Here is a 72,089-nt window from a genome sequence, read left to right on the forward strand (position 1 = left end):
TCAATGCTCATAACTATCAACTAATACCCTAAAGTTTTAAATTTTCATAAAACACCGTAGTTGACAAATCATTCATTATGAGGTAATGCTATCACAAGTTCTATATTCCACCTGCCCTTTTACTCTTTGCTATCCATGACTATATAGTGTTTTGTATTTTTGCAATCCTCTAAATGATATTAGCAGGCTAATTTAATGAAGAAAATAAGAGTTTATTAAGTCCGTCCAATCATTGATACAACACATTAATAATACTATTACACTCTAAGAGAGCAAGCATTGGTACAGTCCTGGTTCAATAATCACCCACTACTTGCTTCAACTCTTAACTCAAGAAAATCAGTAACATTGTCTTAAAAAAATCAAAAGGGACAATCTGGGCAGTGAGATGACCTGAAAATTTACCCAAAGCAAAATGACAATTCTATACTTTGCATACAATTGCCAAGAATCAAGAGTCTAAAATTAATGAACAAATGACTAGTTTAAGCTTTTGTTGGAATCAGCCATTTTGAATCCCCTAAAAGAAAGTCATTAATGTAACTTGAGTGACTTCAATAAACACACAAGGCCAATCCACCTACAGTCATCATATGCCATGACATACCAACATAAATTTCATTCAAATATCTAAAACCCATTTTCTCAATCTATCATGATGCATATCTTAAAAACCAACTGATCAGAACAAATTTACAGAACTTATCAACCATGATAATATGAAATCATGAGCAATTAATGATAATAATCAACTACACACCTTAATCCATGGCATAATTTCAATTCAATTCATAGGAAAAGGAGTCTACCTGTGTATTTGATGAAAAGAAGGTCCAAAGATGCAAAATGATTTCTCACCACTATTTGCAACGATCAGATCCTGCTAGATGTGACCGGAGATGATGACCAGTAGAAAAGAAATTTCGTCGGAACAATCGGATTCCGGTGATGAGGTCGGAACAGACCACGGTCAAGGAGAAAATACGATTGGATCTAATACTTAGATCGGTGAAATTATCAGATTCTGGCAAAATTTCTAGAAATTAGTTAAGGAATACAAAAATGTTTGGATCTAGGATTTTAATGAAGTAGGGTTTGAAGGCTAACAAAAGAGATTTGAGATCTCAAATGAGGACAACGGAAAGCAAACAAAGTGACTAGGAAGAGGATCCGGCCAGAGTCAATGGTGCCGGCCGGAGAAAATGGGTTTTGGCCGAGGATCTCTCTAAAATGATGATACGAAATGAGAAAAGGGAAGGAAATGAAGATGATGACCGGCAATGGAAGATGTGCGGTCGGATTCTGAGACTATCGCCCTATTCAGGCAAGAAGCCCGCCGGAGAAGATGACCGGCCTGATCTCTCTCTCTCTCTCTCTCTCTCTCTCTCTCTCTCTCTCTCTCCTCTCTTCCAAATCAAAGATCTGAATTTCGGGGCTTGGAATCCCACCTGAGAAGAAAGAAAAGGGTTAGTGTTTTCACTTCTTTTTTCTTCTTCTCTCCTTCTCGTTTCTCACCAACGAAAAAAATGAGTCCCCTTCTTTAGTTCTAATCAAGAGTATTTATAGAGGAATGAAAGATTTTCACCCCCTCTTCATGCCCTGAACAACCACCTTTAAACACACCTCATCTGCTGTTTTTACTCTACAGGGGTGGCTCGAGTGATAAATGGGGTTTGGGAAGGTGGAAGATGGGGGTGGTCGGAGAAGGGAAAAGCTTGTCGGAGATCCGAGTAATCACCAGTTAAGTGGATTTTATCCCTCTCTCTGCTATCTCAAAGAAATAAAGATCCCCATTCCTCCCAAACCTAGTCGACCCCCCTTCTTTTAGATAAAGAATATGCTAATATTAGCACTCCCAAAAATTAGTAATTGCACAGTGTCCGGACGAGAAGAAGAGGGTTACCTCACTTTGCCGAAATGATACTAGTATAGCCATGTTTTGGTATTTGCGCCATCCACTTGATTTTTTTTTCTTCTACTATGTGATCCATGGATACTCTCATTTGTCTAATTCAGCCCCACCTAATTTGTACCTTCTTTTTTTTTTTCATGGACAGCCACCTCTTTGGTGTCGTAAATATTCATGACTATTCCCTTGTACAAGAGGGTGGCTTGGCTAGGATTTTTACCCTCTAATTTTTCCCCAACGTGAAAATGAGCTTCCCCCCAAATTCCTTGATCCAAGGCTATTTATAGATGAAAAGGAATGTGATGATTTCAACATACCTATGTTGTAGTAATTGCACCTCCGCACTTAATTTCTTCTTTCTAATCACCTTGCTCTCAAATTAGTCTTGGTACACCCAGGTTTTGCTAAACCACCACTCTTTTATATAGAAAATGATATATTTCAAACCCTCCTTTCCTCCACTAAACATTGCCTGTGTAGTTGATTCACCCACTTGCTGTTCGGATATAGGGAAATTACATTGGCACTCCAATGATTTGATATAGGCACAAAATCAACTCGTCTTTTCTTATTGGAAAGATCATTGATGTTAACGCTACAATGTTTTTATAATGGCACAAACTTGGCTTGTCTTTGTGCTCGCTTTTTGCCCAGCTTACCTAGGGGTGCTCTTGGGAGTGGTAACAACTTCCAGGTAACATTTTACGTTTGGACAGACAAGATGATCTAACGAAAATACCAACATAAGGTTGCGGTCACACATTGGAGAGCTTAGCGGTGCACATAAAGGAGTGCCAGTATCAAGAATTCAAGGGTATTTTGTAATTTTTGCAAATTTCAAGAAAATGAGGGAGGGAACTAAGGCAACTTGACGAGCATCTCAATAGGGGTTTAGGGATCATTCGAGCTCCACAAAGGTTTCAACGATAATCCATAAGTTGACATTTTTAAGTTTTTTTTTTTTTTTTTTTACGCTTAGAGCTCAATTCTTTAGGGATTTCGGATATTTCGGGATTCAAATTTCCAGAATTTTATTGAATTTCGAGATTTTAGGTCCCGGTCAAAATGGGGTGTCTACATCGTTGTAATTCAAACGGCTAGTTGTTTTCTTGTGCGATTTTGATATTTCCACCCCCAAACGGTCATATCTTTAAGTGGGCTTAAAATACACATTCAAGAGGTTCATTTAACCCCCTTGAGTGATTCACCAACCTTCCTAAGCATTCATTAACACTTGCAAAACCCATTTGGCTTACGCTTTTATTCTCTCCACCAAACTTGCCTTGTACTTGCAAATCTTTGAGTTTAGATTTAGGATTTCAACTTGTATTATCTTGGAGAGCATTCAAGGGGACTCTATTGTGCATCAAGCCTTGGAGGAAGGCATATCAATCTTCTCTTTCTTCTTTGTAAAGGTGGCTAGGGCATCTTATTCTTATTACCCTAGAGAGAAGCGCTTAGAACTCGGCGGAGTAGGAGAGTCGGTGTAAAGGTGGCAAGGGCATCCTCATTTAATTCCCTTGGGATTGTAATCGCCTAGGAGTCAGGCATCGTGGAGGTCTCAAATAGTGAAAATCCTTGAGGACGATCTCAAGAAGAGTGGAGTAGGGCTTTGCCCGAACCACTATACATCGGTGTGTTCTTTTCTTATTCTTGCACTCTCACTTTTGTATTTAGTTGGACATTTCTTTTTGTTTTGATATTATTTGAACTAACCAAAAAACTAAGCAAGTAAAGAGAATTTGAATTAGGTTCAAAATTTGATTTCAAAAAGGGATAAATTTTTTATAAAACCAATTCACCCCCCTCTTGGTTCCATAGACCTTTGTTTCACTAATATCGTTAGCTTTCGGAATGAGAAGTATTTTTGGGTAAAAACGTATGTTTTTTATTCAAAGCTAACTTCTTGGTTGAAATGCCGTGTGAAAACGGGCTCTTTTGCTGTGCCGTAAAAGGCGGGTGTTGTGTAAAGACGGATTTTTGTTGCAACTCTAGAATAAATTCATTTTCAAGAAATCTTTCTCGTTTCAATAACGTGGAGAGATAGAAAGAAAGAGAACATGGTCTCTGGGAATCGTCATGAGACTCTTCCTCGCGACAACCTATTATTAGTTCCACCTTGGCAAAATTGGGTCTGTACCCCAACCTGGGGGTGACATCAACATAAAAATCTTCAAGTGGCTATAGGGGTGAAACTTGGGTGGGCTCAACCCGAACTCGACGGGTTCAACCCAAGAAAAAGTCGGGTTGTGTTGAGTTTGGGTTGGGTTCGAGTTCGGGTTCGGGTTGAGTTCGGGTCAAGGGCTCGGGAAAACCTGACCCGAGTGAACCCTACATTTTTAATAAATTTTTTTATTTTTAAGCTTAAAATCTCGGGTTGAACTCGGGTCGGGTCGGGTTGAACCTCGTCGAGTTGGAACTCAGGTCGGGTTCGGGTTGAGCAAATGGTTGTTCGGGTGGGGTTCTGGTTGGCCTCAACCCGACCCAACCCAATCCGACCCGAGTTGCACCCCTAGGTGGCTGGGAAATAAGCCAAGGTGGAGATTGTTGGGAAAGTTGCCTTATTTTCCATTGCCGGTGGGAAGGCAAAAGGCAAGAGGCACAGTTAGAAGTTTCTTTTAGGTTTTCTATAAAACCTATACAAGAGAGGGTCTTCTCTTGTGCAGCAAGCAAAAGGGGTGTGACAGCTGCCTCTTGGGAATATATATATATATATATATATATATATATATATATATATATATATATATAGAGAGAGAGAGAGAGAGAGAGAGAAGGGAAGAAAAAAAAAGAGAGAGAGAGAAGAGAAAAGAGGACATGGGTTTCTTCTTGGGGTTCCTTCTCAGGGTTTTCTCTTGGGCTCTGTTCACTCGCCTTCTCGAGAAAGGAAAGGAGAAGAAATTAAGCAAAATTTTCTCGTGATTGGACATGATTGGACATTTTCCACCGTTCACTCGTTTTCTCGGGAAAGTGGATTTACACACGTGGGAAATATAAATAATTACGTGGAAAACCAACTTTCTTGCACTTTCCCTCTAAATTTTCTCACGAAAAGGATGAGAAAATCCATTTTCCTGAGAAAACCACTTTGCCTGCATACTTTCTTTTCCTTTCTCGGCCAAGTGAACAACGAGAAAAAAGAATTTTCTCACAGTTTCTTTTCCTGTAGCTAGAAAACAAGTGAACTGAGCCTTGGGGTTTTTTCTTAGGTTTTTTCTTGTGGGTTTCTCTTGGGTTACTCTTGTACTGTCTTGGTTTGAGAAGCAAGGAAAGGTTTTTGGGTTTGATCCATTTTAATCCTTGGATATTGTTTTTCTCGTAGTGGAAGATCGTGTTTCTCGCCCGTGGAGTAGGCTTGGCCGAACCACATAAAATCTTGGTGTTCATCTTGTGGCTTGTTTGTTACTTTTACTCTTCCGTTTAATTTGTGCATGATCAGATTGATTTGCCCGGCGGATTTTCTCAACAGGATCCACCTATGTTTGGTCATAATTCATTCAAATCCCTCAGTCTTCTCTTTTACACAACACACATGACACAAAACTTATCGGTCATCTCTCTCTACCAGTACTACGGGTGTCAATGGACCCAAGCGGTCTGATGGATAGTCCGAATCCAAAGCTTAATAGACATGATCTAGGCGCATTAGAAGGATCCATGGACATATTTTGGATCCTCTTTGTAGGATCCAAAAAATTTTGGATCGTGATCATGACATGGTGTAAGCCCAATGGTTCCCACCTTGGCATTCCCATCTTCTTTTGATGATTCCAATACACAAGTGATTTTATAGCACTAATATGTTTGAATGTCTAAGTTGTAGATCATAATTATGTAAATACAAGATTGCTTGGATTGAGGCCAAGAAGCTCTCATTGGACCACATTATGAAGGCCAAAGACATCGGAGATCCAAGATGCATGAAGACTTGAAGCATCGCAATTGAAGATCGAAGTCATTTTAGAATGTAACGATCCAATCCTAGTTTAGGTGTTTAGAGGCATAAATTAAGTTAATCTCACACACCCTAAATGTTTAAGAGATTGTCATTGTGGTGTTCCAACACTTTGGAACCTTCATAACAATCCCAACTTGGTGTAGAGTTGGAAGCCCAATGAACAGAATTGAGAATCTGCTGGAAATAGGCTTCTCGGAGCTCTGAGAGATTCCTCGGAGCTCCGAGAAATGGTCCAGTAACATTTTCTTAACTTCTGTTTGTATTCCCAGAACTCCGAGGAATTTCTCAGAACTCCGAGACCACTACTTCGGGAAGAAAAAAGAGTCGTTGGTGTTTTTGCCAGAATTACCACTATGCCACCAAACGGTCATATTTGAGTTTCACTATATATATGGGTATTCTAAACTTCCCAACTATCAATCCTAACACTCTAAAAACCTATTGGAATATCCTAAGAGTGAATCAAGCTTGTTTATGCCTCTAATCCTCTAGAATTAGGATTTGGATCATTAGGCTCAAATTTGTACATCTTCTACAAATCTTGTAAACCCTTGTGAGGGATTTTTTGTTCTTTCTTTCTTATTCAAAAGATTGTATTCGGGCGAGAGTTCAGAGAAGCAGAGCCCACTCTCCGTGGTGAGGATTGCCACCAAGGTTAAAGGCAATTGGAATTGTAATCGGCACCGATCTTCGCCGAAGTTAAGAAGATCAAATAGTGAAGCCATTAACGGGTTTGGTTGGTGGAGTGGAGTAGGCCTCGCGTTTTGAGGACCGAACCACTTTAAATCTCGGGCGCACTCTCTCTCTCTTAGCTCTTGCTCTACATTTGCATTGCACTTAGGATTTAACTTGTTGTGCTTAATTTTCGTCTTTGATCTCTTAATCTTCAAAATTGGGTTTGAGTTTTCAAAAGATTAAAACTTGTTAGCAACCTAAATTTTACCTCCTCATTTGTTGCCATTAGAGTAAGTACTCGGGCCTACCCTTGGAATTTCACATGGCAAAAAAATTCGATGGATAGTCACAATCCGAAGTCCATTAACCAAAATACCCTAAAAATATTTCTTATATTAAGTCTTAAAGGATGGGTGTTTTCATAAAAAATGAACTAATTATTGCTTAGCTTATGACTTTCCATTTCCTCCTTTTCTAGACATCTTTTTCTCTTCCTTTCCTCAATCGGTTTTTCTTCTTGTAAACTTGCCACTCACACTCAACAAGGATTAGTTACTTGAAAGTTTTATCGTCACCCACCCTCGAACATTGGAATTCTTTTCAACAATAAAATCATATTCTTTATCAAAATCATGGGTTGTTATTAGATATACTAACTAATTCTTTTCTGAATTGAGGAAGTTTTGGAGTTCATTTCAAATGAAGAAAGCTGGGATTTTTTGCTTTTTAGTAAGTAGAACCTACTAGGACACTCTGATGGACGGTCCGATTTGAAATGGATCGTGACCGGGATACAAGAAGTAGGATCTGAAGAACACTCTAAATCTGATGTGACCGATAAGGGATTTAAATGGATCGTGACTAAGACTTAGACATAGGTGGATCCGTTGACACCCCTATCTACCACACAAACTTATGGGTCATCTCTCTGGGACACAATCCCACAAAACTTTGATCTGCTTTTATTCAATGACACAAAGAACAAAGGCCAAATTGTTGTACTAGTAAAGAGATTTCAAATTTTACTAAAATTGTTTATTGCGGAAGAAGATACAAGCCTAAATTATAGCCTACATTTCAAATCGGAGATTAACATTTCATAATTATATTTAGGTTTCTTAAGCAATCACTAACCCACTATCAAATGCAAAACATAAATAAACTGACTTATACAATTGCAAAGCATGTAGAGGGAAATGATAAATTTTAGGGATATCATTATGAACTGTAAGTTTGTGTAAATAAAAATTGAGCTGCATCACCTTTTTTTCATGTGTAATCGAGCAATGGATAAAAAATGAAATTTTGGACAAGTTTTTCTTTTCCAAACAATTCATACGATACAAACATGGCCTAAAAGATACTCTTTCATTTCTTTTCCAAATCCAAAAAAATTAAAATAACCTACATTAAATTAAAATCTATTGGGACCAAATGTCATACTTGGATATAGGTTTCCAAATCCAAATATAAGGGGGCAAATTCAGAACATCCAAACTGGTCCTTACAGATTTTGTTTTGAAAACACATTCAGTTGGGAGCGCTCTTTTAACCCTTCTCTCGTCCTTTTCATGGCCATTCAACTGGTAATGGCCATTCAATTAGTTATGCCAGTGTTCTTTAACACTACTCCTGAGCGCACCTAAACTTTTTTCTCTGTGGAGTATGAAAAAGTTCAAAAAAAAAGGAGAATGGCATGTTCCACCCTTTTTTCAAGATCTACTTGAGATCACGCTTGAGGCACTGTCTTTTTGGGAACAACGTGGAGTTGCTCCACGTGATATTCCTCCCCTTTTGCCTGCTGGGGAGAAAGATGAATGAGAAGCGTCAAGAACACAGATTTAATCGATGGTATCATTAAATTAAATGAAAATACTCTTTTCCCATTCCTCCAACATAAACCACTTTTAAAATAAGCATGTATGTAGGTACAGAGTGTCAAATGTAAACTGAAATATTCATTAAATGGCTTGAGACTTAGCACACAAATCTTCAATGCTCCTTTACCATTCTACCTCTTCTTCTTCTTCTTCTTGATCATTGGCTGGCAAGTAGTGCAGCCACGGAAAATAATTGTCACAGTTACCAGGCTTAAAAGATGAGTTTTTTGAGTGTGACTCATCAGACGTTGGGAGACTCACTGAGTTATTACCCGATTTACCGGGCATAAGCATCTTGATGATCACTGTTAGTTCTGCATCACTTTGACCCTCTTTGAAGATATCCAAAGCTGTTGAACCGTTTTTGTTGACAGCATTCACATCTGCTCTATTTTTGCTCAGAAGAAGCTTTGTTATCTGAAATGTAATAAGCCTCACATGAAGTTAACAATCTTTAACTTTAACATGGCTTATCTGAAATGTAATAAGCCATTTCATTTTGGTCTCAATATTGTTGAAGTATAAATGATTAAATAACATCAACTTTAACAGCTTAAGCTTTTGGAGTAATTGGTTGTTTAACATGGGATCAGAGATATTGCCTCACGGCAGGACCTGGGTTCAAAACCGAACAACTCCTTGATATTTAAAATGTATGCCATGGCCAAGGGAGCCGGCGATAAAGATCGAGAGGTCATTGATATTGGAGGATAGAGATTGAGCGGTAGAGGAAGCCATTTGAGAGAGCGTGGAAGTTATGATGCGAAGCGGAGATAAGACAGAGAAAAGAAAAGAGGAGCCACATATGAGGAAGACATCAAGGGCCACGAAAACATAATGGATGCAGTTCTAATAATCACCTACCAAAAGAGAGCCTTTCTACAGAGTTTGAAATTGACTCTGAAGCTGAACCATGCGGGCAATAGAGTGGGTTGAAAAGGTTGTTTCAATAACATTCCATACTTCGCGTGTTGTCTCAAGGTTAACCATCTGGGAGAGAATTGATTTTGTCATGGTGGCATTGAACCAACTCAGGAGGGTTTGATCAACCTCTTCACATGAGAGACTGAATTCGAAAGAGGAGAGGAATCATTTGTGGAAGAAAGAATACATGGTGGTGGTGGGGTCGAGTTGTCAACCATTTTTAAGAGGTCATGAATCCGAAGAATATGCAAATGTTGGCTTTACTAGAGATGAGATGGACCGGAACTAGATGGGTGATATTCGAGAGAAAGGGTGGGAGAAGGCCATGGCCGAGGGAGCCGACGATAAAGATCAAGAGGTCATTGATATTGGATGATAGAGATTGAGCGGTAGAGGAGGCCATTTGAGAATGTGTGGAAGTTATGATGCGAAGCTGAGATAAGACAAAGGATGGGAACAGGGATGATGCAATCAAAGGAATCGATTGCCTTTAATACCATGTAAGAAACCAAGTGACCAATTTGCCTTTCATGCAAAGTGGCTTACCCCCGGGTTATGGGGTTTCCACTAAATAGAAAATTACAAGATTAGAATTGGCAACTACCTAAAGATAGATACCAATCAAAAGAGATTCAATTAAAGAGTTGGTTTCAATGTAGGCCAACACCAAAACCCATTCAATCCTCCACTAGTTTCTCTGTTCCTACACATGCAGATAAAAACTCACTTCCCGCATCAACACAAATTGCAACTCCATTTGCAGAATGCTTCTCTTTTGCACTAGATGGGCCCCTCGTCTCCATTCTAGCAAACCCAGCGGATGTTTTTGTGGTGCCCCCTTATGTTGCGGCACCGCCTACCACAGAAACAGGGAATGAGTTGAGGATGTACATTGCAAGAAGTCATGGATTATGCTTGTGGAGGTGCCTAACTGTCAGGAGATTAAGCCCCATGGTAGCTGTTGTTCAACAATGGGGAAGCTGCAAGTTTGTGGTAAATCCAACGTTTCAAAACATGGGTGTGGGTCAAAATGCGGCCAAAGCAAATCCTAGTCGATTTGGCACGACACAATCAAGTACTCGGTTGATGTGGCTAAGTACATAGTTGACGCGGCCATAACTTGATTGAGTCAAAGGAGTTTTGATTGACTTTGAGGGCAAAATGCACACTCGGATAAGAATGAGGCCAAGGTAAAAGCGATTCGACTCGGGGGAGTCCACGATAATGCAGGAGAGTTTTGAAACTATGAGTGAATCATCCTAAGAGGACTTCCCACAATGGATGTTGCCATATTATTTCTCCCCTTAAGAGTGTGCTATACTCTTCCAATTAACTAGAATGTATTGACTAAGTTGAGTGACTCATTCTAGGTTTGTTTGGCTTGAATCATCTTAAGCACTCGCATTATTTGGTATCAGAGCCAACGCTACTCTCTTGGGCTAGCTTCGATTTGATTTTCATGGCGGCACGAAGAGGTAGAGGAAGGCGTGGTAACCAAATGATGGAAGATTTGAGAGACGATAAAGATGATGAACTTCAAGCGCTTCGAAGACAAGTTGAGCAACTTACTATGCGTCTTGAACTCCAAGAGGCTCGTAGTGAGCGTGGTGGATCAAGTTGTGGAGGTTGTAGTGACGAGTTCGATGTGAATCCCTTCGCCAATACTCGTGGGGAGGCTAGGTTGGGAAGGATCTATCGTGATTTCGACGCCGTCAATATTGATTTGCCCGAGTTCCATGGTCGTCTACAACCTGAAGAGTTTCTTGAATGGCTTAGTGCCATTGAGAAGTTCTTTGATTATAAGGAGACACCCGAAAGCTAACGTGTGAAGCTTGTGGCTACAAGGCTTCGTGGCTACGCTTCAACATAGCGGGATAAAGTTCAAGAGATGAGAATCCGCAAAGGAAAGCATAAGATTTCTTCTTGGGAGAAAATGAAGTCAAGGCTTAAGGAGAAATTTCTTCCATTGGATTTTTCTCAACTTATCTTTTCTCAATTCAATAACCTACACCAAGAATCCAAGAGTATGTTGAACTACACCGAAGAATTCTACAAACTCATGGTTCGTAGTGATATTCAAGAGGGTGAAGATCAACTTGTGGCAAGGTATGTTGATGGTTTGAAGTTTTCTATTCGTGATGAAGTGGAAATGCACCGATCATTGAGCGTCAATGATGCTTATCAACTAGCCGTGAAGGTGGAGGCTAAGATTGCTCGTCATGGTGCTAAGAAGTATATGGATGTTCGTAGTCTCTATCATTCTTATAAAGGTGAATCTTCACATGGTGGAGGTATAAAGTCAAGGTCCGAATATTTCAACAAAAACTCTACAAAATCAGCCCCTACACATCAAGTTGAAAATCAGCCCAATCGTCCCAACAATCCAAATGCTTGTTTCAAGTGTGGTCAAGTTGGCCATCGTGTCAAAGATTGTCTAAAGAGGCAAGTAGTGGCATTTGGTGATGAAGAAAATGATGAGGATCTTGTTGACGATTCAAATCAGTCCATATATGATGAGGAAGATGACATACAATATGAAGAAATTGAACCCGAAGAAGAACGTTTGGTGATTCAAAGAGCACTTGCTACACCAACTGTTGAATTCGATGATGATTGGCTTCGTTCCAATATTTTCAAGACTCGATGCAAATCTCATGACAAGGTTTGCACCGTTGTGATCGATGGTGGAAGTTGTGAGAACATCGTATCTCATGAAATGGTGAACAAGCTCAAGTTCATAACCGAACCACATCCAAAGTCCTATCGGATTCCATGGTTCAAGAAGGGTAATGAGGTAAAAGTTACTAAACGATGTGTAGTTTCATTTTCTATGGGTAAGAATTACCATGATCAAGTTTGGTGTGATGTAGTTCCTATGTATGTATGTCACATACTCTTAGGAAGGTCATGGCAATATGATAGAAATGTTACCCATGACGATCGTAAAAATACATACACCTTTCGGATGGGAAGAGTAGAGATTGTTCTTTTGCCTAGTAATGAGGAAAAGGCACCCAAATCTTTATAAGAGGAGGGTAGCAATTTTCTCACTTCATCAAAGTTTGCAAAAGAAAGTGAGAGTAGTGGTATTGTGTACATGCTAATGGCGAAAGATTTGGAAAAGTCTTTCAATGTGCCTAGTGAGTTAGAACCTCTCTTGGAGGAATTCAAGGATGTCACACCCGATGAGTTACGCATTGGTCTCCCTCCTTTAAGAGATATTCAACATCAAATTGATTTGATTTCCGGTTCTAATCTTCCTAACAAAGCTCACTACCGTATGAGTCCTAAAGAGCATGAAGAGTTAAATAGGCAAGTATTGGAGTTGTTGAATAAAGGCTACATCAAAGAAAGCTTGAGCCCTTGTGCGGTGCCAGCCTTACTTACTCCAAAGAAAGATGGAACATGGCGTATGTGTATGGATAGTCGTGCCATAAATCGAATCACTATCAAATACCGATTTCCCATTCCAAGAATTATTGATATGTTTGACATGCTTGCCGGTGCAAAGATATTTTCCAAGATTGATCTTCGAAGTGGCTACCATCAAATTCGAATCAAGCCGGGTGATGAATGGAAGACCGCTTTCAAGACATGTGAAGGCTTATATGAGTGGCCTGTTATGCCATTTGCTCTCTCCACTGCTCCAAGCACCTTCATGTGGGTAATGAATCAAGTCATTCGCCCTTTTAGTGGAAAGTTTGTTGTTATTTATTTTTATTTTTTTTGAATGGCAGCAGAATATATTAAATGAAGACTGAGGAAGTCCCCCTTACAGAAACAGAAAAACATAACACTCCCACGGAACTGAAACTGCCCCGGGAGATACAATTAAGGAGGGAGAAAATCATAAAGTTCTAAATCCTGCTTCGATACTCCATCTTTTGCCAACTTATCAGCCACTTCGTTAGCAGATCTTCTCACATGCTGGAAAGATACCTGAAGCCCTTGTAAGATATCTTTAATCTCGTCAAAGAATTTAATAAATCGCCACGGGGAACTCCGAGGGCCCCTAAGCCAGCTGATAACATTCTGCGAGTCACCCTCCACAATACATCTTTCTGATCGGGCCCTAGCCAAGCTCAGAATACCTTGATGCGCTGCTCTTACCTCCGCTTCATTCGAATCTGCTATACCGATTGGACCAGAAAAAGCCTTAAGTACCCCACCATTACTATCTCTTAATACTCCACCTATCCCTGCAGGGCCAGGGTTGCCCAAACTTGATCCATCGAAATTTAATTTGACTATCCCTTCATGAGGAGGGCACCATTGCTGATTGGATACATTCATAATTTCCTGGCTATTGCAAACCACACCCCACCCTGCCCACAAATCAAAGGCCGAAACGAATCGGAATAATGGAAGTGCTCGAGCCCAAGAGATAGTAAGAGCAATGATCTTAATAAATAGAAAGTAAGGGGATTTGGCTTTCCCTTCAAAAACTCGAGAGTTCCTTTCAGTCCAAATAACCCATAAAAAGCCATCAAAGAGAGCCACCACAACCGCTTACCTTTTCTACCCCAAGGTGTGCATGTCCAGCCGGCGAACAAGTCTTGAAGAGAGGAGGGAAACACCCATTTGATGCCAAACCTTGCTAAAATCCTCTCCCAAACCTCCCTAGCTACTCGACAGTGGATGAAAATATGGTCTACCGACTCCCCTGATTCAATACACATAGTACAGTGATCAATAATCAGCATATTCCTCTTTCTCAGAAAGTCCACTGTTTGTATTCTATTTCTTAACGCTGACCATCCAAAGAAACATACTCTAGGGGGAGCCTTTGATTTCCACACCTTTGCTAGCAGGGGATTTACCTCAAAAAGCAACATACTATTATAGAAAGACTTGACCGAAAAACCGCCTGAAGAAGTTAATACCCACAACTTTCTGTCTTCCCCTGCAATACGCTTGTAGCAATCTTTCACAAAAACAGACTTATCAGCTGCAACTAGAAAAAGGGCCGGAAATAAAACTTTTAGCGGGACGCTCGAACACCACCTCATGGACCAGAAAGAGATCCGGACGCCGGAGTAGACTCTATATCTAATTCCTCGATCAAAGAGAGGAGTTAGGCATAGGATATCCCTCCAAATTGTTACCCCAGGTTTGTTAAAGTTATTCAGAGTAGCCCAGTCACCTGAATCAGCACCATATTTTCCTTATATTACTTTAGTCCATAATCGTGATTTTTCTTCACCAAACCTCCACAGCCATTTTTCCATCAGTGCTTGGTTTACCTGCTTGATCCTTCTAATGCCGAGACCTCCTCCTTGTATTGGCATGCAAACCATTTCCCAACTCACTAGGGCCATAACCCGCTTCTTCTCTGATCCCCCCCACAAAAATCTTCTCTGAATCTGTTCAATACGCTTTACAACAGACACAGGGCATTTGAATAATGATAACTGGTAGATGGGTATATTGGCCAAGGCAGCTTTAAGCAAGGTTAATCTGCCTCCTTTAGATACCAAGTTCCTCTTCCATGTATCAAGCCGTCGCTCGATTCGTTCCACAATGGGATCCCATGCACTTTTTCGAGGTCGCCCTATTCCAAGGGGCAATCCCAGATACGATGCCGGCAGACTCTCCAACAAGCATCCCATAATATTGGCTATAGTAGAAGCTCCTTCCTCGCTTACATTCACAGCGTAAAGTCTGGATTTTGAGAAATTAGATCGAAGCCCTGTTACTAATTCATAACACCTGAGAATTGCCTTAAGATTGAGGATCTTTGAGGCCTGAGGAGAGCTAAAGAGTAGGGTGTCATCCGCAAATTGCAAGTGCGAGACTTGAAACTCGGATTCGCTACATTTGACCCCGGAAATCAGACCCTCCGCTCGACCTTTCATCAATAGCACACTGAGGGCTTCTGCAACAATAACAAATAGAAAGGGAGATAGAGGATCCCCTTGACGCAAGCCTCGAGACGACTTGAAGAACCCTTGTGCCGAGCCATTAATCAGAATAGAAAAGTATGCTGAAGATAAGCAGCTACGGATCCACCCGCGCCACTTCCCTCCGAAACCCATTCTGTGTAGAAGGTAGTCCAGACATTGCCAATCCACTCTGTCATACGCTTTTTCCATGGGGATTAGAGTGGATGATGACATTCTTATTTATAGTCATGATAAAAGTGAGCATGTAGATCATTTGAGGGTTGTTCTAACCATTTTGAGAGGTGAAAAACTATATGTAAATCATGACAACTAGCTTTCGTAGGCTTTGTTTTGACTTCAACGGGGATTAGAGTGGATGATGAGAAGATCAAAGTTGTCCAAGAATGGTCCACTCGAAAGAGCTTGCAAGAAGTGAGGAGTTTCCATGGATTGGCCTCATTTTATCGCTGATTCATAAGAAATTTCAGCACTATCTCAGCCCCCTTGACGGATTGCATAAAGAAAGATGGGTTCAAGTGGACAATGGAGGCCGAAAAGAGTTTTCAACTTATAAAGGACAAGTTGTCTAGTGCTCCTGTGCTTGCTTTGCTGGACTTTGAAAAGATGTTTGAGGTTGATTGTGATGCCTCTCATGTGGGCATTGGCGGAGTACTTAGCTAAGAAGGTTATCCCATTTTCCATCTTTAGTAAAAGATTCAATGAAGCAAAGAAGAAGTACTCTACCTATGATGTGGCATTTTATGCCATTGTTCAAGCACTTCAGCATTGGCAATCTTATTTTGTTCAAAGGGAGTTTATTTTGAATTTCAATCATGAAGCTCTCAAGCATATCAACAATCAAGGAAGCTTAAATCGAAGACATGCAAGGTGGGTTTCTTTCTTACAGGAATATACTTTTGTGTTCTTAGTGGAAAGTGCAATCAAGTGGGGGATGCTCTTAGTAGAAAAGTGGCTCTTCTTAATTTTGTGAGTGTGCAACTTGAAGGGTTTGATACCATTAGAAACATGTATGCTAATGATAAAGACTTTGGTGAAATTTGGAAGCTTTGCAAAGAAGGGAAGCATGGACATTATCTTCTTGAAGATGATTTTCTCTTTAAGGGGAGTCGCCTATGCATCCCAAAATGCTCCCTTAGAGAGTATGTTATTAAAGAGCTACATTCGGGAGGTTTGGGAGGACATTTTGGAAGAGACAAAACTGTTTTGCTAGTGAAAGAGAAGTATTTTTGGCCGACCATTTACCGAGATGTGATGCGTTATGTGAAGAGGTGCCGAATATGCCAAACATGCAAGGGACACTCAAAACACTGGTACTTACAGTCCACTTCCACTTCCTAATGCTCCATGGGAAGGTGTTAGTATGGATTTTGTGGTTGGCTTGCCAAGAACTCAAAGAGGTAATGATTCAATCTTCGTAGTTGTTGATCGCTTCTCTAAAATGGCCCATTTCATTCCTTGCAAGAAGACTATGAATGCTTCCTATATTGCTAATCTTTATTTCAATGAGGTAGTTAAGCATCATGGTGTTCCCAAGTCCATTGTTTTGGATAGGGATACTAAATTTCTTAGTCATTTTTGGAGATGATTGTGGAAAAGAATTGGTACTATTTTGCTCTTTAGTAGTGCTTATCACCCTCAAACCGATGGACAAACCGAGGTGGTGAATCGAACTTTGGGAAATTTGCTTAGGAGTTTGGCGACAAAGAGGCCCGAGCAATGGGATATGGTGCTTCCTCAAGCTGAGTTTTCCTATAATTATGTTGTAAATCATTCTACCGGTAAGAGCCCATTTTAAGTGATCTTTGGAAAAACTCCAAAACACTATCTTGATCTTGCACCCATTCCTGATCCATCATTGTGCAACAAGAAGGCAGAAGATTTTGCTACTACTATGACAAGGATTCATGAAGAAGTGAAGAAGAATCTTGAAGAAAGTTGATCTTATGTGGGTTTATTTGAAGAAGGAACGATTTCCAGTCGGTTCCTATAATAAGCTCAAGGAGAAGAAGATTGGTCAATGTCAAATTCTCAAGAAATTCAACGACAATGCAAACAAGATTGAGCTCCCTTTAAATATCAATACTCACCAAACTTTCAATGTTAAAGATTTGACAACTTATCATGGAAAGCTTAATGAAAACTCGTGGGCGAGTTCTTTCTCACCCGGAGATGATGATGCAGTGCCAACCTGGCAGCCATGTCATGCCTAGGTGGTTTTGGTGGAATTCCACTGTGCATTCCCTCAATAATGTCGTTGGACCATTTTTTAACCTGATTTTTGGGATTCTAAGGTAAACTACAAAGTTGTAGGTCTCTTTGAGATCTCTCTAACAAGTATTTATGGTCGAAAATTGGTCAAGTGGTTAAAAAGTTATGGCAATTTTAGTGGACTGTGCCTGTGGGTTTCCAAACCAGTCAAAGTTAGTGAGTTTCAATGCAATTAATGTTATGTTGGTCCCTAAGTTAGCTTGTGGAGAAAGTTGAATGAATATTCTCTTGTTGTCTTTCATTTAAATAGATAGAAATCAGTTGTAGAAGGGGATTTTGGATTTTGATAAACTTAAGTAATTGATGGAATATCAATTGGGTTGAGCATTGCTCCCATTTTCTTCTTCTCTTGGATGTGATCTTGTGCTCTAATTTCTCTTCTTCTTCCCTCTTAAGAACCCGCATTAAAGAGTATTTCATTTCTCAGGCTAAACCGGATCGATGGAATTGGACCCAAACCCAAGAGATTCCTTCTCAACCAGGTCACTTTCTAGGTTCCTTGGTCGCCCTTTCGCTGCAGCCTTTCCCTGGCATAAAGTTTGGAACCCGTTGGTGCCCATAAAAATCCAAGCCTTCTTTTGGACGGCAGTATGGAACAAAATCAACACGCTGGACAAAATCAAGAAGAGAGAAACTAGGATGGCGAACAGGAGCATTCTATGCTCGATGGAGGAAGAGTCTAGCAAATACATATTTATCCATTGTAGAGAAGCTTACAGAATCTGGACCCAAGTTTTTGGATGATTTGGCTACCAATGGGTGGCATCAGACTCAATCAAAAATCTCTTGTTAAGTTGGAACATTATTGGATTAGGCTCTATGGGAAATATTCTTTGGTACCTCGTCCCTTTTGCGGCTATGTGGGAGATTTGGCAAGAAAGAAATGCTCAAATTTTTGAGGAAAAGTGTGCTTCCTCCTACCTTCTAGCCTGGAAGATCAAATACAATGTGGCTACATGGGCTAGTCACCATCAAGAGTTTTAGGGTTACTCCGTTGAGTACATTACTAGGAAATGAAAGACGATCTCGTCAGGTACCACTTCGAAGAAGAAGACATCATCTTTGTGGAAAATTCCTTCCCCCAATACTCTTAAACTCAATCTTGATAGTTGCTCCCTTGGCAACCCCGGCAAAACAGGAATTGAGGGTGTGTTCAGAGATAGCAATGGCGCCATCATTCTCATGCTTTCAGGTACAATTGGCTTACAAGATTCCACGGAGGCCGAGGTTCGGACTATCTGCTCGGCATGCGAATATTTACGGAGCAAATGTGTTAGGCCTAAAATTGATAACAGATACGGCAGTGACGTAAGAGCTGATCTGGCGGGCCCAAGGAACTGAACTGAAGGAACTAAGCCCTGCACAAGAGCGCACGAGGTCAGAAGACCAACCCGGAGTCGTTGCTCTGGACGGGCCCTTCGACACTCAAGTCAGTATGAGCAGAAGTGCAGAGCCAAAACTTTAAAGGTGGTAGCTTAGAAGTTATTACCCTTTGCTTTGAGCCTTGAGAGGCCTTTTATAGAGGGAGACCTGGGGTGGTTGGATTATTTACCCCAGGACAGGTGTCGGCCCTTTTGTGGGTTTAGGTTCACCTACTCTTGGGTAATTACCGGATTACCCCTGGGCATATGCTGGATTTGTGGTGGGCCCTTCTGGGGCCACGTGTCGACAGCTAATTCGTTGTTGTTTTTCATACCCCATCAGTTGCCCCCCAGTTCTCCAAGTCATTGTAGTGATTTGGGGAAATGCGAGGAGTTATGTTCCTGAACGGTAGAACGAGCCGGTGTTCGGGATGGCTCGATGAAATGAAGTAAGAGATCCGGCTGGGACTGACCCGGATAAATGGGGTGAAATCTGTTCGGTCAATCCGTCTGTCCGGTCTGAGACGGCCAGAAGTTGAAGTGTAAAATCTGTCCGGCCAGGGACGACCAGAAGTTGGAGTGTAAAATCTGTCCGACCTGGGACTACCAGAAGTTAGAGTGTAAAATCTGTCCGGCCAAGCCGTCTGTTCGGCCTGGGACAACCAGAAGTTGGAGTGTAAAATCTGTCCGGCCAAGCCGTCTGTCCGGCCTGGGACGACTAGAAGTTGGAATGTAAAATCTGTCCGGCCAAGTCGTTTGTCTTTTAGTGGACGCGTCATATTCTGTTCGGCTTGGGCCGGGCAAGATGTTTGTCGTTTAGCGGACGCGTCATATTCTGTTTGGCTTGGGCCGGGCAGATTTTTGTCTTTTTGCGGACGCATCATTTTCTGTCCGGCTTGGGCCGGGCAGATTTTTATCTTTTAGTGGACACGTCATATTCTGTCCGGCTTGGGCGGGGCAGATTTTTGTCTTTTTGCGGACGCATCATATTCTGTCCGACTTGGGCCGGGCAGATGTTTGTCGTTTTGCGGACGCGTCATATTCTGTCTGGCTTGGGCCGAGCAGATTTTTGTCTTTTAGCGAACGCGTCATATTCTGTCTGGCTTGGGCCGAGTAGATGTTTTAGACGGGCACAGTCACTTATCCGTACTCAAGCACTTCATAGATAACCCTCAATTACTTGGAAGATTTTTCCGCATCCACATTGTCCGTGCGTAGTCTATACACACGCGCATTTTCTCTCGCCCTTGCCTCGATGTGTGTGCCCTTCATTAATGAGGGACATGTGGCATCACCTAGTTCACGAACGCGAACCGTCTCAGGCCTCAAGGCTATAAATAAAGGTTTTCCCCTTTCATTTTCACCTTTCACTTTCTACTTCTCTTCTTCTTTTTTTTTTTTGCTCTGCTTGTTCGGCTCGTCAATCGTGGGGTTGTGGTCGTCTGTGGGTTGGGAGCCTCCCTCTTTAGACCGGTAATCTTCTTGAGCGTGTCTTTTACTCGTTTCTTTTCCTGCGTCCTTCATGTCCCGTAGTGAATCTGGTTCTGAGTCCAGTTCTGGGTCGTCCTTAGGGGACTCCGCATCCTCTAGCAGTTCGGGGTCTAGTTCGTCGGAGAGGACCCAAACGAATCCGCCCAGGGTTCCCGGCCCGTATATGGCGAGTCCTAGTGTTAGTGTAGAGGTCATAGATAGTGGGGACGAGGTGATTTTGGATTTAAATACCACCCTGGCCCCAACGGATAGCTACTTCCGAGCATAGGCGAGTGGGGGTAGTGATGTTGCGAAGGCGTCCACCACTTTCGTTCCGGGCCGGGCTGTTGAGGTTATAGCTACGGCTCGGATGGAAGCTAATCCCCAATATAACATTCGGGCTCTGTACGAGGAGAATATCCTTGACGAGTCCAGGCTAGGGGAAGTTAGGGATAGATATTGCATCCCTAAGCGATTCAAACTGAGGGCGGCAATAGAGGGGGATAGGGCCAGCAATGAGAGTGCCGACATCTGTATTTATGATGAGTCCTTAAGAGCCAGGCTTAGGTTTCCTCTGCATCCCTTCTTTGTCGAGGTCCTCCGATATTACGGCCTGGCGCCGGCCCAGGTCGCACCGAACTCATGGAGGACGCTGGTCGGGTTCATATATCTAGTCCAAGGTCGTCTCGAAAGGAACCTGTCCATACCTCTATTCCGCAAGTGTGCACATCTGAAGAGGCACAAGGACGGGGGTTAGATCTATATCAGCCAGCGTCCCGATGTAAAGATGATCACAGGCATCCCATCTTCTATTCATAAGTGGAAAAACATGTTCTTCTACGTTGAGGACAGCGAACTCTCCGAGCCATGGCTGGTTCCATTAAAATGGGATACGTCGTACATGCTTGCGTTGAGTCGCAAGCCGAGCTTGGAAGGCAGGGATAGGCTCACGTTTGCTCGGGTGTGTGACGAGCTGCAACGAACGGGCATGATTCATTGTGAGGAGTTCTCTAGGGAAGAGATTCTGGTCGGGCTCGGCATTAGCACTGCGACCCCGGCACGTATGTGGCTAGTCTTGCTTTTGAGCTCCTTCTTTCTCTCCTTCGTTCCTGACCGGTTTTTGTTTGTCCTATTGAATTTCAGAAATGCAGAAGCTAGCACTCCTAGCTGGAGAAGGTGAGGCAAGGGGCCTTCGGCAGGGTCAGAAAAAGAAAGCTCCCGAGGTCTCAAGTCCTGCACCAACTCAGGACGTACCGCCCCCCAAAGGCAAGCCCACGGTAAAGCTGGTCGGCGCATACGGCCGAGGAGTGGGGACCTCTAAGTCAGGGGACTCAACTACCGGGGTCCGTTCCACCCCCGCAAGGCCCGGGGACAATGTTTTCCGGCCCAACTGGGTCGTTCAGAAGAGCGACACCGGCTTGGGTGACAGCTGGGTGGCCGTGGCCATGGAGATCGTCACCAAAGGCCTACTGAACCAGGACAAGCTCCAGGTTCTAAATGAGCTTCCAGATACGGCCGATGAGGCCATCTTCTCTTCACTTTACCAGTTTTTTTTATTTTTTTATCTGTTGCTCATTTATTTTCGCTGACCCGCAGATCGGATTGTATTATCACGATTTCCGCGAGAAGAGGCAGAAGTTTTTTGCCGCAATCACCCAGTATGAGGAGGAGAACGGCAAGCGGATGCAGGAGACGGCCGAGCTCAATAGGTTCATTAAGGATAGGGACCAGGAGATAAATAGGCTCAAGACCGAGATGGCCGCCCAGAAGCAGAAGGCCTTCGAAGCCCTCAACGCGCAGAGGGAGAGAGCCCGGGAGAGGCAGACAACGGCCGTGGCAGAGACGGTGCAGAAGAAGGATGACGAACTCATTTGTTTGTCCACTGAATCTTATAAGCTGGGATTCATGGATTGCCTTGAGCAGGTCAAGGGATCCAACCTGAATGTCGTTCTGACAGGCCTTGTCCTTCCTGATTCGCCGGTGGCCAGGGACGAAGACAAGCAGGACGCCCTTGCAGCAGCTGAAGCCCCAGTGGCAGACCCCCCGCGGGATGGCAGTCATGGGGTGTCTTGAGCCCTCCATTTTACCCTTTTTGGCACCGTTTCTTGATTCTCTTTGTAATGGCCCTTGGAGGCCCTACTTTTTGTAATGGCCCTTAGAGGCCCAACTTTTCATAAATAGAGGTTACATTTTCCTGTCTACTGTTTCCGCTTGTGTGTCTCTGACTGGTATTGATTAATTCAACACTGTGGGCCAATAACACTTGTAAAACAGTTTGTTTCCGAACAGAATGGCGCTCCCGGCAGGTATTTAAGTTTTTATTGACCTGGATTCTCGCAAAGGTTTATTTTTCTTCCCGGGCCCGTTCCTGACCAGAAGTGTGCTTCCGGCCTTTGTGGAGACGAACCGGGGTAAACCAAGCAGCGAGTACCCAAGTTTTGGTGAACTGGGTTTCCGAGCAGGTTTGGTTTTCTGCCCGGGCCCGTTCCTGACTAGAAGTGCGCTTCCGGTCTTTGTGGAGACGAGCCGGGGTGAACCAAGCAGCGAGTACCCAAGTTTTGGTGAACCGGGTTTCCAAACAGGTTTGGTTTTCTGCCCGGGCCCGTTCCTTACCAGAAGTGCGCTTCTGGTCTTTGTGGAGATGAGTCAGGATGAACCAAGCATCGAGTACCCAAGTTTTGGTGAACTGGGTTTCCGAGACGGAGTGTTCGGAGATTTGCAAAGAAACAGTATCCTTTTTATCATTCACATTCAAGCGTACTTACAACGGCATTCGCTTTTGCGCCAAGTGGCTAGCTATTGATAGTATTTTTGGAGGTTCTTCGAATTTCAGGCGTGGGGTAGTAGGTGCTCCCCAAGTGTTTCCAGCTTGTAACTCCCTGGGCGAATTACCTCTTTCAATCGGTACGGCCCCCTAGGTAGGGGAGAGTTTGCCTACCTTCTTCGATTGGGAGATAGCAGCCTTCCTCAGGACTAGGTCCCCTGCTCGGAATTCTCTTGGGTGTATCTTCAGGTCGTGATAGTTGGACACTTTCTGTTTGTAGGCCGCGACCCTGATTCGGGCTTCTTCCCGGGCTTCTTCCAGCAAGTCAAGGTTTGCGCGGAGCCCATCTCCATTGAGCTGCTCATTGAAGTTGGTGATTCTGGGAGGCGGGGCGCCAACATCGACGGGTATTACGGCCTCAGTTCCGAAGGACAAGTTGAATGGCGATTCCCTCGTCGCGGTGCGCGGGGTGGTACGATACGCCCATAGGACGTGATAAAGTTTGTCTGCCCATCGGCCTGCCTTTTCGTCCAGCCTCTTTTTGATCTCCTGGAGTAGGATTCTGTTCGTTACTTCAGTCTGCCCATTCGTCTGAGGGTGCGCCACATAAGTGAATCTTTGTTCGATCTTCAAATCAGAGCAGAATTTTTGAAACTTTCGGCAGTCGAACTGTCTGCCGTTGTCCGTTATCAAGATGCGGGGTATCCCGAATCTGCAAACGACTGACTTCCAGAAGAAGGTCTGCACGTTTTGCTCCATGATCTGGGCTAGAGGTTCAGCCTCCACCCACTTGGTAAAATAGTCAATGGCCACCACGACGAACTCATGTCTTCTGGAGGCTGGTGGAAAAGGGCCCAAGATGTCCATCCCCCATACTGCGAAAGGGAGTGGATTGATGATCGGGGCCATGGATACAGCCGGTTGATGGATGGTGGGAGAGAACTTTTGACATCTCTCGCACCTTTTGACCAGGTCCAGAGCGTCTTGCCTCAAGGTTGGCCAGTACAGGCCTCTCAGCAGTACTTTGATGGCCAAGGCCTTGCCCCCCAGGTGTTCTCCGCAAATTCATTCGTGCGTCTCTTGCAAAGTGTATACGGCGTTGCTTGGCCGGAGGCATTTTAGGTATGAAAGGGTGTACGACCTTTTGTACAGGCTCTCACCATCTAGGAAAAACCGGGCTACTCTGTATCATTTTGCGGGCTTCCTTCTTTGCTTCGGGAAGCTTCCCGCTACGCATGTACTCAATGATTTCGTCCATCCAGCACGGCTCGTGCTCGACCTACATTACTTCTACGGCCTCATTTTCGATACTGGATTTTTTCAAAAATTCCATACATATACTCCCAAGAGTGGTGTAACCGGATGCTGCTAACTTAGACAGCACATCCGCTTTTGCATTTTCCGTTCTAGGGATTCTGATGACCTCAAAGTTTTTGAACTTGCTGGCCAACTGGCGGACCTTGGAGAGATACTTAATCATGCACTCGTCGCGGGCCTCATAGACTCCTTGGATCTGGTTTGCGACCAACTGGGAGTCGCAATACGCCTTCAGCCTTTGGGCGCTGGTCTGGACTGCTAGGTTCATTCCGGCAATGAGAGCCTCATATTCTGCCTCATTGTTGGACGCTTGGAATCCGAACCTTAGCGCCTAATCCAGAACAAAGTTGTCGGGCACGGTGAGAATCAAACCGGCTCCACAACCAACCTTGTTTGAAGATCCGTCCACATATACTTCCCAGAGCGGTTCGTAGGACGATGGATTCTGTTCTGCCGGTACAGGGATGTCTTCTGTTCTTACTGGTTCAGTCTCGGCTTCTGTTCGTTCCCCAGTTGTATTTACCTTCTCTACAACTAGGGTTTGGACAATTTCGGACTCGATGCTTTGCTGGTGGACGGTGCACTCGGCCACAAAGTCTGCCAGCACTTGAGCTTTTATCGCCGGCCTAGGCAGGTATTGGATATCAAATTCACTTAGCTCCACGGCCCATCTCACAAGTCGCCCTGAGGTGTCTGGTCTATGGAGAACCTGTCTGAGCGGCTGATCGGTCAGGACCTTTATTGTGTGGTCAGAGCGTATGCCAATTTCTCAACCCGCTGGTACCTGACATAGTAGATCGGTTTCTGCTGGTTGTGCTCTTCTCGGATTAGCACAGCTGCCAGTGCCATGGGGCTTACAGATAGGTACAAAAGCAGCTCCTCCCCCCTGCTCTGGCTTTGTCAACAACGGTGGAGAGGACAAGTACTGCTTCAACTCATCGAATGCGACTTGACATTCCTGTGTCCAGGGTGTTGTTTTGATTCCTTTGACAGCATTGAAGAAAAGCAGGCATCTCTCTGCAGATTTTGAGACGAAGCGCCCCAGTGCGGCCACCATCCCGGTTAGCCGTTGTACTTCTCTAATGGTCTTTGGTGGAGTGAGCTCCACCACGGCCTTGATCTTTTTCGGATTGACTTCTATCCCTCTTCGGCTTACCATAAATCTCAAGAATTTTCCCGAGCTGACACCGAATGTGCACTTGGTGGGGTTGAGCTTCATGTTATGCTCCCTTAAGACTTGGAATGTCTCTTTCAGGTCAGAGACATGATCTTGTGCGCTTTGGCTTTTGACCAACATGTCATCTACATAGACCTCCATGTTGCGGCCGATTTACTTTTCAAAGAGCTTGTTTACGAGCCTCTGATATGTTGCCCCGACATTATTCAGGCCGAAAGGCATGACACGGTAACAATACGTCCCCTGATCTGTTATGAATGAAGTCTTTGGTATATCTGATTCATACATCCTGATCTGGTTATACTCGGAGAAGGCGTCCATGAAACTCAGCAGTTCATGACCTGCGGTGGCATCTATCAGCTAGTCGATTTTTGGGAGCGGGTAGCTGTCCTTGGGATAAGCTTTGTTCAGATCGGTGAAATCAACGCAGGTCCTCCACTTCCAATTGGCTTTCTTTACCAGGACCACGTTCGCCAGCCAGTCCGGATATTGGATTTCTCGAATGAAGTCAGCCCTCAAGAGCCTCTCCACTTCTTCCTTGATCGCCTACCGCCTTTCCAGGGCAAAATGTCTCCTTTTTTGTTTCACCGGCCTGCAGGTGGGATCGACACCGAGTCTATGCGTGCTGACTTCCGGATCTATGGCGGGCATATCTGCGGAAGCCCATGCGAAGACGTCTGCATTGTCTTGAAGAAACTGGGTGAGGTTCTGCCGGGTGCTACTGTCCAGAGAGGAGCCGATTTGGATGGCCTTCACACCATCGTCTTCGAACAGAGGAATGGGGATGAGGTCTTCAGCGGATTCATTCACTTGGGCTTCATCTCTTAGATCAAGTAGCTCAATCGGCAGCGATTACGATGCATTTTTGCCTCTGAGTGCCATGGCATCGCACTCACTGGATTGAGGCTGATCCCCTCTGACTTTTCCCACACCATTTAGAGTTACAAACTTCATTTTCTGATGATAAGCGGAGGCAACAGCACGGATGAGATTCTGGCCGGGTCATCCTAAGATAGCATTGTAGACCAATGTGGCCCTCACTACCAGGAAGTTGACCATCGTGAAGGCTTGACAAGACGGCTCCCCGACGAGGATTGGGAGTTCAATCTGTCCTTCTACTTTCACGATCTCTCCCGAGAAACCGAACAGATTGGAGTTCGCCGGCCTCAAGCGGTCGTCTCCTACCATCATTTGCTTAAAAGCATGATAGTAGAGGATGTCGGCCGAACTCCCGTTATCGACAAAGATTTTCTTTAACTCTCAGTTCGCAACGAGCATGGTTAGGACCAGGGCGTCGTCGTGAGGTAGTATCAAGTTGTCGAGATCCGCATCTGAGAAGGAGATCTCATTCTCTGTCTTCATCTTTTTGCTGCATGTGTGCACGGCATTGACTCGGTGTGCGTAGGCCTTTCGAGCAGCAGATGGTGTACCCCCGGCGGCCGGTCCGCCCATAATTGTGTTGATGACCCCATTAGGCTGGGATCAGCGCATCTCCGGCTGTGGGCTTGATGGTGGGGGAGATTGATTCCGCGCAGGGGGCAGCTGTGACCGTTGAGGGCTCTGACCCTGAAGGCTCTTCTCCCTGCGCTCTCTCCTGTGGCCGTTATCTTTGACATATTTTTCAAGTATCCCCGATTGATCAGCAGCTTGATTTCTTCCTTGAGCTGTCAGCACTCGTCTGTGTCGTGCACATGATCCCTGTGGAACCGACAATACTTCAACTTAGTCTCTCTTGTTTCCTTTGGAGATCATCCTGGTTGGCCATCTCACGAATTCTTCTCTTTTGATCGCGGCCAGTATGCGTCTTCGGGAGGTGTTGAGAGGGGTATAGTTTTCTTTCCTCCTCTAGGGGACCTTTCTCTTCTGGAGGCCTTATCATCCTTACGCTGTTTGGTAGGGTTCTTTTCTTCACAGGTCCTCCTCCGATTTGAATCTAAGGCTGCCAGAGTCTCCTCCACGGCTATGTACTCCTCGGCTCTAGCCATCAGATCCGCTAGTGAGTGCAGATTTTAGCGAGCTACTGATCGGCGGAAATCATTGGATTTGGCGCTCACGAGGAGTGCATTCATGGCGGCTGAAAGAATCCAAATTTAGCACTTGGAGGGCCTCCCTGTTGAAACGACTGACGAATGTTTTCAGATGTTCATTATCCTCCTGCCGCAAGGCCATTAGGGATGCTGTTGTTTTCCTTGGCCTCAGACTGCTCATGAAATGGCGGACCAGATCATCCCCAAAGTCCTCAAAGTTGCTGATGGAGTTCGGTTTGATCTTTGAGTACCAATCCCGGGCTGCACTGGTCAGTGTGGTCGGGAACGCTCTGCAGAGGAACCCGTCAGAGGCGCCGTGAAGGAGCATCATAGTCCTGAACGTCTCCAGGTGGTCTACAGGGTTGGTGGTTCCGTCATATTGCGGAACGGTCGGCATTTTGAACCCTCTGGGCTCTGGCGAGTTCATAACATTGTTGGTGAACAACGGTCTGCTTGAGAACGTCTTTGCAGTAGGCCGGCCTTAATCCTTTGCCAGCTCTTCTATACGGTAGTCTATCTCTTCTATCTTCCGTAGCATTGGATCAGCCCTCCGGTCTACTCGGCCCACAGATCTATTTCTCTCCGCAGAGGGACTCGCTGCGGAGCCGGAGTGACTCTCCGAGCATTTTCGACGATGTCTGGGCCCCTCTCGTGGTGCACGGTCCTCCTGGGCTCGGTGCCTTTGCACTGAGCTAGAACATGACCAGCGATGATAGTGAGGTTCCGTATGGGCATGCCTGGTCTTGGAATGATGAACTCTCCTCATAGAGTGGTGGGTCCGGTCTCTACTAGGATGTGCCGGCTCCCCCCTGTGGGCACTCGACCTTTCTTGTACAGGTCGCGGAGCCTCTGGGGGATGCTGGAGAGGCACTTGGATTAGATTTTGATATTGACCAACAAGAGTAGTCATCTGTTGAAAGAGAGCTTGGACTTGTTCAGGAGTAGGAGCAGGGTTCAGGTGTTCCGAAAGGGCCGGGCTCTGTTCCGCTATTGCTGAAGGAGCCATTATATGTGAGACCACTCGTTCGCTCTGAGTCCTGCGAGGCGCTTCAGCTCAGGCCGTCCGAGCAGTTGGTACCCGGGCACTCCTCCGTCCTGCCATTTTATAAAGGGGAGTTGAACAACTTTTAGTTCAGGGTCCCACATATGGCGCCAATCTGTTAGGCCTAAAATTGGTAACAGATACGGCAGTGATGTAAGAGCTGATCTGGCGAGCCCAAGGAACTGAACTGAAGGAACTAAGCCTTGCACAAGAGCGCACGAGGTCAGAAGACCAACCTGGAGTCGTTGCTCCAGACGGGCCCTTCGACACTCGAGTCAGTATGAGCAGAAGTGCAGAGCCAAAACTTTAAAGGTGGTAGCTTAGAAGTTATTACCCTTTGCTTTCAGCCTTGAGAGGCCTTTTATAGAGGGAGACCTGGGGTGGTTGGATTACCTACCCCAGGACAGGTGTCGGCCCTTTTGTGGGTTTAGGTTTACCTGGTCTTGGGTAGTTACCGGATTACCCCTGGGCAAATGCTGGATTTGTGGTGGGTCCTTCTGGGGGCCACGTGTCGACGGCTAATTAGTTGTTGTTTTTCATACCCCATCAGATGATAAAATAGAAGTGGAAGGTGATTTGTCAAATGTTTTTTCTTGGGTTCAAGGTAAGAGTATAGGACCTTGGAGATTAGCTAGGTTTTTGGATGAACTTTCTACTCTGTATGACGATAGATTTATTTCTTTTGTCCATATTCCTAGAAGTGCCAATGATCTTGCAGATTGATTGGCCAAATCAGGGGCCTTGTAGGACTCCATTGTCATTGACATGCACTTGAAATCTTCTATCTTTTATTATAGTTATCTATAGCTAAAAAAAAACACAATTTTGAGTCCAATAATCAGTTTTGGACTTAAAATCAATCCTCATCTCGCTTGTTAAATTGAAATGACCAAAATACCACTAGGCTATGAATAAATTTTCAAAAAATTGCCTTACCTGTATACCCATTTGAGGCAGCGACATGAAGATAATTTGTTCTTTCTCTGTGCACATCTGGTTTGCTCAAGAGAACCCTCACAACCTTCAAATGCCCATGACTACAAGCCACGAAAAGCACACTATCCTTGTCTTTGTTAAGCCCAAAAGCCACAGGAAAATCTTCCTCCAACAATAGTTTTACAATCCCATCGTGCCCCTCACGACATGCTTCGAAAACCGGAGTCTCCATGTCTACGTTCTCAGCCAAGACCAAGCTGGGCTTTAACTCAATAATCTTCTTTACTAATTCCAAACGCCCAAAACGTAAGGCCAAGTGTAATGCGGTGGTGTTTGACAGAAGGGTTGTCTGTGAAAGAATGTTATTGTTCTCGTGAAAGAGATTGACAAGGGCGGTTACATCGCCTTTGAAACATGCTCTTTTAAGCCTTGGATCCATTTTTTGGGCTGTAAATTCTGTGGAAGGGAGAAATGGTGTTGGGTTTAAAGGGGTGAAAGCGTGAGAGTGAAATTTGCAGGAAGATAAGTGAAGGTTGAGAAAAATTAGGAACTTGGTGAAAGCCTGAGACTGAAGTTTGCAGGAAGACAAAGGAGGAACTTTAAGGTGGTCGTACAACAATGGTCTAATCACAATAATACACTTGGAAGAGAATGAGACATTGAAATATAAAAGGAAAATCCAATCCAATACAAGGGAAATCAAATCCAATCCAACGGATGAGATCACACTGAAAAGTGAAAATCCCTTTATAGAAGCACCTCTAGACTCATTTGGTAGGCTGGCCAATTCCAGAAAACCAACAATAGGGGTGCTTATTCGGTTTAAACCGAACCGAAATAACCGAAATCAAGAAACCGACTGTTTTTCGGTTACCCAAAGTTTTGAACCGAAACCGAACCGATTGTTTGGTCAACCGAACCGAACCGAAACCGAAAACCAATTTCGGTTTTAACCGAAAACCAATTTCGGTTTTAACCGAAAACCGAATTCTGAGTATTAAAATAAGAAACCCTAAACCATATGCCACTACTGTAAGAACAAAATCTAGCACATTAACTAACAAATAATTTCCAAACAAAAAATTACCTAAATCAGCTCTGAAGAGGATGGAGCAGGAGCCCTAGATCTGCAACAATAAAAGAAAAAAAAGCTGCAAATCAGTAAGAATGAAAAATTAGAAGAGAAGTGGAGAAAATGGGGGAGGAAATCATAGAACCTGAAAACCCTAGGGTTTTGGTGCGTTGCAAAACCCTATTTGCTTGAGATGGAGAAGGTGAAGTTCTTGAGATGGAGAAGGTGAAGGGGAGCATTTTTCCATCGGCTCCGGCCTCGGTCAAACACCGATTCTTGTAATTCCGGCGAGGTGGATCGACCTCTCTCTCTCTCTCTCTCTCTCTCTCCTTCAAAAAGAGCCTTTCTTTTTATAAAATATTTCTATATCTACTCTTTCTTAGTAAAAAATTTGGAAATCCCCTTTTTAATTTGCACAAGATTCTTACCCACCTTCCCATGATTTCTCTCCACCTAGCTGTTACAGACTTACAGATAGAGTTGGGAGAACAGATTCCCAGAATTAGATTTTTCTTAATGACGAAAACTTTTGATGGGTGTATAAAGGCTTCAAACAGTTGGGGTATTATGGGTATTTGATGGGTATCATGACTGTAATGGGGCCCACTTAGATGAGAGGTCAAATCCCCATGTCACTGGCTGCAGAGAAATTTAATGCACTTTCTTCTCAAAGAAAAAGTTAGAGACAGTTGGCATGCATGATAATACTTTCTTTATTATAAAATAGTTACTTTCTAGTAAAAGTAGAAGTTAAAGGTTGTGGGTTACACTATATTCACTCATGAATTATGAAATACCCTCGTTTCTTTTATACTTTCGGTTCTTCGGTTAAACCGAAATAATTTTGCACGAAAACAGAAACCGAACCCGAAAACCGAAATTTTATAAGGAAGGTAACCGAAACCGAACCGTTACACTTGGTAACCGAACCGAAATAACCGACCGAATTCGGTTCGGTCGGTTATTTCGGTTTTAACCGATTAATGCACACCCCTAACCAACAAGATTACCTTCATATATGGGTGACAGTATAGCACATAATATTTCTCTTGTTTCTTTTAATACATAATGGATGTGCCAAGGGGCACTATTTTTACCTTTGATGATATTTACAAGGACCAGACTATCGAAGTGAAAATCTATGCTTGCTAAAACCTCACTCTGACATGCTAATGTTGAATATCATTTTGCACGCAAGTTAGTTCAACTAGTATGTTTGCAAGTTTTTGGCAATTAGTTGATATCTTCGTAAAAGATTTTCACTTTAGTTCAAATGAGTTTATGACAAGTTTATTGTTGATTTCTCAACTGCTCAGCTTGAGGAGGGGATTGTTAGGATAAAGAATTATCTTTTGGATTAAGATTTATCTTTATCCTAACAATTGTGACCACTTGTTACTATATCCACTTTTATATAACAAATACATACAGCCCAACGAGGGCATACACTCAAGCAAACTCAACGAGGTTGGTGAAAATGATAGGGCCCTATTTGTTTTAGATTTTAAGAACTGATTTTGGGTCCAGAACTGATTATTTGACTCAAAATGGCACTCAATTTTGAGTCCAACAATCGGTTTCGGACTCAAAATTGCTTTACAAAAGCTAATTAAGGCCCTGTTTGTTTTGGATTTTGGGAATCGATTGTGAGTCCAAAACTGATTATTGGATAATTTTGAGGCTAATAATCAGTTTTGGACTTGCAATCGACTCCCAAAATCCATAACAAACAGGGCCTTTGGTTTTGAGAATCAATTGTGAGTCCAACACCGATTATTTAAGTTCAATTTTGAGTCGACCTCCTGGAATCCAAAACAAACATGGCCTAGAAAGTGGGTGGAAGTATACCTTCTTTTTTTTTGGAAATGGTGAGATTTTATTGGAAAAAGAACACAACCAAGGCAGAGAGATCTAAAACAAATATACAGTCCCAATGGGGGAGAAAGTCAAAGATCTCTAATACATATCTAGTCACACCCGACCTAGCTAGAAAGCGGATAGTAGAATACGGTTCATCCTATGGTGTGGGCCGTATGATACTTTTTGAAAAATACTGTACTATAAGGGCTTTGACATATAAAATCTCTAATATATGATAGCAGTAAATTAAATGAAAGTAATCATATTCCATTTATCCAATATAAAAGTACTTCTAAAATAAGCATATATGTAGCTACAAAGTTTTAACTGGAAATTGAAATATTCGATAAATGTCTTGAGACTTAGCACACAAATCTTCAAAGCTCCTATACCTTTCCATCTCCACTCCTGATTGTTATCTTCGCCTTTATTCTTCTTCTTCTTCTCAAATTCCACGTTATAAACAGTCTCCCACTTCATACTAATTGTCACAGTTACAAGGCTTGAAAGATGAGTTGTTTGAGTGTGACTCGTCGGATGCTGGGAGACTCACTGAGTTATTATCCAATTTAGCAGGCATCAGCATCTTGATGATCACTGTTAATTCTGCATCACTTTGCCCCTCGTTTAAGATATCCAAAGCCGTTAAACCATTTTTGTTGACAGCCTTCACATCTGCTCTATTTTTGCTGAGAAGAAGCTTCGTTATCTGAAATGTAATAAACCACCCATGAAGTTTACAATCTTTAAAAGGAACCCCTCTTGAAAAAAAAAAAAACTATCCTCGTTTTGCAAGAAACTAGCACCACTCCTATTTTAAGGCTAGAAAGACTGAAATGCTTCCTCTAAATTTTCTGACCAAAACGGCTTGAAAAATGTGAACTTGGTCTGGGAGAGATGACCTCATTTCTACAAGAAGTTGATGCTTGTGCTCGACTAGACCATTTTGTTCTGATGTGTGGGCATGTGTCAGATAATTCAAAACATGTCATGTGTAGTTTTCTCAATAAGTTTCATAAAAATGAAAAAGGGATCACATTATTTTTATTAAAAAGGAGAAATAAACTTGAGACTAATGCCCAAGATTACTTAAATAGGAGTGTGGCCCCATTAAGTCAGATGGGTTAAATTCATTAGTTCATAAGAAAGAACAAAAGCTAAAGTAAAGGGCAGCTTGCATTGTTTGCCTGCTAAACAAATGGAGCACATGTATTCTTTAGAGGGAAAGCAACTAACTGAAATTCTTTTATTTTTGGCTAACTAGCGAAGTATGGTATCAGCCTAATGTCCCAGTCGTTTATGCCAAATATCTATATTGGTGCACATCACATATAGTGCTATGGGAGTATCACTCGAATCCATCATGTCTATATAGAGGGGATATAAGCCTAATATTACTCAATCCGATGTGAAGAAGTTTTCCCATTATTTTTGTCATGTATCATAAAGCCCCAAACATCAAACACAAATACACATCCTAATCCTATGTAGCTTAAGCAACAAAGATATCTTTTCTAATTGCAAGAACACATTGTACATCCATTTCAAAAAAACAAAACAAAACAGAAAAGAACACATAGTACATGATGAAAAGGAATAGTATTATGTTGGATGTTGAGATCAATAGATCCAACATGGGAGTTAAGTACACGAGAGCCATTGTCAATGTAAATGGAGGAGTTACCAATATTCCGTGTGATTTTGAAGATTATAGGCAATCAGAGTCATATGATTTGTTAAGATACCATTAGTTACTTATGTTGCCAATGTTCTTTTTTTTTATCTGCGAAGAACTGAGAAGATCATCGTGTTGGACGGTTGGATCCTATCACTTGGACTCCGTTTCGATGTAGATAGTTACCTTGTAGATTAGTGGTATAAGTAGTCAATAGGGAGGCAAGGTTTTAAATTTAGGTTTCGGTGTCGGTTTCAGCCACCACCGAAACCGAAACGTTTCGGTTTCGGGCTGAAATTTCGGTTGAAATCATATAAAAATATGATTATGCTTTGGTTTATTTTTTTTAATTTCGACTGAAATGTCTAAAATTTCGGTGTCAATTTTGGCGATTTCGGTTGAAATTTCGGCTATTCTGGTGGAAATTTCATAAATTTTGGTGGAAATTATAACATTTCGGTGTACATTTTTAAAATTTCGGTGAAAATTTTGTAAACAAGTCCAAAAATGAAATTCCAACCAAAATTTAGGCGAAATTTCGGAATTTCGGTGAAATTTCGGTAAAATTTCGGCGAAATCATATAAATAAACGACTTCATGTGAATTTCGTTTCGGTTTGTGCCGAAACGGAAATATTTCGGCCGAAACGTTTCGGTTCGGCCGAAATTTAAAACCATGCAGGGAGGAGACAAACATTTATAATGTTTGATCTACCTAGAATTTACCTCGTAGAATAGTGATAAGTAGTGTTTGGTTGCCAATCTAGTAAAAGTAATGGGAGGAGGGGGTGTCATTACCAATATATAGCAAGAGAAGAGAGAGAGAGAGAGAGAGAGAGAGAGAGAGAGAGAGCAAATTCTACTTGAGGATTTTTTCTGCTTTTAAGGAGGATGGCATGGAAGGTATAAGTAGGGAACATGGGTGCCACATCACCAGACAAGCATTAATTAGCTTTGAATCTTGTCTAGGAATCTCTAGGGATTGTGTTGCTAAATTGGCTACCAAACACCATAAAAGTTACCAAAAAAGCATTTTTCTACTTGGGACATCCTCGAGGATGCCAAGCATGTGGCAACCAAACAGAGCCTAAATAGCATTGAAGGGCTATGTGACTACACTCTGAATAGATTTAACATTATTGAATCAATCCACCATTATTGTTGGGAGCATTACTAAGGATGCAAGGTTGGGATGATTCAGTAGAAGGATTTTTTTGAGGCAAGTTGGATCAACAAACAATTCCATAACTAGGCCGTCTGCAATTGGAGCCATTGGTATGGTTTTGTAGCGTAACAAAGGTTGTAGAGTGAAATTGTTCTTGGGAGAGTATTGTGGTGCGCTCAAGAAATAGTTCATGGTAAGGGAGAAGAGAGTATAGTTCATTAAAAAGGAAGGGTTGGGTGACGCACAAAGAGGGCTCTAGTGAGTCCACCATAATATAGGCCGACGCTAGTCAAGGAATACAGAATCAACCCCTACTCATGAGAAACTTTCAATTCGAAAGAACAGAGGAATCAGTTGTGGTACATGACGGTGTTGGGATTGATCTGTCAACCATTTTTAAGATGTAACGACTCAGAAAAATATGCAATTGTTGGCTTCCTTGAGGAGAAAATTGCTTCACCCAAGATGGACTGAAACTTTTCTTTTAAAGGTAATGTTTAATAAGAGGTAGAAACTGATTATAGCAGAAACAGAGGGGATGAGATGTCCTACTCAGTTAGTGACAGAAGTAGTCCCTCCCAAACTTACAGTGCAAAACCCCTCTCCCCTCAGCCCGAAAATGTAACCGTCTCCACTTCATCCTTATACACTCCTTCCTTCGCTAGGTTGTCTGTTTTATCATTGGCCGATCTAAGCGTATGCTGAAATTTTGGTTTGATTACCAGGGCCAAGTCTCTGATTTCATATATGATAACTGTTAGCTTCCAATGGTCATTTGTTTTATTTGTGGCAGATGCTAAAACGCTGGATGAATATCCCTCAATAATTAAGGGACCTTGCCTATCTTTCATGTGCCATCTGCACGAGATGGGCCAAAACTAGATGGGTGATATGCAAGAGGAAGGGACGAGGAAGGCTATGGTGGGTAGAGGGATCGAGAAAGAGAGGTTACCACTATTGGAGGAGAAAGAATGAGAGGTGGGTGATGAAATTTGAGAGAGTGAGGAAGTTCTGATGAGAAGCGGAGAGAAGACGAAGGGTGGGAAGAGGGATGGCTACAATCAAAGGAATTGATTGCCTCTGATGCCAGACAAGAAACCAAGCAAGCAATTTGCCTTTCATGGAATATGCCTTAACCCCTTGGGTTACAAGGTTTCTATTATATAGAAAAAATTAGAAGATGATGATTGGCAACTACCTAAAGATAGATACCAATCAAAAGATATATAAAAAGTTTGTTTCAATCCATACCCATGGGAATCTGATTCCGAAACCCTTTGTTGCTTGTGAATGGTCTACAATAACAAGGTCTAAAACCAACTCAAATAAAAAAATTCTAATGGAGCATAGATAAAACCCATAATGAGAAGCTATTAGACCAAGCAACTATAGTTCTCTAAGTTTGTAGAGCAATTCCTAGTAGGCCAACACCATTACCATAGCTCCCACCATCACCCATTAAATCCTCCATTGGTTTCTCTGTTCCTACACATGTAGAGAAAAACTCACTTCCCCCACCTACCCAAATTGCAAATCCACTTGCAGGGATGCAGAATCCTTCTCTTTTGCACTAGATGGGCCTCCGGTCACCATTCTAACAAACCCGATGGCTGTTTTTTGTGCTGCCACCTTGAGTTACGGCGCCGCCTACGCCAGAAACAGGGGATGAAATGGGGATGTAGTGTGTGGCTAAGCCTATATATATAAACTGGGGCTAAGCCTAAAGTTTATGTAGAGACATAATAGCTATTGGCAGAAGAACAAGAACAATGAGGAAGCTGCAGGTTTGTAGTAAAATCCAATGCTTGACAACCAAACACTAGTTATCACTATTCTATGAGGTAAGTTCCAGGTAAATCCAATGCTTGTCTCCTCTCTGTTGACTACTTACACCACCACTAATCTACGAAGTAAATACCTACAGCCAAGAGTGTGCTATACTCTTCCAATGAGCTAAACTGTATTGACTGTGCTTCTAGGTTTGTTTGGCTTGATGATTTTGCAGCTATCCCTGATCATTGAACTTTTTTAACTAACTTACCTTAGAAAATAAATTAAAATACTTACATCTGAGAGCTTTCCAATGGCTGCATAATGTAGCGCAGTGTTGCCATTATTATCAGGCAAATTCACGATGTTGATGATGCAGAGCTTCTTCACTAAGGACTTAACGGCCTTGTATTGATTGTGCATGACACTCAAATGTAGGACTGTTTCTCCTTGTTGGGTTTGCATTAAAGCGGATTCGGGGCTTTCCGAGATAATCTCATTGATAACATTAACATGACCCCTGATTGCCGCCAAATGGAGAGGTGTTCTTCCATTGTTGTCTCTTACGAAACAAAGGTCTGAGTTAGCCTTTAGGAACTCTCCTGTAGTCTCCAAATGCCCTTTTCTTGAAGCTAAGTGCAGTGGAGAAAATCCATTCTCGTCTCTTCTCAATGCCAACCTTGGTTGTTTTCTTAATATTTCTTGAACAATACCTGCAACCAAGATTGAATGTTAGAAATAATAACTGGAATTTAGACTCAAGAAACCAAGGCCTGTTTGGGTGATGTTCTGATTTATAGAAATGATAAAAATTGTTAACTTACCAACTTCTCCAAAAGCTTAAGCTGTCGGAGAGAGGCGTTATTTATCTTTTATACTTTAACACTCCCCCGCACGGCAGCACGTGTGGCCCACTTGGCAAACACGTGGCACATATGGTCCCACTATGAGCCGACCATCGCATGTGGATTTTTGCTATCCGGGAGGTTTGAACTCGAGACCTTTGGCTCTGATACCATGTTAGAAACTTACCGACTTCTCCAAAAACTTAAGCTGTCAGAGAGAGGCGTTATTTATCTTTTATACTTTAACAAAAACTTTTTTTTAATGATAATAAAATAAACTATTTTTTTATTGATAAAGAATATTGATAATAAGAAAAAGGAGGAGAATCCTGCGGCCGAGATGACCAATACAAGAGAATACAAATTTATGCAATATTAAATAGACAGAGCCCCTCAAAGGGGAAGAAAATAAAAAATCTCTAAACATTCCCTGTGTAACCCCTTCTGTAACGAGCCCATCTGTGTCTCTATTTGACGATCTTCTAACATGTTGAAAAGAAACAGACAATCCAGCTACCCCGTCCAAAATTTCTTCTATCTAGTGAGCGAATCTCCACAGATGAGGTAGACTTCCCTTCAGCCATCTAATAACGTTCGGGGAATCGCCTTCCACTACTACTCGATCCATGATGTTAGGATCCACAATCCTTGTACCTTGAAGAACCACTCTAACTTCTGCATTGTTAGAGTTCGTCACTCCAATAGGGCCCGAAAAGGACCATCTTGTCAATCCACTTTCGGCTCTTAGGACCTCCCAATTCCAAACGGTCCTGGATTCTCTAAGCTAGAGCCATCAAAATTGCAGATACGCCCACTGGATAAAAACCATTAATAGTGTGAACTTTATTTTTATCATTTGCTTGTAGTGTAGACCATAGTTACCTAAGCTTCCTAGTAGGGTGGGGAGCTCCTGCCGAAAACTAAATTCATCTTGCTTTCTAAATTTACGGGAAGTGCACTCCCTACATGCTTTGACGAGTGTATTTGAAAAGAGAGCGTATTTAAAACTTAAAAAACTCATCTTAAGTTTCAAATATAACGTATATGAAACTTCCAAAAACGTAATATTAAATCTAGAAGACATGAAAATTATAAATCACAATGTGTAATTTTAATATTAACCTATAGGGATTTGCTAGTGTCCATCGCAGAAGGCATTTCGTGGATGGTCTGTTGCATCTGACAGCAGCCACCTCGTGAATGAAGACAAAATCTGCTGAAAAGTGAGCCTCTGTGGCTACTGTCAGATGCATCAGACCATCCGCGAAATGCCTTCTGCGATGGATGCTAGCAAATCCCTAACCTATACTAGCACGCCATCCTTTTTTCTGTGGGTAAGCTGGGATATGAACACTTCATCCTTAAAATACTACAACTCTATTTCTATGTTCGCTTCCAATTAAGCTTATTAAATGCTTCATGTTTTTCATCATTTTCCACATTTTCTCTTTTTTAAACCCCTAGCTTCTCACTTCCGCCTAGTCATTGATTGGTTCTGATGGCTAGGAGTGAAAGTTTATCTTTTTTGGATTCATCAGCTTAAGGTGTTGCATTTTGAGAATTGATCTTGAGTCCAAAATTGATTTTTAGACTAAAAAATAAACACAAATTTGAACCCATTAATCACTTTTGGACTTAAAATCAATCCCCATCTTAAATAGAGCAAAAACTTTTTTTAATGAATGGAATACAACGGTCATTGAAATGGCCAAAATACCCCTAGCCTATGAATAAATTTTCAAAAAATTGCTGTTATTCTCGGCGACCAGATGAGACAGGCGCGAAAAACGGATCCAAAACACATATTAACAAGGCGGAGAGAATCTGATCGGCATCCAGTGAGAAGAAGTGACTCGCGCCAAGTTGATGGAGTAAAAAGAGGAGGGGGCAAACCGAAAACAACTTGGGTAGAAACAGTGAGGAAAGACTTGATGGCTAGGAACATAACAGAGAACATGACCTTGGAATGGAGAGAATAGAAGAAACCCGGCAGATCACCTTTCGCCGCCGGACACTTCCAACACATATTAACAAGGCGGAGAGAATCTGATTGGCATCCAGTGACAAGAAGTGACTCGCGCCAAGTTGATGGAGTAAAAAGAGGAAGGGGCAAACCGAAAACAACTTGGGTAGAAACAGTGAGGAAAGACTTGATGGCTAGGAACATAACAGAGAACATGACCTTGGATAGGAGAGAATGGAAGAAAATGATCCATGTAGATAAACCCAACTAGTGTCAGGATTAGACTTAATCAATTTGAGACGAGTAGACTCTTTCACCTTCGTCATGAAAATTTTCTAAAGGATTCATTAGCCGGCCCCAACTAGTTTGGGACAAAGGCTTAGTTGAGTTGAGTTGAGATAATCTAATCGGCCAGTTGCTGATGAATGTTTTAGTGGAGATGGCATTTCTTTGAAAATTTTGTTGGGAAAGCTGCCTTGTTTCCCAAGTTTCCTCTTTTGTGCAGGAAGCAAAAGAGGAATGTCTTTGTTTTTTGAGTTTTTGGAAAGTATAAAATACCATCTTTATTCAATGACTTGTGTGGGAGGCAAGAGTGTGAGAACGTGAGTGAGAAGAATTGAGGGAAAAGAAGAAAGAAGGAAAGAAAAAGCGAGAAAGAAAGAGTTTCTTCTTGGGTTCTTCTCATAGGTTTTCTTCTCAGGGTTTTCTCTCGGATTACTCTCGATTTACAGTCTTGGGTGAGAGAAGCAAGGAAAGGGTTGCGAGCTTGAGGGTTTTGGGTTAATCCGTTGTAATCCTTGTATACTGTTTTTCATGGTGGAAGATCGTGTGTTCTCACCCGTGGATCTAGGCATCTTGGCCGAACCACGTAAAATCTCGGTGTTCATCTTGTGGTTTGCTTCTTGTTTTTACTTTTCCATTAATTTATGCATGATCAGATCGGATTTGCCCAGCAGATTTTCTCAACAAGTGCTATCACAGCTCAGGACGGAGCGATGTTACAGTCGGGTGGAGTGATAGTGGGTGCTGGGATTGGATCGCAGTGACAACGATCGTCGGAGGGTAGAAAGATTTTCCAAGACATTCTCGTTCGATGTGGAGCCCTACAACGAGAAGTGCAATGTCTGAAATAGCGGTAAAATCAAGTTTTACCCAGTTCAACATCGGCAAATTTGATGGAAAGGGCAATTTTACCCTATGACATATGAGGGTGAAGGGCATCCTTGTTCAACAGGGCCTATCTAAGGCGATGAAAGTAAAGGATGGGAAGCCAGAGAAGATGATGAATGTCGAGTGGGAAGACACTGAGTCAAAGGCGGTAACATTATGGAATAAGAAGAAGCAGCTAAATTATAGGAGAAGTTGGAAAAGCTTTACATGTCAAAAAGCTTGGCCAATAGCTTGTATCTGAAGCGATAGTTGTATAGGCTAAAGATTCAGGAAGACGGGAATCTTCTAGAACACATTACGGTGTTCAACGGACTTGTGGATCACATACGGTAAGGATACGTTGAAGTTAGAGGAAGTCACAACGTCGTTGTTATCGAATGAGATGCTAAAGAAACCTGTTCTTGATGGGAGTCATGAGCATATGTTGGTTTTCCATGGTAGGAATCAGAAAGGAAGGTCGTCTGACAAGGGATTAGGAAAAGGCTAGTCAAGATCCAGGATTAGGGGAAAAGGCATGCAATGTTACCTTTGCAACAAATACTGTCACATTAAGTAGTATTGTTGAGGCAAGCTGACCAGTCGAACAATGATGCTACAAATATGGTAGTGGTCGTAACAGATGAGCATAACTATCAGTTAAGTGTTTGGAGACGTTCTCACAGTCTTCACAGTTAATCACACTTCTCATGATGAATAGATTCTAGATTCAGGGTGCTCTGTTAATGTATGCTTCAAGAGATAATTGCGGGTGTTGTATCCTTGGGTGACGGGGCTACTTGTGATTGTCACGGGAGTTGGAACAGTGAAGATCAAGATGTTCAATACAATGGCTCGTAGTTTCGGTAGTGTGGCGTATGTCCCAAAGATGCGAAAGAATCTAGTATCACTTTGCCAGTTGGACTCCAAGGGTTGTAGGTATTTATCTGCAGGTGGAGCCATGAAAATCAATTGCGGCTATATGGTTTTGATGAAATGGGAGAAGTGTGGTGGATTATATCGTCTGGTCGGGGACACGGTGACTAGTATTCCCAACATTTCAATGGCTAGTTGGAAATGTGTGATAGTAGGGGCGCAACTCGGGTCGGGTTGAGTCGGGTTGAGGCCAACCCTAACCCAACCTGAGATAGCATTCTCTCAACCCTAATCCAAACCAACCCAAGCCTCGGGTTGAGGATGGTCAACCCTAACCCAACCCGCCTCCAAATTGGGTCGGGTTGAGTCGGGTTGGGTTGGGGTTGGGTTGGGGTTGAGTCGGGTTGGGTTCGGGTTCATCTAGGGCCAAATCGAAAAATACAAGAAAAAATAGCATAATCATAGAAAATCATGAGAAAATTAGAGGACGAAGGTCGGGTTGCCAAGGCCTCAACCCTAACCCAACTCGAAATTAAATCGGGTTGGCTTTTCCCAACCCAACCTGAGAAAATGCCAACCCAACCCGAGCCAGAATCGGGTTGAACCCGTCGGGTTCGGGTTGAGCCCGACCGAAGTTGCACCCCTATGTGATAGTGCGTGTACGCACAGGATCTCTTTCGCAGTTGGTGCAGAGACAAATTTTCAGGTTGCGAACGATGATGAGAAGGTGACAATAACCGCGTTGGGGAGGATGGATCGAGATCCCTCTCTAGGGTTGACTCGATGAGTCAATAGGTTGGTAGCTACACATGTTCATTGGCCGTATTAATTGAGTCAAGATGAGCTACAACCAGTATGATTCGATGATGTGTGTATCTGGTACTTTGGAAGGCCAATGATGGTTTGCAGCGACAGCGGACCGGTGGTGACATCAAAGGAAAATCTTAAAGTGGCTCGGAAACAAGCCAAGGTGAAGATTGTTGGGAAAGTTGCATTGTGTGCCAAGTTTTCTGTTGTGGGGGAAGCAAAAGAGGAATGTCTTTGTTTTTTAGGTTTTTGGAAACCTAAGCATAAAATACCTTCTTTATTCAAGAGTCTTGTGTGGGAGGCAAGAATGTGCGAAGGTGAGAGAGAAGAAAAGAGAGAAAATGAGAGAGGGAAAAAGAGAAAGAACGAGTTTCTTATTGGGTTCCTCTCATAGGTTTTCTTCTCGGAGTTTTCTCTCTGGTTACTCTCGATGTACAGTCTTGGGTGAGAGAAGCAATGAAAGAGTTGAGAGCTTGTGGGTTTAGGGTTAATTCATTGTAATCTTTGTACATTGTTTTCTTGTAGTGGAAGATTGTGTTCTCTGAATCTACCCATCTTGGCCGAATCACCTAACATCTCGGTGTTCATCTTGCGGTTGCCTCTTGTTTTTACTTTTCCATTAATTTGTGCACGATTGGATCAGATTTGCCCGGTGGATTTTCTCAACAAATTAACCCTTGATAATTAGAAATTTCCACTAAAGTTGCTTTATTAGAAAAAGCCTAATGAGTGTTTATATACAACACTCAAAGGATAAACATAGAAAGATTAGCATCGATTGTGGAATAAGATAAGGATAGAAACATTCTAATTTAAACTTCCCGTACCTGTATATCCGTTTGAGGCAGCGACGTGAAAGTAATTTGTGCTTTCCCTGTGAACATCTGTCATGTTTACGAGAACCCTCACCACGTCCAAGTGGCCAAGACTACAAGCCACCAAGAGGACGCTCTCCTTGTCACGATTTCTCCGATAAGAAACAGTATAATCGGCCTGCAACAATAGCATTACAATTTTCTCACGCCCCTCTCGACATGCTTCGTACAAGGGAGTCTCCATGTATATGTTCTCAGCCAAAACCAACTCGGGTTTTAACTCAATAATCTTCTTCACTAAATCAAAATGCCCCAGTCGCGAAGCCAAGTGTAATGCCGTGTTTGATAGAACGGTGGTCTGTGAAAGAATGCTATTGTTTTCTTGAAAGAGGTTGAAAATAGTTGTTACATCGCCTGTCACACATGCTTTGTTGAGCCTTGGGTCCATTTCTGGGCTGTAAACTATGTGGACGGAACGATGAAATTAAGATGGGAGGAAAGAAAGAAAGTGAAGTTTGAAGAAGAAAAGAAAAAGCAGTAAAACATGATCGAGATAGGAGGAGATGAGAGGCCCATCACTCTTTCGCCCAAAAGAGAAAAGTACGGAATGTGGGTTCAGGTTTGAGAAATTACGGATTTACAAGTTGTGAGAAATTACGGATTTAGGGTACTTTTCTAAACAAGAATGAAATCTTCAAAATCGGGTGGGAAAAAGACTCCAATACCCTTGTGACACCATCGGACGAAGATGGAGTCCTCGGATGTTGGTCCTTATCATTAGACCTAGCAAAAGAGACCCGTGCCCGCGGGTCGACCCAACCCACCCGCAAATTTGCAGGCACGGGTCTGAGTTTTAGTGACCCGTTAAAACTAACCCGCGGGTGACCCAACCCGCAAAAACACGGGTCGGGTCGGGTCAACCCGCGGGCACCCGCGTCTCTTTCTATTCTCTCGTTTACCAAGAATAACTCTAAAATATTCGAAAAATTGAGCTGTTATACAGGTAGTGTCTGTGTATTTCCTACATAGAGGTCCCCCTATGGATGAATCATGACAAAAAAAGATTTTCAGAACATGGCCCAGCAGATAAATGGTTTAGATCATTTTAAGCCCCACCTATAATTTTAGGTGAAGTAATTTAGGATTTCATGTAAATTACCAAAATACCCTTTCTTTCCTTCTGTTCATCAATGAGAGGGTAGACGTGAAATTGATGAGGGATTGAAATCCCTGCAAAAAAAATCATGAGTACTCATGACCATTGACCAAGGAGACCAGAATAGAAAAGGATAATTCATAAATAGACTCGAGGGGGCTGTCCCAGGTAAGAAAAGGGGGTGAATATATAACTTTCCAAAAGGGTAAAAACCCAGTTGGCAAACAGATTGAAGACCACGAAAGGAATTAAAAAGAGAAAAAAAGGACGTTGCAAGAGTGAGATTCTCAACAGATGAAATAAAAAAACAAATGCTGAAACCATAAAAAAAAAAATAGAAAACTCATCTGCTTTTGCCTATTGGTTTGTTCAAATGCTGTTTCTCTGAGCTGCCTTTAGAATCCAAATTTCATCTTCTGCCCCTCTTTCTCTCTGCGTTTTCCACCCATTTTCGTCTCCTACTTCAGACCAGATACCAATAGAAGATTTCTAGATTCATCAGATCTGAACAAATGAGCAGAATTTGTGAAGAACTCAAGTTGGAAAACTAAGGAGATTGTTTTTTTGTTGATATTTATGAGAAGAAAAGTCGTTTACCTCAAAAGAAAGTTGCTTTTTTGGATTTCTTGAAGCGATTATAGTGAAATTGGATTTCTTACGATTTTTTTTGAAGCAAATGGCTAAAGAGAAGCTCAGTTCAAAAGGTCAAGCATGGTAAATTTTTCCCTATTTTTTTTCTTCCTCTTCTTCTTATTCTTCTCTTTGAAATCTATTGATTTGGGGCACGACCTATTTAGGCTGTGGGCCATCTAATGGACGGTTTGGATCATCCCACGGTGCCGGCCATACCCCCCATCAAAATCCAGTGTCCAGTGATTAGACCTGGCAAAAAGTGACCCGGACCCGCGGGTCCACCCGGCCCGCACGTAAATTTACGGGTCCGGGTCACCAACAGGTCCGGGTCACCTGTTGGTGACCCGTTAGAAATTGACCCGCGGGTCCACCCGGCCCGTCAAAAGTGGGCCGGGTCGGGTGGGCCCGCGGGCACCCGCGGGTGCCCGTAAAAAAGTGCAAAAGACGGTTTTTTTACTTTTTTCCGTAGTTTTCTCGGTAATTGTCATATTTTATATGTAATTTTTTTACTTTTGACCTTTTTACGGTAATTTTTCATTTCAAACTTAGAAATTCAGAGAATATTTCAAAAATCCTTAATGATTACTTCTCTTTATTCTTTTGTTGCTAGCAACCTTTGCCCCAGACCGTACTTCACCCAATCTTTGCAGCAAAGGAGGGGCTACAAGCCGAAAAATAGCCCAGGAGAAGGTGGCTAGCAAATCCCTAAATAAAAAAAACTCTTAAAAAATACGTCAAAAATCCGGGTCAACCCGCGGGTCGACCCGGCCCGTACGGGCCGGGTGCGGGTCCAATGTCAATGACCCGTAGAATTTTCCGGGTCACTTTGACCCGGCCCGTTTGACCCGGACCCGTACGGGCCAGGTCAAATCCGGCCCGGCCCGCCCGTTTGCCAGGTCTACCAGTGATAATATTTTCCAAAATAGACTACTGTTTGAATTTGCGGGTGACCCGCGGGTTGACCCGGCCCACCGGCGGGCCGCGCAGGTCACCAAAATTCTGACCCGCAAAAATGCGGGTCATCTCCTGACCCGACCCGTGTGACCCGCACCCGCATCACCCGCGGGTTGACCCGGCCCGACCCACCCGTTTGCCAGGTCTACTTATCATTCACCTTTTCATTATTTTACTATTTTTTTTGGAGAGAAAATCCCCTGTATTTAATGCATCTCATCCCCATTTATGTTTGGCGCACTGCATGAGGCTTCTTTTGGTTCGTTTGAATGTGTATTTGAACTGACAGAAGCTTGGGTTCGTTTGGATTCTGGCCGTCGGAAATAACTGCAGACAGAAGGATGCTTGACACGCCGTAAATTTTTTTTTCGAACGGTGGCGCCTTTATTGACAGCTGGTTTGGTTTGGATTTGAAATTTCCCTTTGAACCTAGAGTCCCTTGGGTTCGTTTAAATCTTGGTCGTCGCCAATATGCATAGACGGTCGGATCCACGACACGTGGACATCTACATGGAACTGTGGAGTCCTTTATTAATACCGCCGGCGTTAATGAAAATTTAAACCAATATCGTCCCACCATTTGCGCTCCCCTATCATTTCAACCGTTTCCATCTCTTTGTATTCACCATCTTCTTCAATCTAACTCTTGCCTTTCTACAGTTGGTTCAACCCACTCTCCCATTTGTTCATCAAACTCCCTTTGTTCATCAAATCCTCCCCCCCCCCCCCACACACACACACAATCTAAAGGCAAAATGGCCCCGAAGAAATCCAAGAAGGCCGCACCAACTCCGTAGGTTCCTCCTATGGAATCACCAGTGAAGCAGGGAGGGCTGAAGAGAGAGGTATGACTTTTTTGCATGTTTCATGTTAAACTGTAAAGTAACGTGATATCTGAAAGAAACGGAGACCCCACTGAAGTAACTTCCTTTTCTAGGTTAAAATGGTCATGTGGAATAGTCATGTGAAAAAAATCATTTAAAATACCGGTGGCGCTATCACCTCTTCATTGGCATTTTCGAATCACCTTTCATGTCTTAACTTGGTGAATATAATTCTGGTGACGTTAACGACTCACCATTGGTATCAATAACTGGGTAAATTAAATACCAGTGGCGTTATCGTCGTTCCGGTGGCACTAACGATTCACCTTTGCTACAATTATCTGGGTAAATTACATGCCGGTGGCGTTATCGATTCGACTTTGTCTCATTAACTGCGTAAATGAGATACCGATGGCGTTTCGGTGGTGTTTCCACTAGCGTTATCATATGACGCTGGCGTTATGTAAATCTCCTGTGGCGTTATCATATGACGTTGGCGTTATATTAATTTCTGATGGCGTTTTCGGTGGTGTAATAACGGAGGTAAATCGCAGTGGAACAGTACCGGTGGCGTACCCCTGTAAAAGATGGATTGTACGCCACCGAATAGGTAAAGAACGCCACCGGTATTGCAATTGAATTATTTCATTCCCAGATAAATTTTAACTCTTCCTCACGGCCCCGCCAGTGAGGAAGAGTAAAACTACCATTCGTTGAGATGGGTTGGGTAGTTATGTTAGGTGTGATTTTGATTTCAGTTGAAGAACTTAATTACGTCGTCTTGTTTGCAGGTTCCGTATGATTCGAGGTGCAGTGCCACCAAATTTAAAAACTACTACAAACAACTATCCTAAAGGAAGGAGCATCTGGCAGTGTTGGAGAGGACTCCGTTCTCCACGTTAGTGCGGAGAATAGATGACATGCCTATAAACAGTGTCCTGCTGGAAGAGTTGATTCCTCTTGGGAGACAAGGGCCAAGCCCTTTAAACTTGGTGGGCAGTCGGTACCATTTACTGCCCTTGATGTGGGTGCCATATTTGGATTGCCGATAGAGGGGGAGGCAATTAAATCGGGTAAGTCTGAAACTACCTCATTCAGGCAGTCATTTGCCGTATATAGTTCCATTGATTCCGATGTAATTTCTGAAAAGCTGAAAGAATCTGTAGCCAATCCTCTCAAAGTGGAGGAGAGTGTACGGCTACTTATTATTCGTTACATAGAAGCACAGAGTCGAGTCTGTGTTTTGTGATTATCTGGATAATGTTGGTGAAATCTGTAAATATTCCTGGGGAAATAAGGTGTATGATATTTTAGTAGAAAATAATGCAAAGATGGATGCGGGACACAAGGCTACATATTTTCACGGTGCGGTAGTTGCGTACCAGGTTAGGATCGCATACTTATTCCACTGTAAAGTATTTAATTCGATTATTCAATGAGCAATTTTTAGATTTGAAATCCCAATAGGCAAACCAAGAGGGGGGTGAATTGGGTCTAATTCAAAATTTTGAATTTGCAATGTGAGTTAAACCCTAGAAATTGAAAGTGCAACTAACCCTTGTTAATTTATAAGAGAATAAGGAAAGATATTACCAACAATATTTCACAAAGGAGAGAAGAGTGAAAGAGACAATGAACACAAGAATTTACGTGGTTTGGAGCAAGTCCTAGGTCCACACTCCACGTCCGTGCGCAGGTTCCACTATCTCGATCCGCCTTCAAATGGCCTGATCAATGAGCCAATTACAATCAACAAACTTCTCCTTTCTTGAGCCGAAGCGTAAGACCCTCTTACAAGCAAGCTTCTCCTTTCTCAAGGGCCGAAGCGTAAAACCCTCTTACAAGTGTCTTCTCCTTTCTTAAGGGCCGAAGAGTAAAACCCTCTCTACAAACATGTTCTCCTTTCTCAAGGCCGAAGAGTAAAACCCTCTCTACAAGCAAGCTTCTTCTTCTTTAGAGTTGAAGCGTAAAACTCTCTTTACAATGAATGATGAAGAACAAAGAACAACACTTAGCCTCTTGAATAGGCTTGATTACAGCAATGAAAAGATCACAATAACTCCAATAAGAAAGACAATAAAGCCTAAGGAGATCTTCTTCAAGTGTAGTAATAAATGCACAAGTTTAAAGAGCTTTTAAAGAAGTAAAAGAGATTTTGAGAATTTGAAAGTTCTAGCTCAAGAATGAAAGATTTGATCTTGAAATCCTTGTTTTTGAAGCTCTAAAATGACATATTATATATATATATATATATATATATATATATATATATATATATATATATATACAGCCACAAACAAGATATGACCGTTAGGGGCAAACTGTAAATATTTGGGCAAGAAACACAACTAGCCGTTACACACAACGGCTATATTTTTTCCAGACCAGACGTCTGGTTGCATCCAGGGAGCAACCAGATGATAGACCAAAAGTCTGGTCTACGATCTGGTTTGGCCTTTTCTTATGCTATTGAATGAGTTTTCTTCTCAAAATTTGTGTGTATAATGGTTGATTATAGAGAAGTTTGCATACCAAATTTGAGCTCATTTGGAAATCATTTGACCACTCTTCGAAGGGATATACTAGTCTTAGAAGGTAGGCCAGAAGTCTGGTCCAAGGTCTGGTTGGCTAAAACACCAACCTCCCGGATGAATTTTCTTCCCAATTTTTGTATGAATATCATTTGATATTAGGGGAAGGTTCATACAAAATTTCAGCTCATTTGGAGTTCATTTGGGTATTCAACTGATAGGCAGACATTCGAAACACATTAGGAAAAAGACTTTGAAATTTGGCTTTGAAATTTGATATAACTTTTTGTCTTCACAAAAAATGTTTGTACTATCATTTAAAACTTGTTTGTGCTGAGAAATTCAAGGTTTAAGTTCGTTTTAAAAATCACTTTGAAAAACCCCTTTAAAATACATTGAAAATGTGCAAAACTAACTTGAGATGATCTCCAATACAATCTAAGCATAATACTCATCATCTTGGGATTGTAATGGCTTCAACATCTTCAAAGACTTGTTTTGGCTTGGCTTTGGAAGGTCCATGTGGCACCTTCACTTGAATTGGCTACTTTGCATATCCTTTGAAGGGATCACCATAATTGGTTCTTCTCTAAGCTTGTGGCCAATCCGTATGTCAAGTGAAGTCTTAGGTTTGCTTTAGTACATGTGTCTTGTATCAATCTTGATCAACCAAAAATTTCAGTCCATGAGTGAGTCACCATGTGTAGTTCACCTCCAAGCCTCCATTGAGCTCCTAGTGTTGATTTTGATAAAACCTGTCTAAACAACATCACTAGCAAAACCATTAGCATCATATAATCAATTTGAGTTTGTGGATCATCAAAACATGGATAGGGTTGAACCCTTGGGCTTACAAGATTTGATTAAGTGTATAATCTTCTTGCTCGTAAAATCACAGGTGTGGTTTTATGAGCACACGGGCTTCGTAGCTCCCTCCAATGCGAATGTCGTGCCATGCTATTTTAGATGGGAGGGATACAAGGCCGGACAGTCCACCGACCGAGAAGTGTACAAAAAATATTTTAGATTTGAAGAGGCACATAAGGTAACAAAATAACAATGTTTGATGCCATCCTCGCTTGTGGAAACCTAGTTGTTTATAGAGCTTTGACATGTATCTGAGTCGTTTGAAAGTTTGTAGATCATTGTTGATCTAGAACTGACAAATGAGGAGTTATTAACAATCCAACCTATAGTGAGTGATATAGATTAACATATAATGTTTAACGGTAAACTATTTTTTATGGAGGTGAATATACTTTGTAATTAGGCAGCAGCAGATGAAATAGGGCATGCTGGTGTAGATGGAGGTTCAGGTGTAGGTACATGATCCGCACAGGTAAAGCTGTAACTTAGTGTAGACACCCCATTTTGACCGAACCCTTTTCACTTTGTTTTGAATAAAACCCCGTCAAATTAATGATTTAGTGTCTCAAATTCCTTCCTAGAATATGTTAGGGTCCCATTTAGGTCCCTCTAAAATTTTAGAAAAATCCGCCGCGGTTTGCATAGCAAACGAGAGGGGTATGTAGTGTTGTGTAAATTTAGTGTCGCAGAAGGAGTGTGCATTATCCTGACCAGGAGGTGACCTGTTGGAAATAAAACAGGAGTAATTTTTTGCAAGAGGGTGTCCCTGGGCAATCAAAAGAGTTTGAATTTATTCCTTTAATTTTTCACTTAACATTTTCTCCGTGGGCCACCCTATACAACTAAAACCAAGACCAAGCATATAGGGGGGGGGGGGGGGGGGGGGGTTGTCCCATGAGTTTTTGGGTCTAAAAATTATTACAAATGCCTATAAATATGAGGCTAGCGTCTCATTTCAAAATTTTGGAGGGCTCGTTCAAGAAACCCTAGCAGAGCTTAGAGAGATTTTCCCCATTTTTGAAACCCTAACCCCACTTCCTTCTTCTCTGATCAGCCATCGGCCTTTCCCCGGCAAGATCCGGCAAGCCTCCGGCTAGCTTTCACCTTGCTTCAAATCTTTATTTCTTAATAGATTTTACCTTCTCTAACCTTGAAACCTTTGGCTTTGTGATTTTTCATCTTCCAAACCCTAGCCATGAGTTTCAAACTTTAGCTCTAACCTTTTCAAAAATCATAGATCTCCATTTTCGAATCCTATTTCATCTAAAACCGTAGATCAGGGCCTAAAAATTTTAGATCGGATATTTTTTGTCCTAAATCCTTATGTCCTAACCATTGATCTAAGCTTTTGAGCTTCAGATTCATAGCTTTGTTTAAGGAATTTGCTTATATAGATGAAAATTACGGATTATCTCTGATTAATGCTTGAGTATTTGTTATTGTACTGAGAAAGCCTTATATCCATACACTAAAGTCAAGAAAGAAGGAAATTTGAAAAGAAATGAAGCAAATTTCAGATCTGAAGTTTAGATGATTGCTAATTTTGAGTGATTTCGCTCTCAAGTAATTTCATTCAGGTAAGTATACATTATTTAATCCTATTATGCTCTAAAAATGATTTTTAATGGATGCTACTTGTGGTGCAAAATTTTCTTGTGATTGACATAATTTGATTTTTTTTACGAACAGAACAAGGTTATGCATGTTCTAATCTGGATCTGCATTATTCTATTTCGATTTAGATCTCTTCAATTTTTTATTATTTCATCTGATTCTTAATAATAGCATGAGATTCGTTTGATTTGTTTAATCTAAATCTGTACTAATTAGCATATTTGTATCGCTTGTTTTGATAACAATACAGAACTGATATTTTTAGAGTTGTCTGTTGTGGCTTATGACTAAAATGCTAAATTTTGTGTATTTTATCTATGTTTATATCAATTTTTATCCAGTTTAATAGTAATACAAGATTGTATTTGTACAATACAGAATCAATATTTCACAAAAGAATTTATATTAGACAAGTTGTTTAGAAAAATTTTGCAATGAATTCCACCTGATGCTATATGGATGACCTTGATTTCGAGAAGTTATAATCATAGTAAAATAATAATTGGTTAGTGATGTGTATGATTGATTTTATACCTTTACAGTAGCTGCAAGCTCTGTTTAGTTCAGGTTATAGCTGTAGGTTGTTTGTGAAGTTTATATATAAACAGAGTATTAATTTTGAATGATCATGTATGGTTGAAGTTTTTAAAACTGAGTACATTTTTTTCTTCCTTTGATGGAGCAGTTTATGGCCTTCATTTGGAAACTTTAAAAAGGTAAAGGATGGAGTCCATAGTTTTATTAATGGTTAGGCAAAGATCTTATTTCTCTTGAGTCTAAATCTCATTTGTTTCGCAATTTTTAATATTTGTGCTTGACAAGAAGTTAAGATTGAGTTTATTCTCTACGTTTAGTAGTGTTTAAAATTTATTTTTTTAGGACAATTGTATGAATCTGTCCAGTTTTACCTTTTTAGATTGAGAACTATAGGCCTGCAATATCCATGGTTTAATTAGTATATTGTGATGTTCTATGTGGTTTGAGGTTCTATTGCTCATTTCAAAATTCTGAATTTTCTGAAAGTACATCTTGGTTTGAGAGGAATGACCCTGGCAGTTTAGGAGTTATTTTCCATATTACTATGGTCCAAATTTGGGAGCTGATGTTTTTACTCTTATCTATTATAAATCTTTGTGGTCAATATGGTTATGGTCCTTTCAACCTAGAAATGCGAATTTAGGGGTATAAATATGTAGAGAATAAAATTGTAGATGCTATGTCTATGATTTTTTTTATTATTCTTATTCTCATTTTTATTTACCTGGAGGATGTGTTATTTTAGTGTATACCTTTGATGACATAGTCAAACTTAAAAGCTTATGATGTTTTCTTATTATTGAAGTTTATTTTTGGAACTAATTTCTAAAACCTGGTGAAAAGGAAGTAAGGATTTAGATATTGATTCAGAACTTTGTTGTGCTATTGTGTGGCTCTAATAACTACATTAATTCAGTTTTATTGTCTGTACTTCCTATATTTTTATGGCTATGTATGAGAGTTTATATGTTCAAGTTTATCTTGTTTATCTGAATTACATATGGCAGTATATGCCTATTGTTATTGCCAATGGAACTAAAGTCTGCACTACTATATGTTGATTCCCATGACACTTATTTTGTCTACTAGTATATGACGGCTGTATGTTTAAAGTAGGGATATGTTTGGCATATAGGTGACACACAGGTTATTTTATAATGTGGCCAGGTCGTACTCTGATATGTCTTCATTTTTTTTAATATAGTAATAATTGTTTTGTAATGCATAAGAAAAATTCTTGTTCTGAATGTTGACATCCGAAAGAATTGGAATATAAAGTCAAGGCTTGAAATCAATAAGACTCTGTTTTGGTAGGGTACACTAGTTGGTAATTCTTTCTTTATGACTCTTCATGGATAGATGTTCAACAGATGAATAAGGGGCTGTTGTGGCAATTAAAATTTTGGTGGTTCCATTAGAATATAGCTTAGCTATTGAGATTTTTTGTCATGGCACTTGCTTATCTTTGATAGGAAGATCACTAAAGTCAAATTGCATTCTCTGTGGGTGTTAGCCATGTGAATAAAAAAATAATTAAATTTGTATTTTTAGTATGTTTCAACACTTGTCCACTAGGAAATTTTTGATTCATAGGTATAAATTTTCGAGTATATGTTCCTTAAGTAAATGTGACTCAACAGATTGCTGAAAACCTGATTTTAATGATAGAGTTTGAGATAATCCTTAAAAACTAGCGTAGTCTTTAAAAGCTGGGGTAGTCCTCAAGATAATATATCTTGTGAGATAGCATAACTATACTCTGTTATATATTTAACTCTGGATAGTTTTCCTTATTCATTGGCCGGATTTGATGTTAGTATGATCTTGTCAGGTAAAGTGAATACAATTTATCAAATTGTAGAACTTGCGGTAATTGTATGTGCATAATCTGTTCAATTTCTTTGAATGAATTGGATGCAACTTTGTTTATCATTTTAAGAATTCTTAGCTGTTGTGTACATATAATTTATTGACTGATTGAAACTTATGGAATTAACTTCTAATTGAGTATGAGATTTAAGACCTTGGGAAAAACATTATATTTATATATCATTTTCAGAAAAATAGAAATTTTTGGAAAGCTATTTTAAGAGGCTCGAGGATAGCGGTTACAAACTGTTGGAAATTAGCAGTGGGTCATTGGAATTGTAGTACCCATATTTTAATCTAAGCATCAAAGTAATTAGTTTGTTTTCCTGCTATAACTATTTCATTCATGAATGAATTGTCACTTTGAAATTGGAATTGCTCATGAATGGATTAATAGCGTTCTGTCAACATATCATTTATCTGTCACCTGATGATGAAATAGGAAAATGTAACCTGTATATATGTCATTTGTCTATCATGGTTGTTCATGAGGTTCTTGTTGGTAATTGAGTTTATGTTGACGCATAAAAAAAATGATTGAGTAATGGAAACAGATTGCATGCTTTCCTTGCTGAATGTTTTGAAATTTTTTTTCTTGTTGACTTTATTCTATTAGGAAATTTCATTCTTAGTTAGCTAGTGGATCGACATATAATTTTGAAGTTTTGTTGAAAATTATGGATTTCTACAGTCTCATTGGTCTGTCTCATCTATATTCTTTACATGGCCAGTATTTATTTTGTGTGTATTCTTAGGCGACATTTACTTCATACAAAGAATTATATTCTGTTGGTGGCCCATGGTATGTGCGGGATCTTTACTGCTTATTAGTCTATTATCATTTTGTGTGTTTTCTTTCAGATTGATATTATTTCCTTATTTGATCACTCATATTGTTAGCTGTAGATCTTTACTGCTTATTAGTCTATTATTTTTACTTATATGCTCAGCTGTAGTTCTTTTACTGCTTTCATGATTATCTGATTATCATATCTATTATTTCCTATACAGACCTTATACCTTTAGCTGTAGCATGCATGTGTTTGTACATCAAAAATTAGACACAATTAAGCATGTCACTCATAACTTAGCTATGATTAGGTGACATTTTTTTTTCATTTGTTTTCTGTGTACTTATTATTTCTATTCTCAGGAAATGCATGCTTAGATAGACGACTTCTGAGGATTGCTCCCATTTCACATGATTTTCTCCCAAAACTCTTCAAAGTTAATAATAAATGGCATAAGAGACCAAGTGCTTGCACTCGGACGAATTGGGGGTGCTCTTTGGACCTTCTCCATTCGTAATCAGGCACGAGCCCATATATATTTCTGGTTATCCATGGTATACAGAGCATATTTGTTTTTGGGGTTCCATGGCCTATCCATGGATGGCGACTCTGAGTTTGTTTTAGGTCCGTCTTGGTTTGAAGATTTATCCTTGGATCAAGAAATATCTCATTTATCGCCACTCGTGCTATGCTTTAAGAGGCACCATTTCGAGAGTTCCTTGGTAGAGCTCTCCCTTCACGTGGATGATCCAAAGGACCGACGGGGGACCCGTTCCTCGCCGCCTCCTCCGGATCGGGGTCCACACTTAGTAGTAGGGAAAGGCAAAGCTCGTTCCATATGTTCCGTCAAATTAATCTGTGAAGCATTGTGTGTGCAGAGGATGCGGAGGCAGATGAGAACCCAGGTTTTGAACACCAGGAACCCACTAATGAGGTATATTAGTTGTTGTCAATACTAGTTGCTTCCATATTCTTTTACATATAACAACTTTTGTGCTATCCCTTCTTGTTCACAGTAGCCCAGTTATCGCTCCTGAAGTTGCAGAAGATGTAGGTTCTAGGGTGTGGGACCCGATCTCGAGGCGTGGGCGGTGGGGTGAGACCTCACGGGCCTCTCGATCTCCACACGAGTTGAAGAGCTCCGCTGCGGCTCTCTCAAATATAGTGCCCTCACAGCATGAGTTTATGGCGTGTGCGATACCTCTTGATCCGGAATAGAAACTCGGAACCAAGACGTACCTCAATATGACATCCCCACACATATCCAAGAATATGATGGGAAGCTAAAAAGAAGAGTCACCATCCAGTATTAAGGCCTGGAACCCATAAAATACTCTGTGCAATGGATAATCAGAAAATAATAGGTTCATGCCTGGTTACGACTGGGGAAAGTGTTAGGCACCCCAATCGTCCGAGCGAACTCAGTCTCTTATGCCATTTTTTATTATTTTTAAAGAATATTGAGCAAAATTATGTGATGGGAACCAGCATCCCCGAGAAGATGACCTATCTAAAGCATTGTAAGCCCAAGGGTCTACCCTCCTATCTTGTTTTGATGATTCTAAACTCAATTGATTATGTTTTTGAATATTAATCAATTTGCCTTGAAGTGCTTGTGATAAGATAGGGTGATCATAGAAGGAACCATCAAATCACTTGGTTTTGCTTGAAGATGTACCACACAAGAGTCAAAGGAGCTAGAGATCACATGGGACAATTTACCTTAGAAGAACAATCAATGTGGAGCTCACCTCAACACACTCAAGCAAAGCAAGCACACCATAGAAGATCTATGAAGACCAAGACCAAAGAGGAGCGTAACCATATTTAGACTTGTTGTACATCCTCTCTCTTTGATTTCTAAGTCAAGGCAAAATCTTTCAAATGTATTTTTCAAAACTAACCACACTCCCCGTATTAAAATTAATTGGTTAAGTGAATGGTTATGTGGTGGACCAACATGTTGGGACCTTCATAACATTCCAAATTGTCATAAGATTTGAGTTCCAAAAGTCCAAAGTCAAATAGCAACAAAAACAGAAAAGTCTGCTGATTTTAGGCTTCTCGGAACTCCGAGAAAATGTCCAGGGAGTATATTTCATACTCTGGACAATTTCTCGAAACTTCGAGAATTTTCTCGGAACTCCGAGAAATGGTCCAGTAAGTATTTTCTAACTTTTGGTCATTCTCTCGAAACTCCGAGAACGTCGCGGCAGCACAAAAAAAGAGCCGTTGGGTTTCAAATTAAAAATTGATTTTTGGGTGTTTTTGATACATCCACCCCCAAACGGTTATATCTTCTCAAAGGGCTATAAATACACATTCAAGAGGATCATCTACCTCTCTTGAACAATTTGAAAAACATCCTTAAGCATTTTAAAGCATTTGCAAAACCCTTTTAGCTTGAGTCTTTATTTTTCTTCTCCACCAAACTTGCCTTGTACTTGGATTTAGGGCTTTCATTTGCAACCTATTGTGGAGAGCACTCAAGGGGACTTCATTGTCCATCAAGCTTTCAAGAGAAGCCAAGCAATCTTCATCTTCTATTCATTGTAAAGGTGGCTAGGGCATCCTATTTTTAATACCCTAAGGAGTAGCGCTTAGAACTCGGCGAAGAATGAGAGTCGGTGTCAATGTGTCAAAGGCATCCTCATTTAATACCCCTTGGAAGTGTAATCGCCTCAAAGCCGGGCATCGTGGAGGTTTCACATAGTGGAAATCCTTGAGGACGATCTCAAGAAGAGTGGAGTATGGCTTTGCCCGAACCACTATACATCGGTGTGTTCCTTCCTTGTCTTGCACTTTCTTTTTTGTTTGGTTTGGCATTTCCTTTTGATTTGATATTATTTGAACTAACCAAAATCTAAGCAAGAGAAGAAAAAATCAAATTAGGTTTAATACTTGAATTTTAAAATAGTATAAATTTTGATAAAACTAATTCACCACCCACTTGGTTCTATAGACCATTATTTCAATTGATATCAAAGCCTCGTCTCTACTTTGTTTAAAACTTTAACCGGTCTAGAGAAAAGATTCTAAAAATGGCAAACTACCCTCAACACCATGAAGGATACTCAAACACTAGGCCACCTTATTTTGATGGAACAAACTATAGATTTTGAAAAACCAAAATGAAAATCTTTTAACCCAAGATTACCAAATGTGGAGAGCCATTCATAATGAATATACCTTGCCCATTAGAAATCTAAATGAATGGACCGAAGCCGAACAACAAGCCTCAAACTATAATGCCAAAGCCATGAATTCCTTAATTTGTGCTTTGTCACCCGGAGAATTCAATAGATTTCAAACTTGAATTCGGCTAAGGAAATTTGGGACACCTTAGAAGTTACCAATGAAGGAACTAACCAAGTTAAGGAATCTAAAATGAATCATCTATTTAGGCAATATGAACTTTTTTAAATGTCACCCGATGAAACCATTGCCAACATGTACACTAGATTCACTAACCTAGTAAATGGACTAAGGAGACTTGAAAAACAATTTTCAAATAGAGATTTAGTGACCAAAATCCTTAGATCCCTACCTTTATCATGGGAATCCAAAACCTCCGCAATCACCGAAGCCAATGACAAGAACACATTAAATCTAAATGAACTAATAGGATCCTTGATAACCCATGAAATGATTTTCAAAATAAAAACACCTAAAATTGAAAATAAAATTGAAAAAGAAAAATGTGTTACTTTTGCTTGCAATATAGGTGATGATGAAGAGGCAAAGGGAGACATGGAAGATGAGGTAGCCCTCCTAACAAGAAGGATCAAATTCTTGCAAAGGAATATGGGAGGCATGAAAAATAGAAGGGCCAATCCTCCATTTAAGAAGAAAGAAGAGCTCGGTGACGGATCATCTCAACCCCGATGCTACGGATGCAAGAAACTTGGACACATTCGCCCGGATTGTCCACTCAACAATGAGCCTACTCCAAACAATCGATTCAAGAGGAGAGAAGGCAAGAAAGGAATGACCGCCACATGGGATGAGGACAATGAAAGTGAAGGTGAGCCGGATGATAGAGAAGATTGCTTGATAGTAAAAAATGTATGCTTCATGGCTTCAACAAATGACAATCAAGAGGTAAGCACTTTAAATGATGTTATTATTTTAAAAGAAGTTCTTGATTCATTGCAAAGTGCACATGATGAACTTGAAATTGAAATTGATAAAAACGCATCTCTTGAAAATTCTCTTTCTAGCATGACAAAAGAATTTGGTTGGTTAAAGAAAGATCATGATTTTTTAGAAGATAAAAATGAAAAATGTATAGTTGAAATTCATGATTTAAATGCTACCATCAAGAATTTAAATGAAAATCGACAAGAACTATCCATTGAAAACAACAAACTAAAGCATGAAAATAGTAAACTATCTCATGAATATGATGAGCTAAAGAAACTTTTTGAAAAAATTGAAAATGGTTCACTAAAATTTGATATTCTTGTTAATATTCAAAGATTGTCACACGATAAGAGTGGACTTGGACATAAATGAGATATTACAATGTCAAACTATAAGAACAAATTTGTGAAGGCTTCTTCTAGTGGTCCTAAAACTTGTTTTTATTGTGGTTGAAACTCCAAGGGTAGGCCCGAGTACTATTCTGATGGCAACTTATGAGGAGAGAAAATTAGGTTCCTAACAAGTGTTAATCTTTTGAAAACTTCTAACCCAATTTTGAAGATTTAAGAGATCAAAAAGCCAATTAAGCACACAAGTTAAATCCTAAGTGCAATGCAAATATAAAGCAAGAGATAAGAGAGAGTGCACCCGAGATTTAAAGTGGTTCGGTCCTCAAAACGCGAGGCCTACTCCACTCCACTCCACCAACCAAACCCGTTGATGGCTTCAATATGTTGATCTTCTTAACTTCGGCGAAGATCGGTGCCAATTACAATTCCAATTGCCTTTAACCTTGGTAGCAATCCTCACCACGGAGAGTGGGTTCGCTTCTCCGAACACTCGCCCGAATACAATCGTTTGAACAAGAAAGAAAGAACAAAAAATCCCTCACAAGGGTTTACAAGGTTTGTAGAAGATGTACAAATTTGAGCTTATGATCCAAATCCTAATTCTAGAGGATGAGAGGCATAAACAAGCTTGATTCACTCTTAGAATATTCAAATAGAGCTTTTGAGTGTTAGGATTGATGGTTGGGAAGTTTAGAATACCCATATATATAGAAAATCCAAAATATGACCTTTTGGGGGCATAGTGGTAATTCTGGCAAAAACTCCAACGGCTTTAATATTGTTCCCGAACTACTGGTCTTGGAGTTCCGAGAGATTTTCTCAGAGTTCCGGGAAATGAAATAAAAGATAAGAAAATGTTACTGGACCAAATCTCGGAGCTCCGAGGAATTTCTCGGAGTTCCGAGCTCGGAGCTCCGAGAATTCTCTCGGAGTTCCGAGAAGCCTTTTTCCAGCAGATTTTCAATTCTTGTTTCATATTTGTTTTGGGCTTCTAAATCTTCACCAAGTGGGATTGTTATGAGGTTTCAAATTGTTGGAACACCACAAGGACAACCACTTACGCATTTAGGGTGTGTGGATACTTTTTTATGCCTCTTAAAATCTAAACTAGGATTGAATCTTTACATTCTAAAACGACTTCGATCTTCAATTGCGATGCTTCAAGTCTTCATGCATCTTGGATCTCCGATGTCTTTGGCCTTCCTAATGCGGTCCAATGAGAGCTTTTTGGCCTTAATCCAAGCAATCTTGTCTTAATACAATCATGATCTACAACTTAGACATACAAACACATTAGTGATATAAAATCACTTGTGTATTGGAATCATCAAAAGAAGATGGGAATGCCAAGGTGGGAACCATTGGGCTTACAGTGGTCTAGAAGGACATTATAAGGTTGCTTGCATGTATGCTAAACAAGATAAAATCAAATTGAATGCTAAAGTAAAAACAAATGAACTTAGCAAGATTAGGAAGATTTGGGTACTTAAGGGATCTCACTTGCGTATTCATATGTAGGTATGCCTTAAAAGCCACAGCAAGAAGAATACATGGTACCTTGATAGTGGATGCTTGAAATCCAAGTAGTGACTTGGTTTGGCAACCTAGAGGGGGGGTGAATAGGATGTTTATAAAACTTTTACCTTTTGAACACTTTTACTAAAATTTCACCCAAGACTTATCCCTTGTTTAATTAAGTTTGAAATAGTTGAACTTAAAAAATATTACAAATTAATATATGTTCAAAAACCCTTGTTAATTAGCAAACTTAATTAGGTGATTTATAGCCTAGTTAGCAAGGTACCAATATTCAATCAAAACCAAAATGCTAACTACTCACTCAATTCCAAATATGTAAGAATGCAAGCACAAATAAATAAGAAAGTGAGAGGGAGAGAAAGATAGAGAAATACCAACACAAGTGACACAAAGATTTATAGTGGTTCGGCAAACGGCCTACTCCACTCTACTCAAGGTCGCACTTGAGGATTTCCACTATTGAGACCTCCACGACGCCCGGCTCCGAGGCGGTTACAAATCCAAGGGATATTAAACAAGGATGCCCTTACACCTTTACAAAGACTCTCCTTCTCCGCCGAGTTCTAAGCGGTTGCTCTCTAGGGAATTAAAAAGGGAATGCCCTAGCCACCTATACAAGATTTGAAAGAGAATAGCTTGGCTTCTTCTTGAAAGCTTGATGCTCTTTGTAGACCCTTGATTGCTCTTCAAAGATGGTGATTTGCAAGTGAAAGCACTACTATATCCAAACTCAAAAGATTCACAAGTGAAAGGCAAGTTTGGGATGAAAAACAAAAACTCAAGCTAAAATGGATTGCAAATGTTTTTGATGCTTAAGGATATTTTTCAAAGATCAAGAGAGAGTGAAAAACTTCTCTACATGTTGTATATATAGCCACACCAAAGAATATGACCGTTTGGGGGTGGAAATATCAAAAACCAAAAATTAATTTGAATCCCAACGGCTATTTTTTAGTCTGTCGCGAGGTTCTCGGAGTTCCGAGAACCATTCTCGGAGTTCCGAGAACCATTCTCGGAGTTCCGAGAACCATTCTCGGAGTTCCGAGACAACGGCCAGAAGAAATAAAATTTCTACTGGACCATTTCTCGGAGTTCCGAGAAATTTTCTCGGAGTTCCGAGAAAATGTCCAGATGCTACTGGACCTTTTCTCGGAGTTCCGAGGGAACTCTCGGAGTTCCGAGCTCGGAGCTCCGAGAAAAATTCTCGGAGTTCCGAGAAGCCTAAAAATCCACAGATTTTGATTTTTATTGCTTATTTGATTTTTAGCTTTTGGAACTCAACTCCTATGATTATTTTGGAATGTTTATGAGGGTCCCAACATGTTGGTCCACCACATAACCATTCACTAATCCATTTTAAGTTCTTAAGTGTTCTTTGAAAAACATTTTAAAAACACTTTGCCTTGACTTGGAAATCTAAAGAGAAAGGATATACAATGATACCTATGTAGCTTTCAACTTCTCTTTAGTCTTGGTCTTCAATTGATCTTCCATCTTGTATTGCTTGTGGGATCTTCACTTGAGCTCCTTGCTTTAACATCTTCCAAGGATGATGCCACCAATGTGTTCAAGCTCCTTTGCATGTTGATCCTCAAGCATGTGTTGTGTTGCATTGTGTAATGGCGATATGACATGTCAAGCATGTCAAGTTCCTGTCTAAGACACAACACTCAAGGCAACTGATCAGTCCATAAACGACTAATCAATTTGTGTTTGTTAATCATCGAAACAAGGTGATTGAATGAACCCATGGGGAACCCTTGGGCTTACAATCTCCCCCTTTTTGATGATGACAAACCAAATTGATTAGATAGGTGGGAGGAACCTCTTATGAGGATAGGATAGACAAATTAATCATTACTACTCCCCCTCAACATATGCATGAGTTATATTTAACAAGTTATAATATAATAATGCATGTGGTAATGGATCTAATCAATTATACAAATTCTCCCCCTTTTGGCATTAGCAAAAAGGAAGGATTAAGCATTTAAGCACAATTACATAAAGCATCAAAGATATTCAATGAAAATATGATGCTCCCCCTAACTTCTTATCATGAGTTAGCAATTAAAATCAAAGTATAATCCAAAGTATATATGGCATGATAAGAGACAATCAACATAGGAAATGAATAATCACAAAACAAATCAAGCCTATGTTGGCAAAACAAAGAGACATTTCAATTTTAGCAAAAAATTTTAGGGTGTATCTTAGTATATATATATATATATATATCCAATATAATTCTACCCTATGACCCGTAATATAATAATAGATTAGCAATTTAAAGCTTATATTTTACTTATCATGAAAGAAAATAAGCAAGTTTAAAGTTTAGCATGATAAGCCCCCTTTTCTTTTTCTTTTTCTTTTTTAAATTTAATGATATGCAATTTTTAGCATAATTAGTGGAAAAATGCTTGAATGGATAGTGTAAGCATCTTACAATGATCCATATAAACATAAAGATAGCAATAATTAGCTCTCCCCTTTGGTATTTGTCATTGGCCTTAGATAAACCTAAGATTTAAGGCATGACATGACCTAATAGGCCAAAGATATGACAATGGAATACTTGGCCACCAAAACTTATTCTTGGAATAGATGATATCATATTAGACCATCCAAGATAAGTCAAAAAGCCTAGAAGAATATGTCACTAAGACCTAGGCTATGGGCTTCTTGTCTTAAATTCTAAAACACAAATAAAAGCACAAGACAAGCCCGAACAACTCATGTGGAGCAATTATGCTCCAAATGAGTGTACTTATCATATGTGAGGTGATAATCACATTAAGAATCATATGATAAGTAACTAAGGACAAATTTACCTTTAAGCTCCCCCTTTGAAAATGAATCATGCAATGCATGAATCCAAAGGGATGTCCTTGCATAGACTCCAAAGGTTTTTGGATATATTTTCTAAGAGATACCAAGTTAAACTCAACCCTTGGGCTACAATGACACTTACTCTCCAAGTGTCGGATTATTATGATAAAATGATAGACATAGTTTAGCTCATCATGATAAACATGCATAGCACAAAAGATTTTCAATCTTTGGCTCATGCTCCCCCTAAATGTGATATCATATTTTCAAATTCACGCTTTACTTCCTTAAGTATGTAACATACATAACTAGCTAGGGAAATCACATATAAATGTATACCTATTCATGTTTGAGATGTTGGCACAAGGCCAATTTGTTAGATATTTTAATTAAGGTGAATGTACCATCTCCCTCTTAGAATCTAAGAAGGCTAAGGGCACCAATTGAGTGACTTTTAAGATTAATGGTTTAACATCTCATACGTGTAGATATTATCAAACAAGAGGTGATAACTATAGAATATATATATATATATATACCAATTTGAGTTCAATTCTATAGGACTAAGACATAGTGAGAATGGTCAATAAAATACCATGTCTTAGAGAGACATCCATGATTCATGAAGGTGAGAGTATACCTTATGAGAAAGATATGATCATCAAGGTTTCCATGGATAATCTACCATGTTTGGACACAAAGGGCATAACACATAATGTGCATGGTCCAAACATTACATCTACATCCACAACCACATGTAAAATGACAAGGCATTAGGCACAAGGTGCATAAGCCCTATTGAAAACCAAAAATGTGTGGGAGGCACATGTTCCCATCACAATCTAATGTATACAACCACCTTAATGAATTTTAATTTTACTCAAGTGAGTAAATGCCCAAATATGATTCTAGATATCTATGATATTGTCATTTCAAGTCATACATTGAATCTAGATTCATGTTTCAACTTCCCTACATATTATATCATTTTGTGATTCTAGGGAAAGATCCAAGGAAAATAGAGTTTAAAGAATAATATTTTGGCATATTCACAACTTCACTCAAAAACTATTTAATTGCCAAAACAAAATTTCCATTTAAGTTCAAGTCTTTAAACCTATGGGTTTCTTCTCTTTTTGGTTTTGCTAGAGAGATGTGATAGATCGTATAACCTGGCTTCTAGCAACTACCAAAATAATGTTCAAATATGATGATATACTTGTGAGTACAATTTGAACACAATGGCACAAAGGTGTGGATGAATATCCTGTAAGCACAATTTATGGTTTTCACATTAATGCTCTATTGTGGTTGTCATGTGAATGAAAGACATATTCTAAGTGCAATAAGATTTAAGTCATAGTGTGTGCACTTAGCAAAAATACATATAGATACATACAAGTCAAACAATATAAGTATATTGTATATATAGGTTGTTTCGTCACAAATGATTTGATCATGAAGCACATATCAACTAGATATTAAACATAAAATATCTAGGGGACCTTTTCCAATAGATATAACATTTTAGTGCAAGATATCAAAGCCTTATCAAGTTTCAAGCATAAAGACTTTGGATTTTCAAGTATGATCATTTGAAGCACAAAATATGGATACATGGCATTCAAGCAAGACAAGTATATTGTATCCAAACAAATTTTCATATGATATAAAATTAAAGCACATCCCCTAATCTAAGATAAACACAATACATATCATGTTGGGGTTTTTGGAACCCAAACTATCTTGGTTCCAAGCAAGTTTGCTCTAGGTGATAAGTCCTTTTTAACCCAAACAAACTTACTGCTTTAAACAAATCTAAACATACATTTAGATTTGTAATGTCCAAATCTACCACAAAAATCACAAGACATATATGAGTAGGTAGATGGACGGGATGAACATGATGATCTACAAGAATGGTCATAATGGCAATTATGTTTTACACTTTCTTGTAGTTTGTAATTTTCCAACTCAAGTTTCTCATTCTTGATTTTCAAATCATTGATTTCCATTTTGAAGTTATTTGTTTCAAGAGATGAGGAATTCTTGATTTTATCTTCTTCTTCTTTAAGGAGTTCATTTTCTTCTCTTAGTGATTTAATGGTTTCACTTAGTTCGATAAAATTATTTTCAAACATTTCATTCTCTTCACTAAGATGTGCATGGTCTATTTCTAGTGACCTAAACTCCTTGTGAATACTAGCTAAATTATTTTTCAAGTTTGAATTCTTAGTTAGTTGATCCTCAAGTTTCTTATTCAAATCTTGAAAAGCACAATGTAGTTCTTCAAATGTGAAATCAATATTTTCCAAAGCATTTTCATTAGATTTCTCAATTATTCCACTTAAGCATAGGATTTCACTTTGACAAGATTTTTCAAGTTTGTTTAAAATCTCTTTAGTATTAATACATGAGGATACCTTCTCATAAATGTGTGGTGGTAATGCACAACATGTTGCAATTAGGGCTTTTGTATTTAATAAAGATAATTTTTTATTATATTCATTTAATCCTTTAGATTTAGCATTTAAAATAAATCCATTTTCAATTATCTTTACCATATCTTTATCTAGACCTTTTAAGTATGTCTTCATATGGATCAACCATGATCCATAATCCGAACCATCCAAAATAGGTAGTCTAGATCCCATCTTTTAAGTTGGCAAAAAAAACTAGATCGTTCAACTCTTAACCGGTTAGGGTCTTAATCAAGAGCCCAAGCTCTGATACCAATTGAAATCCAAGTAGTGACTTGGTTTGGCAACCTAGAGGGGGGGTGAATAGGATGTTTATAAAACTTTTACCTTTTGAACACTTTTACTAAAATTTCACCCAAGACTTATCCCTTGTTTAATTAAGTTTGAAATAGTTGAACTTAAACAATATTACAAATTAATATAAGTTCAAAAACCCTTGTTAATTAGCAAACTTAATTAGGTGATTTATAGCCTAGTTAGCAAGGTACCAATATTCAATCAAAACCAAAATGCTAACTACTCACTCAATTCCAAATATGTAAGAATGCAAGCACAAATAAATAAGAAAGTGAGAGGGAGAGAAAGATAGAGAAATACCAACACAAGTGACACAAAGATTTATAGTGGTTCGGCAAACGGCCTACTCCACTCTACTCAAGGTCGCACTTGAGGATTTCCACTATTGAGACCTCCACGACGCCCGGCTCCGAGGCGGTTACAAATCCAAGGGATATTAAACAAGGATGCCCTTACACCTTTACAAAGACTCTCCTTCTCCGCCGAGTTCTAAGCGGTTGCTCTCTAGGGAATTAAAAAGGGAATGCCCTAGCCACCTATACAAGATTTGAAAGAGAATAGCTTGGCTTCTTCTTGAAAGCTTGATGCTCTTTGTAGACCCTTGATTGCTCTTCAAAGATGGTGATTTGCAAGTGAAAGCACTACTATATCCAAACTCAAAAGATTCACAAGTGAAAGGCAAGTTTGGGATGAAAAACAAAAACTCAAGCTAAAATGGATTGCAAATGTTTTTGATGCTTAAGGATGTTTTTCAAAGATCAAGAGAGAGTGAAAAACTTCTCTACATGTTGTATATATAGCCACACCAAAGAATATGACCGTTTGGGGGTGGAAATATCAAAAACCAAAAATTAATTTGAATCCCAACGGCTATTTTTTAGTCTGTCGCGAGGTTCTCGGAGTTCCGAGAACCATTCTCGGAGTTCCGAGAAATATTCTCGGAGTTCCGAGACAACGGCCAGAAGAAATAAAATTTCTACTGGACCATTTCTCGGAGTTCCGAGAAATTTTCTCGGAGTTCCGAGAAAATGTCCAGATGCTACTGGACCTTTTCTCGGAGTTCCGAGGGAACTCTCGGAGTTCCGAGCTCGGAGCTCCGAGAAAAATTCTCGGAGTTCCGAGAAGCCTAAAAATCCACAGATTTTGATTTTTATTGCTTATTTGATTTTTAGCTTTTGGAACTCAACTCCTATGATTATTTTGGAATGTTTATGAGGGTCCCAACATGTTGGTCCACCATATAACCATTCACTAATCCATTTTAAGTTCTTAAGTGTTCTTTGAAAAACATTTTGAAAACACTTTGCCTTGACTTGGAAATCTAAAGAGAAAGGATGTACAATGATACCTATGTAGCTTTCAACTTCTCTTTAGTCTTGGTCTTCAATTGATCTTCCATCTTGTATTGCTTGTGGGATCTTCACTTGAGCTCCTTGCTTTAACATCTTCCAAGGATGATGCCACCAATGTGTTCAAGCTCCTTTGCATGTTGATCCTCAAGCATGTGTTGTGTTGCATTGTGTAATGGCGATATGACATGTCAAGCATGTCAAGTTCCTGTCTAAGACACAACACTCAAGGCAACTGATCAGTCCATAAACGACTAATCAATTTGTGTTTGTTAATCATCGAAACAAGGTGATTGAATGAACCCATGGGGAACCCTTGGGCTTACAATGCTCTAGACACATGACCGGAGACCTCACTCAATTTGCATCCTTATTGCTCAAGGATGGTGGAGATGCTACTTTTGGAGATGATAAGAAAGGAAAAGTTAAAGGAGAAGGCACCATAGGTAACTCTACCTCTCCCATATATGATGTACTTTATGTTGATGGCTTATCTCATAATCTTATTAGCATTAGTCAATTGTGTGGCAATGGTTTTAAGGTAGTCTTCAACCCCGACAAATGCATTGTTAAAAATAAGATAGATGGAAAAGTACAATTCATAGGTTCTAGAGACAATAACATTTACACTATTAGGCTAGATGATCTTAGACTCCAAAATGTAACTTGTCTTAATGCCATTAGTGAAGATTCTTGGTTATAGCATAGGAGGTTGGGTCATGCCGGAATGGGTCTCATTTCAACCCTCTCCTCAAAAGACATTGTTAGAGGATTGCCTAAGTTCAAGTACACCAAAGATCACATTTGTAGAACTTGTATATTAGGCAAACAATTGAAGAGCTCATTTGCCCCTAAAAATAAGATTTCAACCACTTACCCCTTGCAACTACTTCATATGGATCTTTTTGGACCAAAGAAGACAAGTAGCTTAGGTGGAAAGAAGTACGTGTTTGTTGTTGTGGATGACTACTCATGATTTACATGGGTCATATTTTTAGCACATAAAGATGAAACCTATGAAAATTTCCTTAAGTTGTGTAACCAAGTCCAAAATGAAAAAAAGTATTACCATATCTTACATTATAAGTGACCATGGAACGGAATTTGAAAATATACACTTTGACACTTATTGTAATGAACATGGCATCAAACACAACTTTTCGGCACCTAGGACACCTCAACAAAATGTGGTTGTAGAAATAAAGAACCGAACCCTCCAAGAAATGGCTAGAACCATGTTGCATGAAAATGATCTCCCAAGATACTTTTGGGTGGAGGCGGTTAGCACCGCTTGCTATATCATAAATAGGGTGTATATGAGGCCAATTTCTAAGAAAACACCTTATGAGCTTTGGAAAAACTTAAAACCAAATATAAGCTACTTTAGAGTGTTTGGTTGTAGATACTACATCTTGAATATCAAAGATAACTTGCATAAATTTGATAAGAAGTCGGATGATGGCATATTCTTAAGGTATTCTACACATAGCAAGGCATATAGAGTATTTAATAGAAGAACCCTAGTTGTAGAAGAATCCATGCATGTTACATTTGATGAGGGAGAGCCAACACCTCAAGAAATGCCACATGATGAGGATGAACCTATTGAACACCTCTTACCTAAGACAAATGCTCCTCCCCATGCATCTCCAAGTAATACATTACCTAGTGAGGAAGTTGAGAGTGTAGAGGATAACTCATTACCTACGGATAGGAGAATATTGGTAGATCATCATGAATCCTAAATCTTAAGTGATGCCACATCGCCGGTAAGAACTAGATCATACTATCGAAGTGTGAGTAAAAACTTGGCGTTCCTATCCGAATTAGAACCTAAGTCCATCAAGGAAGCCGAAAAGGATGAATATTGGTTGATGGCTATGCAAGAAGAGTTGAGTCAATTCGAAAGGAACAAGGTGTGGAGGCTAGTGCCTAGGCCTAGTGATCATTCAGTCATTGGCACAAGATGGGTGTATAGAAACAAAATGGATGAAAATGGAATTATCACTAGAAATAAAACTAGGCTTGTAGCCCAAGGGTACAATCAGGAGGAAGGAATAGACTATGATGAGACATTTGCTCCTGTTGCCCGTATGGAAGCTATTAGGATACTTTTAGCATATGCATCTCATAAAGGATTTAAATTATATCAAATGAATGTCAAAAGTGCCTTCCTAAATGGCTATTTCCAAGAGGAAGTGTATGTAGAGCAACCTCCAAGTTTTGAAGACTACAAACATTCAAATCATGTCTTCAAACTTGATAAGGCTTTATATGGTTTGAAGCAAGCTCCTAGAGCTTGGTATGAGAGCCTTTGCACCTTCCTAGTAGAAAAAAGTTTTGAGATGGGAAAGGTGGATAAAGCATTATTTATCAAAAGAGAAAATCAAGATATCATCCTTGTCCAGATTTATGTGGATGACACTATCTGTGGCTCGACTAATCAAAAAATGTGTGATGAATTTGCAACTCTAATGAAAAATGAATTTGAAATGAGCATGATGGGTGAGTTAACCTACTTCTTAGGACTCCAAATCAAACAAATACCAAAATGGGATATTTATAAATCAAGAAAAATATACAAAGGAGTTATTAAAAAAGTATGGTATGGATAGCAGTAAGACATCAAGAATTTCCATGAGTACAACTGCTAAGTTAGAAAATGATGAATTTGGCAAATCTATGGACCAAAAGATGTATAGGGGTATGATAGGTAGCCTACTCTATTTGACAGCCAGCAGAACAGACATTATGTTTACTGTCTATCTATGTGCTCGATTTCAATCGGATCTAAAGGAGTCTCACCTATCTGCAGTCAAGAAGATCTTCAAGTACTTAAGAGGAACCCAAAGTCTGGGACTATCGTAAGAAAGATCTACTGCCTTCACTCTCACTGGATATTCAGATGCAGACTTTGCTGGATGTAGAGTGGATAGAAAAAGCACCAGTGGGACTTGTCAATTCTTAGGCAAATCACTTGTTTCATGGTTTAGCAAGAAACACAATTCAGTAGCTCTATCCACAATAGAAGCAGAATATGTGGCAGCTGGAGCTTGCTGCACAAGTCCTATGGATGAAAAGCACATTGATGGACTATGAAATTAAATTGAAAAATATTCCCATCCAATGTGACAATACTAGTGCTATAAACTTGACAAAGAACCCCATACAACACTCTAGAACCAAACATATTGAGATTAGGCACCACTTCGTTAGAGATCACTCATAAAAAGATGACATTTGCTTAAAATATATCAACACTGAGGAACAATTAGCTGATATCTTTACAAAACCCCTTAGTGATGATAGAATATGTTATATCCGAGTGCCTTGAACATTTGGAGTGCGGATCAAGTCAAAGAAATTGCCAGATAAATACTTTGTGCCTTTCACCAGCTTATCTATATAGTATATATATCATCCCTGTTTGGCAGTATCTGCATGAATGAGATGTCAAACCTTAATCTTAAAAATCACACAATTAGTATTCTTAGCCTTCTTAGTTCTCTAAGATTGAGAGGTGCCTTCACCGTAATTAAAATACCTAACAATTTGGCAGTATGTCAACATCTCGATCATGAACAAGTATATGTGCATTACTTGGCTACACATTTTATACCATAAGCATTGATTTAGGGGGAGTACCTAACTCAATCATCATTTACTTCTGCTCATCATGTTAGCTTCACACTCTATTTTTAAAAACAAAAAAAAGGATT

The 72,089-nt window shown here is 40.5% G+C and overlaps 2 protein-coding genes across 3 annotated transcripts; both read right to left on the minus strand.

Moving 5' to 3' along the window:
- Positions 1-8,374: 8,374 nt before the first annotated feature.
- LOC143846046 (uncharacterized) lies at positions 8,375-31,205 on the minus strand. 2 transcript variants are annotated; one of them, XR_013234633.1, is made up of 3 exons: positions 30,829-31,205; positions 30,699-30,738; positions 8,375-8,839 (listed from the first exon to the last, which is right to left on the minus strand). XR_013234633.1 is itself a non-coding variant. In XM_077354454.1 (2 exons), exons 1-2 carry the CDS (start codon positions 30,048-30,050, stop codon positions 8,811-8,813), a joined length of 468 nt encoding a protein of 155 aa, XP_077210569.1. In that variant the 5' UTR covers positions 30,051-30,361; the 3' UTR covers positions 8,375-8,810. The 2 variants fall into 2 exon arrangements, 1 of the variants encoding a protein (XP_077210569.1); XM_077354454.1 differs by lacking the exons at positions 30,699-30,738; positions 30,829-31,205 and adding an exon at positions 29,612-30,361.
- Positions 31,206-32,776: 1,571 nt separating this feature from the next.
- On the minus strand, positions 32,777-44,189 carry LOC143846593 (uncharacterized). Its single transcript, XM_077355067.1, has 3 exons — positions 43,617-44,189; positions 37,450-37,865; positions 32,777-33,252 (listed from the first exon to the last, which is right to left on the minus strand). Exons 1-3 carry the CDS (start codon positions 44,050-44,052, stop codon positions 33,025-33,027), a joined length of 1,080 nt encoding a protein of 359 aa, XP_077211182.1. The 5' UTR covers positions 44,053-44,189; the 3' UTR covers positions 32,777-33,024.
- Positions 44,190-72,089: the final 27,900 nt, after the last annotated feature.

This window comes from Tasmannia lanceolata, unplaced genomic scaffold (genome assembly GCF_043159265.1).
Source record: "Tasmannia lanceolata isolate RefF3 unplaced genomic scaffold, GAP_Taslan_0.1 ptg000015l, whole genome shotgun sequence".
Classification (NCBI taxonomy): domain Eukaryota; kingdom Viridiplantae; phylum Streptophyta; class Magnoliopsida; order Canellales; family Winteraceae; genus Tasmannia; species Tasmannia lanceolata.

What these genes read in the sequence shown, in the direction of transcription:
- LOC143846046 (XM_077354454.1), bottom strand. Translation starts at nt 30,050, where the DNA reads ATGGATCCAAGGCTTAAAAGAGCATGTTTCAAAGGCGATGTAACCGCC. An exon ending in TGCCTCAAATGGGTATACAG is followed by an intron (nt 8,840 to 29,611) that starts GTAAGGCAATTT and finishes ATTACATTTCAG; the next exon opens with ATAACAAAGCTTCTTCTGAG.
- LOC143846593 (XM_077355067.1), bottom strand. Translation starts at nt 44,052, where the DNA reads ATGGACCCAAGGCTCAACAAAGCATGTGTGACAGGCGATGTAACAACT. An exon ending in TGCCTCAAACGGATATACAG is followed by an intron (nt 37,866 to 43,616) that starts GTACGGGAAGTT and finishes TCTTGGTTGCAG; the next exon opens with GTATTGTTCAAGAAATATTA. An exon ending in CCATTGGAAAGCTCTCAGAT is followed by an intron (nt 33,253 to 37,449) that starts GTAAGTATTTTA and finishes ATTACATTTCAG; the next exon opens with ATAACGAAGCTTCTTCTCAG.